Source organism: Quercus suber, unplaced genomic scaffold (assembly GCF_002906115.3).
Source record: "Quercus suber isolate HL8 unplaced genomic scaffold, Cork oak 2.0 scaffold_97, whole genome shotgun sequence".
Classification (NCBI taxonomy): Eukaryota; Viridiplantae; Streptophyta; class Magnoliopsida; order Fagales; family Fagaceae; genus Quercus; species Quercus suber.
The window spans coordinates 1366671-1420985 of NW_027069562.1; the positions used below are offsets into that span (position 1 = coordinate 1366671).

Genomic DNA, 54315 nt, shown 5'->3' on the forward strand with positions numbered 1-54315 from the left:
ATTTCTCTGTAAGTATCTAGTTTCCCCATAGGTTTGAGTCCGAAGACCATGCAATACCTTGGTTCTGTCTAGTACCCAGGTATAGAGGAGCGGTTAGTTTCCCCATAGGCTTGAGTCCGAGGACCATGCAGTGCCTTGGTTCTGTCTAACGCTTTCATTTCTCTGTAAGTATCTAGTTTCCCCATAGGTTTGAATCCGAAAACCATGCAATACCTTGGTTCTGTCTAGTACCCAGGTATAGCGGAGCGGTTAGTTTCCCCATAGGTCTGAGTCCGAGGACCATGCAGTGCCTTGGTTCTGTCTAACGCTTTCATTTCTCTGTAAGGAGGGGTTTGTCCTCAGACCGCTTCATTGGAGACGATTCCTCCTTGGGTCGGATTATGATCTTACACGTGGCGTTGATCTCGCCTCCAGCTCGAACCCCCATCTTTTTCATTTACGAAGCGTCCCTTGGCCGTTCGTGTTCCGCGCTTGATGTTTCGGTGCGCGAGATGCGCCTTCATTAATGTCCTCATGAATTAACACGAATCCAATGGTCTACGGTCCCCTTGGAATTTGGTAGCTTCATTATTAGCCCTACTGGTAACTCTCTTTTCGAATTCTGCGTGGATTAATTCTCACCAACCTTCATCCTCTATATAAGGCTTCCCGGGGGGATGGTTTCTCCATACTCCATGAACTTCCCAACGCAAACAGAAAAACACACCCTTTCAGCTCCCCAAGCCCCTGAAATAACCCCGCCGGAATTGTGACCGGAATTGGTAGATATGGGGCGGCTTTGGGCGGGTGTGAGGACATCCGTGCCAAGAGCCGCTGTGACCGCAGCCCCCACTGGGCTTCCGGCGCGGCAGAGTCTGGGCGTAACACTAATAGTGCCGTACGCGGTGGCCAGGAGGGACGTCGCTGAAGTACCTAACATCTCTCCCCAGAGCGCACCCCCGACGGAGGAGACGCGCGAACCTATGTCATGGCTGGTGCCCGAGTGTTGCCGTCTCCAATGGCCAACGCTCGTGAGGAGTGGAGAGAATCAAGGGAACATCACGGGGGAAGGCGTCTCGGTGCTCCTGCATCTGCTCCTCGCTTTGTTCAAGCTCCGCCGCAGCGAGAAAGGAGTTGTTAGTGGCCTTGAAACAAGCCAGCCCCCCCTTCCCTGCTTTTATTGTCAAGTTCTCCCATTCTCTTGATGCCAATAAAAGTACGGGTTGACACTTCCCTCTAGCTAGTTTTAGGACGGGTCCACCTAGGCCTTTGATTGTAGAACTAGCTGGTAGGAATAGTTTTAAAACACGCCTGCCTGAGCCTCTGATTGTATTTTGTACTTTTCTTTTTATGAAATAATATCAAGCTTCCTTTCTTTGCTATCGAATCTCCTGTCTCGAACTTTTATCTTTCTGCAGTGTTTGTTTGGTGGTTTTTTTTTTTTTTTTGCATCATCACCGATCTTCCGTAGAACGATTACTTAGAACAATCGCCTGTTGCGCCGGCCAGCACACTAATCCTTCCCACAGAGGGCGCCAATTGTGGGGCCTTTTTTTGTTGCCCAAGCCCAAAAGATATGGGTCAAAGGCCCAATGAACCCAGAACAATGAATTTGTAGAGAGTGGATCGAAGGTTTAGGCGCTGGCCGGCGTTCACGAAACATGAACTCCTTTCTTTCTTTGAAAAATACTTAGAGCAATTTACAACTGGGGGATGCTCCTCGGACCATGGCCGAGGAGGCTTTCCCTCCCCCTCTCTCCTCCAAAAAAACCCCCTTTACATTTTGCTCACATTTCTTATATATCCCTCTCTTCCTCCTCCTGTTGGTCATCTATTGGCCTTTCCCCTGACCGTCTATCCCATCAAAGGTCATATCCGTGCTCAAGTGGTTCACCCTGATCGATGTTGCCCTGTCAAGGGGTTACATCCTCATTAATGCGGCCAGAAGGGTTAGGTGAGCGTATTCAATGCCGAGGTGACAGTTCGCCCAGGGCTTGCCCCTTCTTCGTACTGAGGTCTCGGACGACCGAGGATAGGGTCATTCTCGGACCCATCATGCGTCCTCGGCGTGGGCCATTTGGGCCTGGGTTGAAGTGGGCCGAGGCTACCCGATTTTCTGGCCCCACACCTAGTATATTAGATTTTTTTAATTAAATCAAACACATGGTTACATAGATCAATAATCTATAAACAGTGTTATTGAATTTAATAAACGCACATAAGAAACTTAAGTTGCAATACATAATAATAACAATAGAAATAAAAACATGTAAAACAAGTGAAGCTTAAAATATACTAGAATAGACTACGATAATGAATTTTGAATTGTAGATATTGATATTGAAATTCAGAACACTTAGGATAAAGCTAGATCCTAGATGTAAGTGGGAATTGAAGGATTGGGAATTTATGGATACAAGGAGAAATGAGATAAGGAAAGAGGAATACTAGAAGAGATGTAATAATGAAGAAAAACGATGATTTCTTTTTTTTGGAGAAATAATCTTCTTATAAAAGTTTATTTCTTTTAGCTTTCCCTTATTGTCATTAATTGTCCTGTTGATTTCTTTGGTCTTTGTTGCCATTATTTAGTCTTTAATTTTCTTTCATTCATGACAGCTATTATTGGCTTTTTGAATTACTTTTGAAATTAGATGAAATTAGAGAAATACACTTCTTTATCTTTTATTTTTGGATACTTTTGGATGAATGATTTGCTTCACTTTACTGTTTTTATTAAAGACGTGAGAGATGAGAATTTTTTTTTTTTTTGGGATAAAAAATAGACACATTTTTGGGAAAAAAAGCTATATAAAAGTAAAATAACTACATACAAGTCGGAAACATAAAAAAATTTTGGCAAGCAATATACAAAGAGATGGTTACCACTTGCATTTATTTACAATTACAAGAGAGAAGACAATGTTAGTTTGATAAAATTTGATCAAAATCTTGCTCAATTGGAATGGGTGAATTCTGGTCTAATTAATTCTGCTAATTTCATTTTCATGGGAGCGTGGTACAAAATTTTAAAAATTGGATTGCGTTGCTTTCCTTCAGTCTTCAGACAAGCTCAAAAACGTGGCCCCCATTTTCTACCTTACTTGCTACTTCCAGTAATGCCATTTCAAAATTTGCCAAAAACAGCAAACTAGCCAAAAATCAAAAAGGGTACTCCCGTCATTTTGTCTATATCAAATCTAAAACACAAAAGAGAGAGAGAGAGAGAGAGAGAGAGAGAAATGGCGGGAAATGTGCACGTGCCAATTCTCAAACCCTACTCGTGCCAAATTCCCGCCTCTTATTCTCTCTCTTAACATTTCTGCAAAATCTTCCATTATTCACTGTCTAAAGTTTAAACCCCCAATTTCTCTCTCAGATCTGAAGCTCTATGGAAACTCGTCTCGCAGACTCGGCTTTCGAACTCAGCCTCACCACCACCGCCACCGCCACCACCACCGCTACGGAGTCGGAGAAAGCGTGGCACTTCCTCGCGATCCTCCTATCTCTAGGCCGCCCGGCTCGCCCAGCCGAGCTCGCTTCCCGATGCGCCTTGTTCCGCGCCAACTCCGACCTCGTCGAGTCGCTCTGCTCCATCCCTAACTCGCCGCTCGTATTCACTGCCGATCTCCACGTCACTCTCTCCCCGCTCGCCCTAACTTCTCTCGCTCAGTTCGCCGCAACTTCCAATTTGATTCACCTCTTCTCGCCTTCGCGGATCCGCATCGGAGTTCCCCAAGCCTATTGGCTGTGGAATCAGATCGATTTCGTCACAACGTGCTCTCGGAAGCGCAAGCTGATTGCGTCTTCGGATCTTCAACTTTCGCCAGTGCCGAAAAGAAGAGCGGTTTTGAATTACACAGTTGGTGAGGCTAATTTTTTTTCTTTTTCTAAAAATTTAAAATTTTGTGAAAACACACTGAATTTTGATAATTAATTACAGCAGAAGAAGAGGATAAAACGTCGCCGTGTTCACGGAAATCAATTCAGTATGTTTGCCCAAAGGTATCTTTTTAATTTTGTTATTTTTGGTTTTTGTTGAATTTAACTTGAATTGCAATTCAAATTGTTGAAGTAATTTGCTTTTCCAATATGAGACTGTGCTAGATTTGAATTTATTACATTTGTTGTGGTTATGTGAAATTCAAGAGGATAGTTTTGTGTTGATGTTTCTAATAAGATTTTGTGCAATTGGTTAAGAGTTCCTTTTGTAATTCTTGTTTGTGTGAGTTTTGACGAAGGACTCCGCGGCTTCATGTTGCTTGTGTTGAGGACTGATTGTATTTGCACGTATGTTCTCTACATCTTCCCTTAGATGACGTATCCAAACTAAAAATTGACACATCATCACTCCATAGAAAGCAAAATTTTGTTGGGCCTTTTTGTTTATATTATTTCAAGAAAATACTTGTTTCATTTAATGAGGTGCAAGCTAGCAAATTACTCTTCCAGATAGCTTTTGAATCATATCATTCATTCAGGTGCAGCTTCAAATGGCTGACGATATTTGTGGGAGCATAAACATGCAGCCAAGTAACATGTCAGTAATGGTTAATAAGTTGATGCTCACACCCTCCATGTTTGCCAAATCCAGTGCTGGTCGACTAACTTGTAAACTGAAGAACCTGGAATACGTAGAGGGTGACATTAATTCAAGCATATTTCTGCAGAGGACGGTGACTAAATCAACAACAGCATGTGAGCCTGATCCAGGAGCCGCTCTTCCAGATACCATTTTGGACCATCCATTTCTGTGTGAAGATGCTAAAATAAATGATTTTGATCTCGGAAGTATAGCAAATCTTGATGCCAGACATTGCCCACTAGAGGCTAGGAATGTTAATGATGCTTCTAAAGCTACACAAGTTATAGTGTTTGAAAATGTAAGCATTATGGAAGGCCAGGAGGAAGAAGAATTTGTGGATTCTGTAAGTCTTAAAGGGGAAACAGAAAATCCTTTTCGCCCGTTTAATACTGTTCTTTTGGACCTTTCACCTGAAAAAGATTTTAGAAGGATGAAGAATGTGAATTCTATTGATATGATGTCTTCTTTAAACAAAGAGCAAAAACCTACACATTTGGAAACCCGGGCTGTCTCTCCAGGAGCTGATCTCTCTGTAGCTCAGAAGCAGTTGTCAAAACCCTCTGCCAAAACAAAGGCAAGTCACAAGGATGGGATGGCTCCAAGACTGCATGCTCTCTCAAAGTCTTTAGAGCATAGTAAAGCTGTTGATCCTCCCAAAAAGAAGCAGCAGCATAGAAGGGATCAAACGTCAGTCAGCATGGCGCAAAAATTAAAGCGTAATTATGATGATATGCGTATTAAGGAAAGAAGGGGAAGCTCTACTTCTGTTTATCCCAAGGTAGCTCCAATGTGAAATATCCATATCTTATATTGTACTTGGTGGTCAACATCTATGTCCAGCTGCCTGGGTCTTAATTTGAGCTAATTTCCTGGCTGAAAGGGGAATAAATGAACTTATCCACTGAGTTTTAGTTGTTAATGACTATAGATGCTTACTTTGTAGGATCAACAGGAGCCAAAAGCACTTCCAGACTTTGAATCTTATATAGTAGTAGAAGAAGAAGGTTCAGGTATCAAAAGCTTTGATTCCCTCCTAGTATCTTACCCACATCTCTGGCAATCCATTGTTTGTTATGCAGGTCATTGATTGATTTGTCTAATCCCAAACTTGCAGGTGGTTATGGCACTGTTTACAGGGCAAAGAGAAGAAGTGATGGAGTCACTGTTGCAATTAAATGTATGTGAGACAACATTATATGTCATGCCATCGACTGTTTTAGTCCTGGAATCTGTTTAGCTACACATTATCACTAAGTGCCTGCAATCTTGGACTTAATTTGACTTCTTTTGACTCTTTTATTACTTCAATGTGAACTACGATTAAATCCAGTAAAACTGGAATGCACTGGGGCTTAAACTGCCATTACAAGTGAAAGGGGGGTTGGGGGTGGGGGAGTTAGATTGTCTCATCAATAGAAAAATTGCCTAGGATTTGTAAATTTCCCATTTGCGATTCTGTAACATTGTAAACCAAGCCTTCTTTGTTTTTTATTTTATTTTTTATTTTTATATATATATTTTTAATCAAAGATGATGTTCCTATCTAGAAACGTTATTAGGATTTATTTGATTTTGTTCTCTACATCTTGCTCTTTCTTGTAGTTTTCTCTTCTGGTTGTCTGAGAAGGAAGGCTATATTCATTTGATCTAGTAATCCTATGTAATCAACCTAGACTAATTTAGTCATTATAGGGGCTGTATGGTTTCATACTGAGGGTATGGATTGCATACTAAGCATATTGGCATATTCTTTTGTGTTCTTACAACAACCATTTGGAGTTTCTGCTTATTGCATTCCCTCATACGTAAGCTTTCATGATGGAATCACTTTTAAAGTAGACTTTTTCAATTTTCACGAGTCTAAAGAATGTGAAACGCTTGTGTTAGACATGATATGACCTGGATTTAGGTATGGGAGAATCTGGGATTTATCAAACTCACCAACTTGTCATTCCTGACATTGATGCTCAACAACTTAAATGAGGAAGAAAGTTCCCTCAACCTCAAGTTTGCTTTGTTTCTAAGTAGCTCTATATGAGTGAAGTGCCTGTGTTGGACATCCTAAGTTACGTATATACTTCATTTTTGGTTTGGTGTAGAACTTAAATTGGTTGTTAGATCTTTAGCCATATCTCTGTGTTCAAACATTCTGAGAGTAGAAGAGCTTGACACCTAGACACATACTTTCACCCAACACTCAAAACCCAAGTCTATGTACTGTAGTGTAGCCAATATTATCATAAAGAATGCCACCACTGTTTGTCTTCTGTAGGAATAGTGACATACTAGAAGTATGAGAAACTTGTCAAAAGAAGAAGAAAATTATCAGAGTACAAGATTACTCCCGATCTCACGTATTTTAATGGCTCTGCAGGCCCACACACTAATGCTCATAGGCGCCATGTTAGCAATGAACAGAAGATGTTGGAACGGTTTGGGTAAGGATTTCATGGAAGTTCATTTATATGAACTGCATAGCGTTTTGCAGCCAACAAGTTGTGTTTTAATATGCAAGTTATTGTTTTAATTCAGGGGTAAAAACTTTATTATTAAATATGAAGGCTGTTTCACGAATGGAAATTCCGATTGCTTTGTTCTAGAGCATGTTGAGCATGATAGGCCTGAGGTAATTATTCGATACTTGTTTCTTTTTCTTGTTTACTTTCTTTTTTTCTTGTCTGATCATGGATGTTGACTTTGCCATAACTCTCAGGTACTAAAGAAAGAAATTGATGTGCTTCAGCTCCGATGGTATGGCTATTGCATGTTCAGAGCACTTTTGAGTCTCCATAAGCAGGTAAATATAGTTTCCCTATATGTTTTATTTGAATTCATGTACTTTTTGCATGACTAGGGATTCTTAGAATTTTGTTTCTGCATTTGCAGGGAATAGTTCATAGGGACGTTAAACCTGGCAATTTCCTTTTCTCTCGTAAGGCCCATAAAGGTTATCTCATCGATTTTAACCTTGCCATGGTTAGTTACGCTTCTCTTGTTATTCTAATTTTTGTATCTAGTTTATTTCCGCTGAATTTTTCCCTCATAGATTATAACCTGTTGGGTTACTACTGTGTTTCTTTATGTGTTTGACAGGATTTGCATCAAAAGTATGGAAACACTTGTAAGTCTTGGTTCCTCTCAAGTTTTGTGTTTTAATCTACCGATGGACTGGTTTTAGTATAAGTAACACTGGACTGTGTACACCTCCAATTTTCATTGTATTAATCCTTATTTGGTAAGACTTAATGAGGGAAACAAAAACAAAGAATGAAACTAAGGTGTCGCTTTCTAAACCAACACACCCCCCCCCCCCCCACCCCCCCCCCTCCCTCTTAATGTGAGAAAAAGGGGGTGTCTTTGTTGTCTAATGTGTTCTGCTCTTACACTCACCACAGAATCAAACTAAAGCTGTTGCTGCTCATTTGTATACATTTACAGGCAAATCAAGGATGGGATACGATTTAAGCATCAATCGTGTTATGGTTCAGAATGCCAAATCTACACCTCCAACCAAAGGTGGGAAGTTCCCAGCTGCTAAAACTTTGCAAGCAGTCAATCAGGAGACAACAAAAGTCTCCAAATCAACTTTAGAACCTAAAAACCTGAAAAAAAAGGGGCATGTAATCAAAAGTCAAGGTGCAGATGGCTCAGGCATAACCTCTGTGAAGGACGTGACAAGCACCAGGACTCCTTCAGCAGAAAGGCGGAGGGAACCTATGCCATGCCAAGGTAGGAAGGAGCTCATCAGCCTGTTACAGGAAACAATGCAGAGTCCAAATCATGAAGCATCAAGTGTTCCTGCCCCCATGAGAAAGAGAGTTGCTGCCACTCCTGGAAAAGTGGATAGCAAGCTTGGCTATATTACTCCCATGCCCCTGCATTCATCTGTCATTGGTGTTGCTGGTGCTGGCTTAACAAAGAAAAGAGGTGTGTTACTTATAGCGATTGAGACAAATTTGGATGGAAGTAAACTGTATTCTTCCTATTGATCCCGTTTAATTTGTTGTTAGGGGATGGAAAGCACAAGAGGGAAGGTCCTTGTGTTGGAACCAAAGGCTTTCGGGCTCCTGAGGTGAAAAATATAATCAACCTTAATGATTGATTAATTTGATCTGAATTTTTTAAAATTTTTACTACCTTGACACTCCAGAACTGTTGCGGAATCATGCTGCCTGGTCTTAAAATTAAGATTCTAGCAGAGAGAGCTGCAAGCTCATTTATCAATAGAATTGTGCTTGATTTTTGTTTTCAAATATGATTAGAGAAGCTCATGTTTTGAGTGATTAGTGCAGGTCCTGTTCAAATCTTTACATCAAGGCCCGAAGGTTGACATCTGGTCTGCTGGGGTCACCTTACTATACCTGATGATTGGAAGAATGCCTTTTTTCGGAGATCCTGAACAGTAAGAATCATTGTTTTCTTTTTTTTAAAAGGTTTTATGCACTCTTAGTTTTTCATCTCCATACTCCATTTGGCCAACCATACTACTGCTGTTGTCAGGAACATAAAGGAAATATCAAAGTTTAGGGGCAGTGAAGATTTATGGGAAGTTGCCAAGCTACATGACCGTGAATCCTCATTCCCAGTGGTATTCATCATTCATATTACAATCTGTTCAATGATATATAAATTAGAAGACACCTTGTATTAAAGAATGTCATTTTTGTTGTCACAGGAACTCTATGATACACAATCGTTGCCATCTACAAAGCTGAGGGATTGGTGTGAAACAAACACAAAGAGACCAGAATTTCTTGAGGTAATCCCAAGATCGCTCTTTGATCTTGTGGACAAGTGTTTAACAGTAAACCCTAGATTGAGGATCAATGCAGAGGAAGCTCTCAAGCATGAGTTCTTTGCTCCATGCCATGAAGCTCTGAGAAAGGAGAGGCTTTGCAGGCAGGGTTTCAGCCTGGACTCTAGAACTAGCCATTCTTGACATGGACAAATCAGAGTATCAAACCCGTGAAGAATTCTGGAGAGCAAGCTTGATCAGCTTTGTGGAGGCTCATTGTGTTCTAAACCTACGTGTATGTTAGTTCTCAGTGCCCCAATGAGCTCTAGCAAATCACTCGTCCTCTCCTTGTAAGAGCAAGGTGGATGACAAGGTGTTGGGTTCATGATCCAGCTGATGTATGTGTAACTTACTGATAAAAAAATGTAGGTTAGCTTTCAGTCTTTAGGCTTATCATAGCAATTTCTGTTGTAATTTTGTACAATATTAGCTGTCTATTCCGTTTCAATTCTTTTTCTACCTTGTATAGTTTCTTCTTATAGTGTTATAATTTTTTCAATGGTATGAAGAGCTGCAAAGATATGTTTGATCCAAATTCCAAAAGGAGCAACTATGCAAATTGTTACTCCCTATAATATGCATTTAGATGTTATTTATGCTGCCACTTCCCCCTTTGTTATATCACTGAATTATCCTCTAGACTTATTATATAATTTATATTCATAAATGCTCTTGACCAACCTCTATCTTTGAAAGTGACCTGAATTATGGTAGCTGGCCTCCTTTGCAAATCAAATTCTTTTCAAAGCCACCAAATGATATATAAATTAGAAGACACCTTGTATTAAAGAATGTCATTTTTGTTGTCACAGGAACTCTATGATACACAATCGTTGCCATCTACAAAGCTGAGGGATTGGTGTGAAACAAACACAAAGAGACCAGAATTTCTTGAGGTAATCCCAAGATCGCTCTTTGATCTTGTGGACAAGTGTTTAACAGTAAACCCTAGATTGAGGATCAATGCAGAGGAAGCTCTCAAGCATGAGTTCTTTGCTCCATGCCATGAAGCTCTGAGAAAGGAGAGGCTTTGCAGGCAGGGTTTCAGCCTGGACTCTAGAACTAGCCATTCTTGACATGGACAAATCAGAGTATCAAACCTGTGAAGAATTCTGGAGAGCAAGCTTGATCAGTTTTGTGGAGGCTCATTGTGCTCTAAACCTACGTGTATGTTAGTTCTCAGTGCCCCAATGAGCTCTAGCAAATCACACATCCTCTCCTTGTAAGAGCAGGTGGATGACAAGGTCTTGGGTTCAAGATCCAGCTGATGTATGTGTAACTTACTGATAAAAAAAATGTAGGTTAGCTTTCAGTCTTTAGGCTTATCATAGCAATTTCTGTTGTAATTTTGTACAATATTAGCTGTCTGTTCCATTTCAATTCTTTTTCTACCTTGTATAGTTTCTTCTTATAGTGTTATAATTTTTTCAATGGTATGAAGAGCTGCAAAGATATGTTTGATCCAAATTCCAAAAGGAGCAACTATGCAAATTGTTACTCCCTATAATATGCATTTAGATGTTATTTATGCTGCCACTTCCCCCTTTGTTATATCACTGAATTATCCTCTAGACTTATTATATAATTTATATTCATAAATGCTCTTGACCAACCTCTATCTTTGAAAGTGACCTGAATTATGGTAGCTGGCCTCCTTTGCAAATCAAATTCTTTTCAAAGCCACCGGCTGAATTCCACTTTAATGATAGATTATTGAAGGGATGACTTGGAACCATTGTAATGTTTGAACAGTAGATCTGCCAGGCAATGCTACCAAAAGAGCATAATCAGCCGATTCAGCCCCAGGTAGAGTTATCTAGAAGAAATTTGAAAGTCTCAAATTTTGGAAGCCTTAAACTATTGCAACATTTTTATCTGATAATTATTGTGCATTCTGTGTTACCTTGGATCTGGAAGCAGTGACCATCAGAATGAAGGAAAACTAAAGCAGATAATCATTAATTCTCTGGTCAGCTTCAGATTGTGCCAAAGTTCATGCATCCAAAGTTCAAAATAAAAGGGGCAAGTTGCATGACGCTGGAGACAAGGTGCCATATAAAGAATTCGGCATAGGATTATTAAACATCATTCCTCTGAGTTGGACATCAAAAATTGTGAAATATAAAAAAGCTATAACTTATAATTATTTTCTTTTGCTATTATTATTTATTATACCCAAAACATTGACTTTACGGATAGATCCTAATCCTATATTAAACAATCTAAATGAAGCTTTCAAAAAATAGGTCAATAACTTAAGCTGATTCTTAAACCTTTAATAGCTCATTCTTTTTTTTCCCCCCTGATCTCTAAATAAATTCATTATATGTATGTTGATTGCATTCGTATTTTGATTCCTCTCTTGGATGTGCTTGAAGTTCATATTTCTTGTCAACCATACAGATCTTTGAAGTATGAACCTGGAAACAGCTAGAGGCAAACGGTTTTTGTTTGTTTGTTTTTGTTTTGTTGGTTTTAATTTAGGAGCAAAGTACGGGGCAAAATCGTGCAGGTCTTTTGACATATCCTTAGTTGAGCTTGTTTTGGTTTGACTTGTGCGGCCACTTCTCCTTTCTTTCTATATCCTTTGTTTTTGCGTGTTAATGAAATGTTCTGTGTCATATATATATATTCAGTATCTGGCCCTTGCTTGTTTCGATAGATAATTCGGAGAGAAAGAGGACTTTTTGTTTATTATATTTTTTTTATGCCCTATCTAGAATCTTCTACTGAAGTAGAGAAAATTTTTGTTAACAATTTGTACAATACAAAGTTTGATTTGAACTCATAATGGAAGTATAGAATCTTCTACTGAAATAGAGAAAATTTTTGTTATCAATTTGTACCATTTTCAACTCAATCATCTCTACTCTATCAAAATTTATCACGATGATCTTATAAATCTCAAAATTAATTTATTTGTGATTTCTTACTAAATTTCACAGCAATTTTTGGTTTAAATTTTTTTTTCAAAGAACCCGTTAGAATATCAGCTTCTATTTTTATTGTGGAACCTCATTTCGACAATATTTACAGTTGAAAATGCTTGTTTCATAATTGTAATAAAAAAAAAAAAAAAAAAGGAAGAATAAGTATAAGAATCATTTTATAAACAAATTGATAGGTTATTGATCTTGCAAATAAAATTGATTTACCAAAAATAAATATTATTAGTTTAAAAAAGATTCATGTGTCTCTTCTCTTGAGGATCTAGAGCTAAGCTAAGAAAAAAACAACTTCATTACATGCGCACTATAATAATGCTTAATAGCTAAGTCATCTTGTTGATGACAAAAGAAAAACACCCAAACAATTCTTTACACAAAACTACACGTTTCAACAACACTCAAGTTTAAGTCTCAAATTATTAACTTTGGGTCTCAAAAAAGCAGACAATCAAAGTATCATACTAAAATACATGGCCATAAAAAAAAAATATATATTATATATATATATATATAAAATAGAGCGGCTTTTCTTTTTTGGGTAAGGAATTTGGTGTTATTTATTTTGTTAGTAAAAAAAATGTTTTTGTTTCGGAAGGGAGCCACCGGCCATAAATATGGGTTAAGTAGCCATTTTAACTTTTGGGGATGATATTCAATTGTGGGGGCTGAATTTTTTGAATTAAAAATTTTAAATCTATTGTGGGGGGAAAAAGCCCAAAGCTATCTAACAGGCCCGGAACCGCCTGTTAAGGACTATTGCATTTCCAAGGATTAATAGGTGGTTGGGGCGGCCCATCTAAAGCAGGAAGCCCAGAAGCAGAAGGGGAGTGTCGTCCGAAGAGGTCACCGTTGGTCCGAGGATGTCTTGTTCCTCGGCTATGATGAGCCTTGATCAAACGAGCGTGTGGAGGGTCCGACTAATCTTCCCAACGGTCCCAACGGCAATGATAGATCCTGAGTGGATCCGGAAATGATCAGAACTAAAAAATATCTGAAGGAAAAGCTGGTACCACCGCATTTAATGCGCTGCAACAGCTTTTCTGGCCGCATTTATGTGGAGAAGACCCCTAAACAGTGCAACCTCAGCTACCGCCACTCACAAAGAATTAAAGTAGACACACGACGTGACATGTACTCGAGTGGATGCGTGGATGAAAAACAAGTGGACGATGGAGATGATAGGAAGAGATGCTATATAAAGAAGAAGGGTCCCTGATAATAAATGATCGGAAAAAAGAAAAAGAAAGAGAGAGAAAAGCTTTACTGTAGCTCTGAATATTGTAATCACGGTTCATTCAATAAGACGCCTCTTTGGACATTCATTCATAGAGTTATCTAAGTTTCAGTTCATGTTATCATCACTGCATGTAACCTAGCCAACTGTTCTGTGCTTCATATCCAGCCCAGCTCTTTCGATCCACTCTCTACAAATTCATTGTTCTAGGTTCGTTAGGCCTTTAACCCATATCCTTTGGGCTTGGGCAACAAAAACCGACCCTACATCTATCTATTAATATACACTATTAGAAACGTTTTAAAATTCAAGAGGAGTCACCCCTTGATCTATTCTTAATTCCGCCTTTGATTTTATTATATAATATAATTTTTTTTTTCTTGGGACCCAATTTTTATTTTTTATTTTTATCATTGGATAAAGGATAAAGATTTGAATCCCATTTATTTTAAAAATTAATTAGAGTCTTAGCTTAATATAATGAGGAATGAGCAATTATTATAGAACAGATGTTATAAATTCAAATTCTATGACATCTATAAAATAAAAACAAAAAAAACATTTACTAGCCTAATTTTTTAATTTCTATAAATAATTTTTTGGGAAAAATTAAATTAAATTATAGTAATTTTAATTAATTGATTATTTATCTTTTTTTTATATATATATAATTTGATAGTTACGAGAAAGAGATTTAAACCCTAACCTAAACTACAATACTTTATCTCCCACCAAAAATAGTTGATTTCAAATATTATTTTTAAAAGAAATGTATCATAAATTTTTAATGGTAAATAATAGTAGAAAGGGAATGAGTAAAATTTTTATAAACATGAATTCCAATTTTCCAAAGCTCAATGATATACTTTATAAGGAAATAATTATTTTTAATAATAATATTTTTGTCACTAAAATTTGCATAAATTCCATTCTCTTCCCCCCCCCCCCCCCTCCAAAATTTTGCAAAAAGCTTTTTCAAAATAGTTTAGGAGAAAAAAAATAATATTTAAAGACATAATTATAAAACGAACTTTTTATTTTTTGCTTATATGTCAAGACACTATTGGTGATACGACGCAATTCCTTCGTCTCTTTTCTTTGTCTTACGTGTCAAAGTAACCTCTTCGAAGTCACCAATAAGTCTAGTCAACAACTAAAGGTCTTTTTAAAGTTTGAACAACCTCTTGATTTACCTTTTTACCCCTACAGTTATAAGCCGTGTCCCCACTGCAACTTCCTTCCAATTTCTATCCCAATACCCGGTAATCACAACCTCACTGCACTCCTAAATTCACCAACTTTTTTTTGTGGTCCTTATAAAATTGGATTAAATTTCTTAATTAATTTCCTACCTAATTTTTCCCTCAATTTTTTTTCTTCTAACTAACTTCAAACATTAATAAATTTTTTTAAATGAATTAATAAAATTTTAATAATTTTATGCTGGAATTACCTTAAATATTCTAATGTCTCTTAAACTATTATTAAAGGTATATGTATCATAATCTTAGTATTAAAGTAAATTGAGGTGACTTTTTACTAGCATTTTTATAATTTTTTGGTTTCCACTTTTAATAACAATTTTTAAGATAGTAAAAACAAAAAATAATTGTTTGGGAGATCATTTTTATTTTTGAGATAGTAACGTTTAGAATTTGTAAATTACTTTTTTTTTTTAATAATAGTAAGGGAATAGAGCTCATCATGCACTTTTTTTTTAATGATAAGTTTCAAATTTAAACTGTGGGAATATTTTTGTGATAAAGATAAGGTTCTTAATTTAAGGGATAAAAGAATTTGGACAAATCTATGAAGTCCACTGTTTTCAATTTATTTATAATTATGTTATTAAAAATATTTTTTGTATGCTGAAAACACCCTTTAGCCATTTTCAAAATCTACAATTTTTTAAAAATTGTATTTAAAAAATATTAGTCAAACAATAAATTAAGTGTAAGATCCACCATTTTATACATTAAAAAAAAAAAAAAACTATATTTATATACTCTTACCAAATCTGCCCTAAACGTTTTTCTAAAAATGATAATTTGGTAATGTTGTTCCAAGTTGTTTAATTGTTGTAAAAATACACGTGGAGCTGAAAATAGGAAACTGTTGTTTAACAACACTGACAAACACGCCCTTCAAACTATTCCAGCGTTCACGGATCTGAAACACCACAAGGATATATCCGTAAATAAGAACAAAGAAAAGGGCATTACAGTTCTTCTACGAAGCCTAGAAGCTTCGCCGAAATAACCCACCTAAACCCCTATATAAAGATAAAGAATCCCAAAACTTCAACCCCGTCCGAGATTTCTCTATAATAGCTGCGTACTTTCTCGCTCATTTTCTCTCGCGCCGATCAAGAATCAATGGACACTTTCTCGTCGTTCTACAATTCCTATGGATCCACACAGAGCCGCTGGAGCTACGATTCTCTCAAGAATTTCCGCCAGATCTCTCCCCAAGTCCAGGCTCATCTCAAGAAGGTACTGATTTTTCTCGCTAATATTTTCTCTCTCTCTCTCTCTCTATTAGTGTTTGTTTCGCTTCGCTGAAAATTCTTGGTAAAAAAAAAATGAATGGAAGTGATAGGAGAAGCCCGATCTTATGTTGTAGAGATGTTTAATTTTGTAATTTTTCTATTTATTTGACATTTTCTCGGAGAATTTAGGTTTTCTTTGTTTACCGTGAAAGTTTGACCGAAAATGTGGAAGAAATCAAAGAAAATTAATTTTAGGGACAAATTTCCTAGCCGCAGTGATATATTGAATTATCTGAACTTTTATGTAGAGAAAAACAGAGGACATGGAAAAGAAATGAGAGTATGATTTGGATGGTTGAATTTTTTTTATAAATGTTTTCATATTTTGGACCGAATTTTGCTTTGTTTGGGTACTGAGAAAACTGGCAGAAAAGAAAAGAAAAGAATGAGAAAAGTCTTTGGATCTTAATTGTAGGCTTTCCTTAATAACGGTGCAATTTTCTTTGTTGGATTACCTAGAAAATTGAGAAACCCTAGTTTTCTTAAAAAATTTCTGATCGTATTTTTTTCTTTAGAGTTGCTGAGAGAACTCAGGTAAGGAAAGGAAGTATATGAAAATATAATTGTATTGTTGTGACTATTGAATTTTCAAGATTTACAATCTGGTTGAATTTCTATAAATTATTTTAGGGTTTAACTAGTCATGGTTCATGTTGGGTTTTGAAAGTGAGTTTCTGTGAATTGTATCATGATATTTAGGAGACATTTGAACTTTGAGGCTTAAAGAGAATGTGCTATGAAATTTTGTTGACAATTTTGGTTACCTCTCTAATTTCATAAAATGAAATGTTGCAGGTGTATCTGACACTATGCTGTACTTTGGTCGCTTCTGCTGCCGGGGCTTACCTGCATTTCCTCTGGAACATAGGTGGCATGTTGACCACGATTGCTTGCTTTGTAAGCATTCTGTGGCTGTTCTCCACCCCTGCTTATCAAGAGGTATTCACTGTTGATTTTTGTTGCTTTCTTATCTGTTTATGTCTCCTGTTTCTGGTTTTTACTCTGGTTTTTGTGTGTGGTGTTTTCTTGGTAAGCAGAAAAAGAAGCTTTCTCTGTTGATGGCAGCTGCCACCTTTGAAGGGGCTTCACTTGGTCCTCTGTTTGATTTAGCCAACGCGGTTGACCCAAGGTATTTATGGCCCATCAATCAAAGTGTTTCCATTGTTACCTGTTCTATTTACCTATGCTAACAACATTCCATAAATTATTTTGTAAGCTTAAATAAATTGTTGGTCCTAAAGTTTAGCCCATGAGCGATTTTAGTGCTCGCTAATAGTCTCTTAGATGACGTGACCAAACTAATAGTTATGTCATCACTTTATAGTGACTAAAAGCAATGACTTTAAACTTCAGGTTATAAATTGCTCATGGGATAAACTCTACGGACCAACAATGTAGCGAATAAATTGAGGGATTGTTTTTGTGGACTGAAGTCAATAAAATGTTTTCATTAGTAATATTTTTGTTTTTGTTTTGTTTGCCTTTTGATATGTTGATTGAAATTTCATCTCTCTCTACTTTTACTCCTTAAATGATGTTGGAATAGAACATGCAAACTAATGAAATTTTGTCTCTTCTAGTATTTTGGTTACTGCTTTTGTTGGGACTGCACTAGCATTTGGCTGTTTCTCAGCAGCAGCTATGTTAGCAAGGCGCAGAGAGTACCTCTACCTTGGTGGCTTGCTATCTTCTGGCCTTAGCGTCCTCCTGTGGCTACATTTTGCTTCTGCAATCTTTGGGGGCTCTACAGCCATCTTCAAGTTTGAGGTGAGGAGCTTAATAATTACAAATCTTTTTACTTTTTCTTTTTAGTGATTGGATTTTCCCTTTTTGCTTATTGAAATAGATGGTGGCAGTTATCTAACTCAATTTTTCTTGATCGATTTTGCAGTTGTACTTTGGGCTTCTGTTGTTTATTGGCTTCATCGTTGTGGACACCCAGGATATTATTGAGAAAGCTCATTTGGGTGATACGGACTATGTGAATCACGCAATGCTTCTCTTCACTGATTTTATTGCTGTTTTTGTCCGAGTTCTTGTTATCATGGTGAGTCAAGCTACAATGCAATGAAATAGTCTCTTCCTATTGTGAACCTTGGCAGTGTTAATAACCACTTTTGTTTGCTGCCTATGTATATTTATGTGGAACTTATATGGCTCTATTTGTTGTGCAGTTGAAGAATTCCATTGAGAAGGGTGAGAAGAAGAAGAAAAGGAGGGATTAAGAGTGTATCTAAGGAGCAGCAGCCGGACGAGTGATGCTTCTTGAAACCTTGGCTTACTAATGTGAAATCTTGTCCATAAATATGCTTTTTTTCTTAACTGAACCAAATGACTGTTAAAGTGTTAATACTTCGGAATATGTACTTACGGGGTAGTTGTGTTGGTATGTGTTTTTTGGCTGCTGGTATATGTTTGGAATTTCGTTTGAGATCGAGACGTTGGTTTCTTTCAGCTTTCTATCAGTGGATGCTCTCTACTTGTGGCCTTGTAAATTGATGGTTTAAAATTTAAATTATGATTATGACCATATTAGTCTAACCTTGTATGGACGCCGTTGTATTCATGTGTTCTCTTTTATCTAGTCTGTCTGCAGTCTTTGATTCTAACTTAGTCGGATTCATTTCTTACCTGAACTCTGTGTTCTCTTTTACTAATGTCTCTGCAGACTTTGATTCTAACGTAGCATAGACGTCTAGAATTCATGTCTGACTTGAACTTGCCCTCTTTTAGAAGGATATTAGTAGTTTTTGTTTGTTGAGGGCTATAATTTCCTCCATGTTCATCCGCCTGTTGGCATTTGCAACCAGCAAATCTGAATTTACTGAAATAATGAGTACTAGCCCCGGAAAAATAATAATAAGTAGAAGTAAGAAAATTTAGATTTGTCCTATTTTCAGTTGGTTTTATTTTTATTTTATTTTATTTGATTTTATTTTTTAAGTAATAAAAAATAGAAGTTCTTCTCGATTTGGATGCATGATCCAAGGTTAACAGATATGGATCGTTTTGTATGCATGGAACTGTTTCGGGATGTGTTTGTTACAAATGGAATGGATACCATTTGAAGGAGAAAAAAAAAAAAAAAAATCTGAAGGAAAAAGTTTAGCTCCAAATTAGTTTAGAGATGTTTTTCTTTACTATTTAACTTATTATGTGGTAATTAAAGAGACATGCAACTTGTTTAAATAATATATTTAGATAGTTTTATAAATTGTCATATTGATTTGGAACTAATTTTTGCGAAAATCCAAATGGCATAAGCATGAGTCCAAAAGTCATCTAGTGATACCAATCTTCTTTTAGTAAAACCTCTTATACTACTAAATCTTTTAATTTTTTGATTAATGTATTCATTAAAAAAATAAAGATTTAATTAATAAAGATATAATTTATAAGGAATGTTATTATAAGTATGGTTCCATGGTAAATTTTTTATCCTCGAATAAAGGACGTGAGATTAAATCTGGTTTAGACTCTGCAGTGTACCTTACTCTCCACAAGAATCTGCAAAGAAATGGACAAACTCAATCGTAGCTTCCTTCGGAGAGACACTGCCACCAAAAAGAAAACTATCGTCTAAACTTAGGAAATAATCACAAAGTCCAAACACCTAGGTGGTCTTGGTATCAAGAGAAGCCTATGTCGTAACAAAGCCCTCCCTGGCTCCCTGCCAAAAGAGTGTGGGCTATCTATACGAATTCTTCTGAACACTGGGTGGATATGCTTACGAAAAAGTATCCCCAAAATCTTTAGATCCTCAGAGAAAATCCTCCACTTGGTTCAATCTTTGCAAAGCCCAGGACATTTCTGATAGAGGGACTGGTTTGCTTATTAGAAACGAAGTCTCCATTAACTCCTGGCATGATAATTGGACTGGGTGGGGACTCCTCTATGAAACTATCTAAGGTCCACTCAATATGAATCAAAGCTTCCTTAAAGTCTGCACTCCTCCCCTAATGGGAAATTTGATACGCACTCTACTTATCACCTTGCCCTCAACCTTAAGCCCCTGGCCACCCTCCCTGATATATCGTGGAACATTACATTTCCCATTGCACTTAAGACTATCTGGACAACTCGAACAAACTGCCATAGAATGCCAACCTTTTGAACATCATTCAATACTCAAAAGGATCGAATCCCTCGCAAATAAAATTTCTTCTCCCTGCCATATAAAACAAAGGTGACCAAACAAAAAATAGCAACCTCATTAGATGGAAACCACCTCCTCTAGATTTCTTCAAACTTAACACCAATGGATTTGCTTGTAGTAACCCTAGCAAAGCCGCTACTGGCAGACTTATTAGAGACTATAGAGGGGCATGGATTGGCAGCAGAATTATGGGGACTCAGAGATGGACTTACCCTTGCAAACTACCTCAAATTCACAAGCTCCATATAGAGCTTACATCTCGCTGTACCTTGATTGATGACTCTCACCCTTATAGTGCTCTAATTTCTGGCTACTAGTCCCTCTTCTAGCTTTTTGATGAAGCTCACTTAGTCGTGTTCACCGCGAAGGAAACTTAATTAGTGATCATTTTGTGTTATATTTAATCCTCATTCTTGTATTTTGTATTAGCTTTTAGATGATGCTTGGGGTGTTGCATACCCTAGACTTTGTACTATTTAAATTTCAGTTAATCTAGGATACCGCTTATTGCTAAAAATTGAAAACTTATTGCTGAAAACACTATAGTAAAATAATTTTTAATTGTGTGAATAGTGCCGTGGGACCCAATTTTAAAGTTATATTTGCTTAATTCTGTACTTGTGGGTCCTATGTACAGTGCACAGGACGCAAAAAGCAAGGGGAAAAATGCTATCCAAACTCACACCTAATCTTTCCTTTTCACACCAAAAAAAAAAAAAAAAACAGTTATTATATAATGAATAGATGTTGTAAGTTCAAATCCTATCACTTCTAAAATATATCTATTTTTTAAATCTTAACATTGCACTTGGCTTTATATATATATATATAAATAAAAAAAATTATAAGTTCAATATTTACAATGAGAGAGTGATAATTTGAACTCTAAATAACTATGTTAAAAACACCATGAGATGCTAGTTGAGCTACAAGGTTCTTGACACTGTATTTGGCAGTAATGTTAATAATATGGTGTTGGTAGCTATAAACTATTGTGAGGATGGCGGCAACAGTGACGACGGTGGCAAGGTTTTTGGATGTTGTAAACTTGTAATGGGTAGTAGTGTACCTGAAGGGGAAGGTAGCTATGTTGCATGGTAGTGATGTGGCAATGGTGCGATGGTAGTGTGACGATGACAACAATGCTGATGATATTAATGTGAAGAGTAATAGTGAGTTTTATGGGGGCTTGAATTTGTGAAATCACATCTTCTATGGAAGTTAAACTAGAAATTTGGACACAAAAGTTCCAAGTTCATGGGATTTTTGAAATACTCTTTTGTCAACTTAAATCGGAGAAGAGTTTTAGGTGGTCTCTACGATTGTGCAAGATGAAAACAACCCCATCCCATCCATTCTTAATTTTTGCCTTTTGGAACAGGATGGAGATGAGTTGATCCCCAAATTGTAATTTCTGTGACTGTTTTAATGAATTTTTTTTACTCAGCAAATAATAATAATTATGCAAGGGAATGACTAAAGGGGCAAAAGCGTATAACTAATTATCTTAATGTGTATTGTAAGTCATCACTCTCCTCATGCACCTAGGTGTTTAACAACAGTCACAATCTAATGCTCCAAAAACAGGTACAATTGTTAAGTAAAGACAGCACTTATCAGGCATGGTAACAGACTAATATTGGGGTAGGACTGAATCATGGGTGCTCAATTCTCACCTCATCTTTTCTTGGAGGTGGGGAACATCTGCATAAAGCAAGAACATGGTGGGAATATGGGCATTTTACCTTCCTAATGAGGTGAAGCCACCGTTGATGATAGTAAGAGAGATGAGAGAGAAGGTCAAGAGCAACGATAAGATCATTGAGAGATACAGACGAGTGTGACTATAAAAGTATTGAGAGATAAAGACAAGTACAATATGTTCCTCCGATGAATAGCATCAATTGTTTAATAGAACAGGGGGTATATGCATATATGATCAACAAAACAAAAGAGACGTCATCAGCATAAATGTTTCTGCTATTGGCCTGTACTACAGAGATAGCTAGCTAGCTAGCTAGAGTCTTCTCTTCTTCCTGGAACCACTTGATCTATTCACAGAAGCTCATCATCAAACAAACTAATAGAGGATTAAGAGGAAGGGATATCAACCAAAAGTTAAGCAAGAGTGTTTCTTCCTTGTATTTGTCATGTCAAACTTCTTGTTCCTTCATCTTATGCCTTACAGTATTTTGGCCCCTTCCAGTTTTCTTCTTTATCAACCTCTTCAGGTGCTTCTAGATGCCTACTGTGGTGATGTTTCTCATGTTTTTCTCTCTTCTTTGACCTCATCTGATGCTTCAAATCTCTTTTGAATATTTAAAGTTGTTTGGACTTGGATCTGCTAGTAAAGAGTAGATGGAAGCTGAATTAGCAGGATCACTTACATGCATAACATCCACCTCATGATTAAATACCTCCTGCTGAGTTGGAAGGTTGCTGTCATCTACATCAACCTCCTTCACAGTCACATTCAACAGTTCATGTTCACTCTTCACTTTCCCATCATGTCCATTGCCAACATCCTCTATATGTGACAGGCGGTCTGTCTGCGTTGAATAGTCCATGGAGCCAGTAAACTTTGGAAGGGAAGATCCTGGTGAATCCATAAAATTCTTGATGCAACCTGAGGTTACAGGTGATAATCTTCCATCAGTATTCACGTAAGCTGGATGCTTTCCACCACCAGGTGCAGACCAGAGATCTTTTCTAACATTTATTGCTTCAGTGGTTCTTTCACCAAAATAATCAAGAGAACATATTGATCTTGATGAAGATTTAGAATTAAGTAACAGCTCTCTCCTAGGGGTTCCCTTTCTCTCCAGCTGCTTACTTGCATTAAAATTTTGATTCACATAGTAACCACTGTCATCCACCTGAAGACCTGCACTTCTGTTACTCAAAAAGTTCTCTATAGAGGGCGACCTTCTTGAAACTTTAGGTATACTCATGTTGATGTCCTTGCTCTGCTGAGTTCTATTCCTAACGCTATAATCATTAATAGGACTTCTTGACATGCTGTGACTACCTGTAACTCTTGAAGGTTTGTAGCATCTAGAATCATGCAACTCGGATCTAAAATACCCAGAACCTGGGGAACTAGAGTCAACAGGATGATGTCTCCTAGTAGGTGATCTAGATCGAGATCTTCTCCTTGTCGTGTGCCTGCCTTTATTCTGGTGGTAGTTTGAATCATTTTTGCCACCAGAAAAGTATCTATTACGTCTGTGACTAGACTTGTTATGGTGCTTGTGATCATCCCAACAGTCATGGTCACTGGAACGTCTATGATGCCCATGACTGGTGGTATCTTTTGATGAACGGTCCTTGTGCTCCTTACATTCTTTCTTGTATCTAGTAGGAGATCTGGATTTCGGCCTTAGAAATTGCAAAGATGAAGACTGTGAACAAGATTGCAACTCTTTAACACCCCTAGACATGTTGAGTATTCGAAGGACAAGACAAATCATGTATTAAAGATCATAATTAGCACGAAATATGTCAGTGATTAACAGAAAATTTAACTAAATAAAAAAGAATGTCACAACTATAACATGGAGCCAGGTATGTTTTCATGGAATTTAAGCTAAAAAGTTATGACAAAATAGGCATTTTTGTTTGTTTCTTAATATATTTGTATTGGTTACAAATACAACCTACTGAAGGTACACATACTTAGAACTTGTTAAATGATTTTCTTAACATAATAATTTATAGAGCACCCAATATAATATATGACATCATTTCAATTCTCATGAATAACTCAGTTAGAGTATGCTTCCACACCAAAATCAAATAGAACTAGTTTCCCAACAGTTCTTTCTTTCAAGTCTTGACACAAAGTTGGTAGAGAGTACTAATGAGATATTATATGATTTTTATCTTGGGGAGGTACACTTCCTTCAAATTTCTGTAAGTTCAATGTCATCACTCGATACATTCAAGCATTGACAGCTTGCACTTAACAAATTTCTAGACCCCTCTTATGACACGGCTGACAAGTGTATATAAATGATGCATTAACAAACTTTTCATTAGATCTTAGTATTACGTATGTTGAACTACTTGTGGCTTCTTTATCATAATATGCATGCAGGTATGAAGTCTTAGTTTATGATTTTATTACTTACATTGTTGCTCTTTGGTGGAAATCCATTCAACAATGATGCAAATATTCAAGTTAAAACTACTAAATGAATTTTGAGAATTTTCTATAACCTTTATATATATATATATATATATTTTTTTTTTTCTTCTTCTTCTTGGGAGAACGGAATAATATCCTCCACCATAATATATATATATATTTTTTTTTTTCTTCTTCTTCTTGGGAGAACGGAATAATATCCTCCACCATAGAAAAATCCAACAGCAAAAAATAGATGCAATAGAACTGACATTAAATAGAGTTGACATGAATGATAGGATCTAAGTTTATGGATTCTACCATTGAGAATCAAATTCCTCAACTTTCTCTTTTGGTGCAGCATCTTTGTCCCCAATCAAAATTTTGCCAACTTTTGTTGCACGAGCTGCGGTTTCTTTGACAGCTGCTTTTATGCTTGCTTCTTGTTCGTCAACCAGCTTCTTGAACCTCAGCTTCTCACTTGCTAGCGACTGTTCAAAATAATACTGCTGCAGAGTTAAGGCATCATATAGAGAAGGTAGCCCAACATCTGGAGAAGATTGCGGGGATGTATTTGTTGTATGATGTTCAGAAGTCATAGTTAAAATCACTAGTAGCTATGACATTAATCCTATATTTATTATCTTTCTATTGTTCCACCTCCACCTGCAATTTCAAGGAAAAAAGAAGAGAAACAAATCACTCATACAATGAGTTGAAATCTTTAAGACAATAAATGGTAATTGTTCTAAATAAAATTCTAAAACACTTTACGGCAAAATACTAATCTATTCAAGATTTTCACAGATCTTTCTCTATTTCTATCTCTATCTGTGGGTTTCTTAATTATCTTGCCCCTTTAATTATTGTATTAATGTTTTTTGGGTGATTCTTTTAGTCAAATAAACATTTACATCCTACAATAACTTGTGGAGGAGATGATACATAGAGAGAAGGAATGATGCAGTAATAAGGTGATAGGAATTAAGGGACTGATATTATGAGTTTAGGCTAGTAATGCCACCTCCAAATTCTTATTAGTCAGGTCATGTGCCATAATCATGCACCATTAATTTTATTTTTATATGTAAAGATGAACTTTATTATTAAAAAAAATACAAGCTACCCTTGACTAAACAAGTAGTCTACTGCTATAGGACTATAAAATCAACAGAACACAAATCCAAAATTCTACTAATGAGGAAAATGAAAAACCATTCATCATAGACATCCAATCATACAAAGAACACAAGATAAAACATTTCAAGTACAGTATGGAATGTTCCTTCTTCTAAAAAACTTGATGATCTTGCTCTCTCCAAATGGCCCACATGAGACAATGGAATAGCCTCCAAAATTCTGTAGCACGACCCCTAACCCACCCAAAAAAAACTCCCATGACAGCACGTAGTTACCTTCCTTCATCCAAGCACACACGCAGGTGCTCACACACACCATAGATGAATAAAATAGTATTTATAATGGTTCCTTAAGAACTACAAGGACATCTTTGATTAGAGTTCACAATTGAAGGGATTGGTAAGGCTTGATGACCATGCTGTTTACTTAGTCAAGTTCTACAGATTTTTTAACATCAGGAAATTAACCCAATGAATTTTTTTTTTTTCTTCAGGGCAGTAGAATAGGTACTCGGTGTGAGGCAGCATTTTAGATGCAAGAATGACATTACCACAAATACATCTAATTCTCATCTGCAGGTGGATATTTTCTAGGACTTAAATGTTGTTAGTTTCTAAGGCTGATAATTTATTACTAAGGTTCTTCATCCTTTTTTAAGCCTCAAAGTGAAAAAGTGGTGAGTTCTATCAAATTACATAGACTTTGGTAGAAGTCATAAAGAACCCTCATATAGTAATGATTAAAGCCAAATTAGTTCCGTAAACTGTATAATTTTTATGGTCAAGTGAAAAGGGAAATTATTATAATATTCAGAGTAGCTTTATAGTGTTTTCAACAAGAAACTGGATGATAGCCACTGGGTTCTAGGATGGCATATTTTAATAGAAGGATCAAGGATCAAAAAGCTCATAAAGCACATAACCATCACCAGATATCAAAGTAGTTTCTCTTTTCCTTCTCTAAAAATTGTCTTTGTTGGGAATTAGGTGGTGTCCCTATATGTTACATTAACTACTCAAAGTTCTCTAAAAATTGTCTTTGTTGGGAATTAGGTGGTGTCCCTATATGTTACATTAACTACTCAAAGAGGCTCCTCAAGATGATGTCTCCCCAACAGTTTTCAATTATTTATCAAATTCAACCATATAGATATGCTGGATAAACATACATGTTATATTTTATTTTATAATAAATAATTTAATAAGATGCATTAACATTTAGATGTGAAACATGGATGTCTAATAATAAAATATCTATTCCTTTGCTTTTGAGACCAATGGATGTGAACTAGCACATATTTGAGCAATTGTTTCAACTCCATTCATCGATCTATGCATCCATAATAAACATTAAGGTAACCACTCAACAAACATTTCTCCTGTTGCAAACTTCGCATTACCAAAATATTTGCAGCTCAATTCATCCCAATAAAAACCTTCCCTCAATAACTCAAACCCACCTACAAAAAATTCTTATCTAAGACCACACATAACCCTAAACAATATTTTCTAACCCAAAAAAAAAAAAAAAAAAAAAAAAAAAAAAAAGCTTGATACTTTGAACTTCTCCATATTCCCATTATGGGTTTCAATTGCTTTTACAGAAAATATGAGGGAAAAAAAAAAAAGAGCTAAATGAGAACTTCCTTAATCAGCAAGTTTTACAATTTTCATATATTTCCCATCACATTCTTCAATAACCATATGGTAAAACAAAGTGGTAATTTTAACAACAATTATTATTGAATATAATATGAATCAAAACTCATTTATACATGAAACTAAAAAGAATTTTTATGAAAAGAACAAAGAATCCCAGATCTAGGTTCCTCATCTTTTACTTTACCAATTATGCATTGCCAATAGCTGTATTCTTTCTAAGATTTATTATACAATAAGTCTATAATACAAACAAGTACAAAATTTATGGTAACAAAAAATCATCAATATATAATAAAAAAAAGAACAGGAGTTAGAGCAATGTGGACCTGAAAACACAGTTGGTGGCTTGTTGCCAAAAGCTTTGGAGGGTCACACAGAATAACAATCTCTTTTCTCCGTACCGTGTCCGTGTGAGTTTGTGGGTGTTTGAGAGTTGATAACTGTTTTGTTTTGTTTTTTGTTGTTGTTTTTTTTTTTTTTTTTAAAATGAAACGTATACATTAAAATCATTGTTATTAATACCGTTTCGGACCCCGTTTCGGTTTGTCCAGTGGAATGGAATATTTCGGTACCGGCCGATTTCGGCGTACCGTTTCAGGGTGTTTCGGGGTTCTTAAAAAATAATTTATATATATCCTTGTTGAACATAAAATTGTCAATTCTAATAAATAAAAAACTAAATATCAAATAATACAAATCATTTAGTCTTAACTCTTAAGTCTTAAACATCAATATAACATCACACAATAAGAAGATTTACAAGACAATAACTAAATATAAAAAAAAATACAAGATTTACTCCTCCTCCTCATCATCATCTATGAGAGAATGATCAAATTCATCATCAAAAGAACTCCCAAGAACTACCAACACCCATTGGACCTTTATTTTTTTTTTTTTTAATAATAGGCCAAATCCGGTACCGGCCGGAATTTGCATCTCGGCCGGAATTGGCCGGAATGGCCGGAATGGACCGGAATGACCCGGAATTTGACCCGAGGTGGAACGTGAGTATTCCGGTACCGGTTTGCATACCGGTACGAAAAATTCCGGCCGTTCCGGTCGGAACGGAACAGAATCAATAACAATGATTAAAATAATAATAATAAACGAATAACGATGGTGCCAAATAAAATGACACAATTTGTGTCACAACTAGCATGTGTGGCGAGTTGTGGTGAGTCTATATGAGGACACCCTTTCACCACTTACAACTCGCCACGTCGACGAGTTGTGACATAATTTGTGCCACTTTATATGGCAGCAACATACGGAAATTTTTTTTACTACAAAGCATTTGGCTTTAACCATAATAGAAAGAAAGGTCACATGCTTTCTGCACATGACTTACTTGACTCTAAATATGTTTAGACTTTAAAGTCAAATTTTATACTTAAAAAAATGAGTTGTATTAAGGACACAATAAATTGTTATAACATTTTCACTTATGTGTCACTGTGTTAGTCACTTAGGTTAAAATAAAATAATAAGATATTAGACTTTGACCCACCATAATTAAAAACAAGAGTGTTGTGAAAATGTTATGAGATTTATTTGTGTCCATTGAATTTCACTAAAAAAGATAAGACACGGCTTGGGTCCAGTGTCCTGTATGCTGGACTCAATATAATGCAGCCACATATCCATATAGAATTGGGTCCAATGCATTTGAACTAAGCCTTGCTAAAAAAAAAATAATAATATAAAAATCCTAAAATATATTGATCCCAAAATTTTAACGGTTGAAACTTGAAAGTTGTTGAGTTCTTCTTTGGACTCAATAAAATTTCATAACTAGTTGAGTTGTCAACCCATTGTAGGTAAAAAATGAAATAAAATGAAATATATATATATATATATATTTATATATATAAATATGTACTAGGACCCACCATAACTCAAAATAAGGGTGTTGTGTAAATATTGTGAGATTTTGTTATATCTCAAGACTTTCTCAAACTTATTAGTCCCTAATGTTCATGCGAGTGATTTTAATCATGTTTTAAAACACAAATTTATTAGTCTTTCCTAGGGATGACAATTTTTCCCCGCACTGCTTAACCCGCCTCTCCCCGTTTCGCCCCGCACGGGTTTTTCCCACCCCACAAAGATGGTGGGGTGGGGATGGGGCAAGATTTTAGCATCGCATCACGGGCGGGGCATGGATGGGTTTAGACTTTTTAGACTAACTCTGCCCCACTCCTTCCCATCCTTGCCCCGTCCCGCGTTGCTAAGGGTTATAATTGTAAAATTTTCATATCCTAAAACCCTATTATTTAAACAAACATATTAATATTAGCTTGTTTTATTCTACCTAATGTGGTTTTTTACCTTTATTTTGTCATGCGTTATACTATGAGATTTTCTTATTTATTTTTATGATTGTCTTGTTAAACACTTGAATATATTATTCAATTTTTTCTAAAAATTGATTTGATTTAATGGGATAAATTTAGTTGTAATTTCATATTTTTATTAATGAAATAGGTTTCATTAAAAAATTTGTACTAGTTGTAGAGCAAATTAACAAAAAATAGAGTTTTATGAGGTAGGGCAGGTCTTCGCAGGGCCCCAAGGGGCAGAGATGGGGTAAGAAAATTTTTTCCGTCATGCGAGGCGGGGTGGGGATGGGGCAAGACAAAATCTTGCGGGGCGGGGACGAAGACCCCATCCTTTGGATATGCATGGTTAATGGAGCAATAATGTGACCTATTTTTAATGACATAATATCTATTTTTTATTTTTTAAAAAAAAACTACACAATAACTTTGTCAAACCTAAACTCGTATGTGTGCCCCATGTTTTGACCTAAGTTCAGACTTAAATATTAAATAAATCAAACTCTAACATAATAATGTGTTTGTGAATAAGTTTGCAAACATAAAACCCAATTAAAAATATAGATTATACCTAACAAATAAAAAATATATATAGATTATATTTTATTATAAATAGATTGGAGATTAACTCGTATAAATTTATAAACAAGTTCAAAGTATAGAAGATTATTATTTTAACTTATTGTGTAGTAAAATTATATATGGTTTTTTTACAATATAAGATTGTTGAATTTAAATTTTAAAAGTTCATTAGCAAAAATCATTTCATCTAATTGGCTCAAACAATATAATTTCAACTTTTTTTTTTTTAATAATGTGGAACCTCATTAAGGCAGGTTGCTTGGGCCCTATCCTTAAGAAGTAAACTACGAATACACGACCTCACCCTGTTAGAATCATGTATCAGATAATTAATTATAAAGTGGTAAAAAACTGTAGCTTAGTGTTTATCGAATAATAACAAATTTTTATTTAAAAAAAAAAATTAGTTGGGAAAAAGAATATGTTAATCAAGTAACTTATAAACAGATTCGAACTTGTTTGACGAGAAAATAAACAAACCTTAAATAGCTTATAACATTCACACTAGGTGGAAAAAATAACCCTTTTAACCAAGAACACTATAGCTCAATTGAGATTCCTATTAATATTTGTAACAGAGACATCTATGATTCAAATGTCTTCCTTTAATATATAAAAAAAATTAAAATTAAAACACATTTTTAAAGGTAAATTACCTATTTGACCCCTAATGTTTACATTATATGTCAATTTGGTTTATAACATTTCAATTGTGTTAATTTAGTCCCTATCATTTAGGTATTGTGTCAAAATAGCTCATACCATTGAATAATGGATGAAAAATACTGACATGGCTAATAATTGTATTAAAATATTATTTTATTGCCACCTAAGCTACCATGTGTTTTTAATTTTTTTTTTAAATGAGACAAAACAAAAATAAAACTTCGTCTTTGGAGGTTGGGATTGGAATAGTGGTAGCTTAGGTGGCATAATATTTTAATATAATCATTAACAACAATTAGTATTTTTCAAAGAAATACTATGTTCACAACATTTTTAATTTTTTACAACAAATTCTAGGTGATAGATTATTATTAGTTTTAATTTGAACCAGTTTCTAAAATTACTTTCTTACCTCCCAATAACAGTATGTAACAACTTGCCACGTAAGATTTGTAGCAAATGTGTGATAAAAATATTGTTGACATAACATTTTTCTATTTTTCATCCATTACTTATGGACAGAAACTTAGATTCTGTTTGGAAACAGCTTATTTAGGGTCTATTTGAGATCCTCTTATTTTACTGAAATTAAATTTTTTTTGCTGAAAGTATTATAGATAAAGGTAAAAATTAGCTGAAATAATATAGTAGGACCTATGAATAGTATCTGTGGAGACAATTTTTGCTTCAAGGCCAAGGGCTAGATCATGTTGTAATCTAAAGCAATTTTTGTTGTCTCACATGGGAAAGAAATGTGAAGAGACAATTTTTGTTGTCCCAAATGGGAAAGAAATGCTTCCTCTTCACACCTTATAAGGGATGAGCAAGTGGATGAAGAGTACCACTAGTTTGGTTTAATGTGGGGACAATTTTTGCTTCAAAGCCAAGGGCTAGACCATGTTATAACCTAGGCAATTTTTATTGTCCCACATGAGAAAAAAATGCTTCTTCTTCACACCTTATAAGGGATGAGCAAGAGGATGAAGAAGACAACAAAAATTACCTAGGTTATAACATGGTCTAACCCTTGGGCTTGAAGTAAAAATTGTCTCTATAGTATCAAAAAGTGTAATGAGACCCATAAATAGTTGTAAAAATAAGTTAAATAGAAAAAAAAAAAAAACTTTTTAAGCCAAATAGGTAATTCAGTTTTTTTTTTTTTTTTTTTTAGTTTTTAATTTTAAATTGTTTATAAATGAAGCAAAACACCTTTTTAGCCTAAAATTTAACAAGGTAAAAACATTTTTTTTTTAATTAAAAAAAGAAAGAAAGAAAGAAAGTAAAACACTTGCGCACCAGGCTCGAGCTCAACGGACTGTGTACACCAATATTTTCTAGTGCTTCAACACATCAATTGAGTTTGAGAGTTGAGACGCTATCTTTCTTCACTGTTTCTCTCTCTCTCTCTCTCTCTCTCTAAGCTCGAGCTCGAGCTAGCGCCATTTTCAGGAAGGAGGAGAGTTCTGTTCGTCGACTTCACCGACGCAGGGAAAGTGCTTTCCAACAGCACCAATCGAAACCCATTTCAGGTACGCTTCGATTTTCCCCCAAAGTTTATTCATCCCGATCGAAACCCATGTGAAATTTTGTCCATTGATGATGGGTATGATGCCCGGTTGTGTGTGCGTGTCAAATTTTGGCGTTGGTGGCGGCTTTGGGTTTAATAGAGTTGATAGATTTGTAAAATTTTCACATGGGCTTCGATCATTTTGTGTTGTAGTTTATAGATTTGATAGATTTTCCCATGTAAAACTCAGGAGCACAACATGAGCTTTGGTTTTTATAGGTGGTGGTGGTGGTGTGTTTCAGTGTTTGCTACTGAGTTTCTGTTTTGAAAGTATGGAGTTTTATGGCAGTATAGAGTTGATTTGGTTCCCAAAGCATTACAAATTCTAGCCTCAGTCAGTGAAGTTTACATACTTTCATAGCAATTCTGTCTCATTAGTGTGTTGGCATTTGGCAGCCTTATACCCAATTCGCGGGTCAATCTTGTAACACCTCTTATTGGTTTGGGGCAGTCATTTAGTGTGAAATGACATGAATATGGTTGCCTAGGGAGAATAATGAATGTTCTTGGTTTATTCTGTCATGATTGGGATGAGTTGGGCTTTGTGGGAATTGCAGTAGCAAAACTAGATAGAATGAAGTTGAGGAAGTAGTTATTTGCAGTAGAAGATTGTGTAACAGAAAATATATCTCTAGATAAAATGAAATTGTCAACGAGGATTGTGTAATTAGCTGAATTTCTGGCCCAAAGGCTGTGGTGATCAGAGTTTATTCAAATTGCTCAACAAACTACAAGAAATTCGCTAAAATCTGTCAAATGAAAGTATTAATAAAATCATATTCAAATTTCTCAACAAACTACAAGTAATTGGCTGCACTCTATACAATATACATATTAAAATGGATAGAGTGCAATGTAATGAATTGTAATTGTTGAATCTATACGGTCTAATTGTGCACTCTCTGAAATTGGAGTGAATTTCACTTTGCTAAATTCTACAGTTCTATATTGTAGTGCACTTTCTGAAATTCCTTTTAACACACTTTTAAAATGGCTAAATTTCTATTAAAATTACAAGAATTGTAGTTTATTCATTTAGGTTTTAATGATTAAAGAAAACCTGGCACATTTTGGTTTGTTAAGTGAACGACCAATTCGAAACCTCCTTCAAAATATATTCAGAAGATATACTAGTGATTTGGCAAAGTAGTTGAGAACTAAGCCTCCGATTGCCATGGAAGGAATCATGCCTAATGAACTTATGGCGTTGGACAGAAGCATGGTGTGATCTTGATTGTTTTTCATCTATAGCTAGTTTTATGATGATCTCCAACTCATCATCATTGGAGTATGAGGATTCATTAGCAATTATGTTAAATACAGAATGGTCAAAAGAAAAACAAAGAATGAGTGAAGGAAAGATAATTTTGGGTTGAGAGAAAACAAAGTTGACTGAATATGAGAGTGAAAATGAGAGTGTTTGGGTTGAGGTGGACTCAAATTTGAGAGGGAACGGTCTCCTTTATAATAAGAGAATATGATCGTTAAAATATGACCGTTGGAGAAATATTACTATTGCAAGAAATGACCGTTGGGGTGTTGGAAAATGTTAGCATTTGAAAAAAATGACCGTTACAAAATTGAATAAAGAAATAAAGTTTTAATAGAGTAGAGATAGAGTATTGAGCTTGATGTAGGTGTTTGTGAATAGTAGATTAGCTAAAATAGAAAAAAGTGGGCTTTTTAGATCAAATTTGGCTAAAATTATATTGAGCCTGGTGTGGATGCTCTAATATAGTTTGGTGAGGAGCTTGAGCTTGGTTCGTGTTTGAAATAAAATTAAATGAACAATTTAAACTTTAGTACTCTACTTGGCTCAGCTCATTTACTACCCTAATTTAGACTATGACACTAGTCTTTGCTCATCCAACAACTGACACATAAACCTATTGTAACACAGCTTGGCAAAGACATTTATACAACAAAGCAGGGTAGTTTGGGCAACATGTTTATCTAAACCTGGATTCGGATAACCCAAGAATTCAAATACACCCAAACGACACTTGATGATTGACAGCCAGACCAGCTCACAGTCACACTGCTCCCTCAGAATCCCACCATTCCAGGGTCAGAATCTCTCACTTCTCTTTTCTTCTTTGAATTAAATGTCAAAATTAGGGCTTTCCTTCGGCCGTGAATTCAATTTTCAACCAAGCTTGTAATCCGTTTACTCCTGATGTTCTATCAAATTCTTGACACATTCCTGTTTGGTTGCTGAGAAACTTAGAAGCTGAGGGAAAAAGAAAAAGAATAAAGTTTGTGTACACATGCACACACACACAGATTCCAATAATGAATTGTCACTTTTGAAGTGATTTTCTCCCTATTGAAACCAAACATTGCACTAATCATACTCTTAGTAATTTACTTGCAAAATGTGTGCGAAACGATACCTAGTGTTTTCCTATATTTTCATGGCAACCAAACAGGGCGCTTTAGCTGAATCATTTTGAATTCACACTTTAAAACTCTGGCATTGAAGTCATAGAAATTGTGATTTATATGCTATTGAATTAAATTCATATGAATGTTAATTGTTGCAGGAGAGTAGAATTATTATTAGTATGAATAAGCTATTAGATTTTGGAAGGAAGGCCCTATTCTATGTTAGGGTTCTTTCTGGGTACGAAGAGCGCAGAATCCGATCGTTTAGGTTGGAGCTTGAGCAGCGTATGAAACAGGTGTTGCTTAATTTTCAATGTAATTTCTGTAGTGCTTTCTTTGTTGTATTATGATGTTGTGTATTCTGTGTGTTCTTAAGTTATGCTACATGTTTCATTTGCTGTTGCAATGGTAGTGGATGCTTTTTGCTTATGAATGAAGTAGGGTAAGTTGGGTTGTTTATCTTTTCAAACTTCCTTGCTTTTTGGAGAGCTTTTATCCCAGAGCAAGCAATCAATTTGAAGGGTTCATCATTGGTATTGCATTATTTGAATAATATATATATATATATATATTCGTGTGTGTGCATGTGTATATATAGAGTTAGAAAAGGCGTGGTTTAAAAACACGTGGTAATTTACTAGTTAATGTCTATAGTGTTTGTTAGGCTACCCATGATGCCTTCAATGTTTCCACCCTCTCTGTCTTGCTTGCTTGTCTTTGGTGTCTGTTCATGTCAAATGATCAACTTCAAGAATGCTTAACTTTCTACAAAATAGAGTTGGCTCATCTTCTTATACAAAAATCAATTTAAATGTGCATGACCTTTGACTCATTTGGTTACTCTTCCTTTTCTTCAGTTCTCTAGCAACTTCTGGTGTTTCACCTTATTTACTTTCTACCAATTGGTGATACCCAGACCTTGCAGGGGTGTTTATAGTTGGATAAGACTCTTCGTGGAAATGCATAGAGTTTCTATTTCCTTTAAAAATAATTATTTGGGGGTTGGGTTTTTTTTTTCCTCTTTTTTTTTTTTTTTTTTTTGGGGGGGGTGGGGGGGGGGGAGGAGAGATAAGACATTGATCTTGTAGGTGGGTTTTTGATCTGGTATTGATCCGGTATACCAGTGAGAAAAGTAGGAAGACAATGATTCTATCTTGAAGGAGCTAGGCCCCACCACCTACAGCAATACTAATCTGAAACTGATAGAACATTCCTGATTGGAACTTGTAAATCTCATTGTAGGAAGCCTTTGTAATTCCTATCTGTCAGATGGTGTGTAATTTTATTACTTTTGGTGGAGTAATGTTCAATTTATTTTGAGCTTGGTTTTCTGCAAGGTATAAAAGTTTTGATGGATGAGAAGATTCTTTTCCTGACTGAAATGATCATATGAGAATATTGTTTGAGTCTAACAGATCTTATATTGAAAAACAAAATTAAAATCTAATTTTAATTCGTACAGGAGTCTCCCAATTGATTTGATAACTCCTAGTTTTAAAAAAGAGTTAAATGACACAGGCACACACCACAGTCAATTATAATAGTGCTTCTCCCCCATCATATTTGTCTTGGCTGTCAACTAGGGAAGCACACCAAACTACCATTTTCTCAGCTTTATCTCCTTTGTTGCTTTTTGGATTTTGTTCATATTTAGCATTCACCATTCGTATGATAAACACGGTTTATCTCCATGTGCTTGACACTCTTTCTCTCTCTGTCCAGGCACAAGAAAGGAAGGCTGCCTTAAGAAAGGTCCCAGAACAGGCTATTTTAGCAGAGGTTCGCCGTATGGTTGAGGAGATGCAAAATTTAAATAAGAAGCTTGAAGAAACTGTAAGTTTTGGTTTCACCTGTGGTGGATAATTGAATAAGGTTTATTGGATTATTTGAAGCTCTTCTTTTAACATTCAGTTGATTGCATTTGTGAAAAAATTCTTTTTAATTCACTATAAAACGATGTGAATTTTCATTAATCAATATTGAGCTTGAAACATAGGAAATAACAATGCTAAAGCAAACAACAAAGTTACCCCTAAGCCTTCATGATTGAAGATTATAGAAGGCAGCCTTATGTCTTAACAATGTTAGTCTTAGTGATGACTTTTTGATGTACTCTTTAAGTTTATTTCACTGTAATGGTTATATTAGAATTTTAGAGATGCGAAGGAAACTAAACAAATTGAATAAAGTATATCTATAAAGATTATGGAGATGCGGAGTTGAAAGGGGACAGCTTTGGTGGCATGCCATTTGTATCAAATATGGAGAAGCATGGTGTTTTTTTTTTTTTTGGGGAGGGGGGGGGGGGGGGGGGGGGGTCAAGTCAACAAAGCTGGTTAGGGGTCAGATGTGAGCCTATGGAAAAGCATTAGAGGCGGCAGGGCTTCTTTTTCTAGACAATCTCCCCTTTCAATGTTAGGAACCTAGTAGTTCCTAATGGGATTGGATGGAAATTATAGGGGAATGTATGTGAATTATAGGGAAATTGACTTAATTCGAGGTAGTCACAAGGTGCTTGGAAGTAGTTAGTGTGTTGTAGTTGGTGTGTTCAATGTTCAAGATCCTTTGGAGTATTGGGTTAGTGGCCGGTTTCCCCTCATGAAGATGTCAACTACAACAACACCTTGTGGGCAAGGTGTTTTGAAGGAGAGGGAAATGTTAGGAACCCACATTTGGGTATAGAATGCATTTAGTTAGTTAGTTGGTTATTAGTGACAATCCCAAGCATGTTAATTGCATTTAACACATGTTGGAAATATTAATGCACACGGGGAATAATAGGACCATTAGGATAAGGCCATGTGGGCCAGTAGAATATTTTTATGGTTTTATAAATATCTATTTGTAATCACATTTCCATCATTGAAGAATAAACCAATTGATTGCTTAGTGCATTTCCTTTCTCTCTCTCTCTCTCTCTCTCTCTCTCTCTCTTAATATTTCTCTATGGAAGGTGACGAACTCGAATTAAAGTCAATTTCCTTACAATTCACATACATTGCCCTACAATTCCCATCCAATCCCATTAGGAACTACTAGGTTCCTAACATTCTCCTTCCCCTATAAAGATTATGGAGATTTGGAGTTGAGTGAGAACAGCTTTGTAGGCATTCATTTTTTGTTAAATATGGAGAAGCATGGGGGGTTGGTAAATGAAGCTGGTTAGGGGATCACATGGGGTGAACCCATGGAAAAGTATTAGAGGAGACTGGGAATTTTTTTCTAGAATATCTCCCTTTTTTTTCCCACCCTTGGGGGCCAAAACTCGCTTATCAAAAATAAAATTCTAGACATTAAATTCGTTGTTGGGGGCACATGAATTTGATTTTGGAATGACTTATGGTGTAGAGATCTTTTCCCTGGCAGTGGAAAATAATGCTTCAATTGCCTCTTATTTAGGTGATTCAATTGAGAGAGGAGTGTGGTATTGGAATCCTCAATTTAGTAGACCATTTCAAGATTGGGGATTGGATTCCATGGAGATCTCTTTGATTTGTTCTATCCTAGTTTGCCATCTAGCCAAGGTAAGGATCACATATCCTTAAAGCTAACAAAAAGTGGAACCAAAAAGTCAGATGCAGTAGAGGTGAAGGATATTTGGCCTATTGGTCTGATTGGGGGGGGGGGGGGGGTGGGGTTTACAAAATAATTGCTAAAGTATTGGCTAATAGATTGAAAGAGGTGATTGGGGATGTTATTTCGAAGTCTTAGAATGCCTTCATTAAGAATAGGCAGATTCTAGACTCATGTCTCATTGCAAATGAGTGCCTGGACAGTAGGCTGAGATCAGGAGTTTTGGGGGTGTTGTGCAAGTTGGATGTGGAGAAGGATTATGATTATGTGAATTTGGGTTTCCTAATGTATATGCTTGAGCGGTTTGGTTTCCCAGAAAAATGGAGAAAATGGATTTTTTTTACTATATATCCACAGTCAAATTTTCAATTTTGATTAATGGAGCTCCATGTGCTTTCTTCGAGAATTATAGAGGTTTTTGACAAGGTGACCCTTTGTCCTCATTGTTGTTTGTTGTTGTTATGGAGGCTGTTAGCAAAATGATGGATAAGGCAGTGACGGAAGGTCGATTGTTTAGATTTAGTGTGGGTACCTCCATAGGTGATTGCTTAGAGGTAACTCATCTTCTCTTTGCAGATGATACGTTGGTTATGTGCGATGCTGATATCGACCAGATGTTTTTTTTTGTGCTTGATTTTGTCATGGTTTGAGATTATATTGGGATTGAAAATTAATTTGGATAAGTCTGATCTATTTCCTATGGGAGTGGTTCCAAATCTTGAGATGCTAGTAGATGTGTTGGGTTGTAAGCAAGGCTCACTTCCTATGAAATATTTAGACCTTCCATTGGGTGCAAAATGGAAAGATAGAGCCGTTTGGAATCCCATCATTGAGAAGGTGGAAAGGAGGTTAACAGGATGGAAAAGATTGTATCTATCTAAAGGGGGGAGACTTACTCTCATAAAAAGTACTTTATCCAATTTACCTACTTCCAGCGGATATGGCATACCATATAGAATGACTTCAACGAAATTTTCTTTGGGGTGGTCTAGGAGATGATTCTAAACGTCACTGGGTGAATTGGTCCAAGGTATGCTCTTCGATCCAGTCTGGGGGTCTAGCAATTCGAAATTTGAGGTACTTTAATGAAGCACTATTGGGAAAATGGTTGTGGAGATTTGGGTATGAGAGAGAAGCGTTATGGAGAGGGGTTGTAAAGGTTAAATATGGAGCTGAGGAGGGAGATTGGTGCTTTAATTCTATTCCAGGCTCCTATGGGATGAGTTAATGGAAAACTATTAGTAGTGGTTGGTCTATTTTTTCTCGCTTCATTCAGTTTCAGATTGGAGATGGGACTAGAGTGAAATTTTGGCAGGATATCCCGTGTGGGGATAATCCTTTGAGTATGTGTTTTCTAGATTTATTCAGAATCAGTAATGATAAGGAGGCTTATGTGACTGATCTCATGCAGTTTCCTAACGGGGTTCTTTTTTGGGACTTGGAATTCTTGCGAGAAATTCATGATAGGGAATCAAAATCGTTGTCTGTTTTTTGGGATGTTATATATGGAGTCTCATTGAGGGGTATTGGTGAGGATAAGATATGTTGGACTCTTGCTAAGAGCAAGGGCTTTGAGGTAAGCAGTTATTACTAGGCTTTGTTGGGTGTATGTACGTAGTCGTTCCCTTGGAGAAGTATTTGGAAGCAAAAGGTTTCTTCCAGAGTCACATTTTTTGTTTGGACTACAACTTTAGGAACTATCTTGACTATTGATAATTTATGTAAGAAGAATGTGTTGATTCTCGATTGCTGTTATATGTGCAAAAGTAATGGAGAATCAATAGACCATCTTTTACTACATTGTCCTATTGTTTTTGAGTTGTGGTCTATGGTTTTCACCTTGTTTGGTATCTATTGGGTGATGCCAAAGACTGGTTTAGCTCCTTGCATGTTGGCAAGGAAATTTTGGTCATCATCGTAATGGTGTTATTTGGATGGATGTCCCTCCTTGTTTGATGTGGTGCATTTTGAGGGAGAGAAACAACCGGTGTTTTGAAGACTCTGAAAGGACTATAGTCGATTTAAAACTTTTATTCTTTAAAACTCTGTCAGATTGGATGTCTATCATAGGAAGTCATTCTATTTTTTCGGTTTATGATTTGATGGATGCTTGTAATTTATGTATTTGATTGTTTTGGTCCCCTGCTGTATACTTCCTGTATACTTGGGTGACTCATTATTATGTCTTTGAATAAAATTTTCTTTACTCTCAAAAAAAAAAAAAAAAAAAAGTGGAAAGTCTGATGTTTGATCGTATTATGCATTGAGGAGATCTATGGAAAAACATTTCCTTAGAGCTCAGGAGGATATGGGGTGCTCAAGTACCTCGAATTGTTTTTTCACTTGGACAGTAGCATTGGGTAAAATTTTAAATGTGAATAATTTAAGAAAACAAAACATTGTGATTATTGATCACCTATCCAAAAAAAAACATTGTGATTATTGAATGGTGTTGTATTTATAGGTATAGTGAGGAGACAGTTTAGTACTTTCTACTTCATTGTTTAGTGGGTAAAGTTTTTTTTTTTTTTGGTTGAGGAAGGTGGGTATAGATATATTTGGTCTCTTGTGATTGCATTATTTAGGGTATCTCGGTTTATGTCAAAGATTGTGATTCAAATGTTGGCTTGTTGGCAAGGAAGTTTTTCATCGTCAAAGGAGTTTGAAAATCCAGAAGGATATTCCATATCTGCATATAGTGGGCAATTTGGTGAGAGAGGATGAGTCTTTGAAGTTTGCTGGTATTGAATGTCCTCACCATGTTATTAAACAGTCTCTGTTGAGATCCTTTTCTGATTGGATAAATGCTTTGGGCAGCATACCTTCATCATCTTTTTTAGATATTTTAGATCCCTTGAATTTCATATTGTAATTCCTTAGTTATAATTTGATACACATCCAGTGTAATTGAACTCTTAAAAAAAGATATGTCAAAGATTGTGATTCAAATGTTGGCTTGTTGGCAAGGAAGTTTTTCATCGTCAAAGGAGTTTGAAAATCCAGAAGGATATTCCATATCTGCATATAGTGGGCAATTTGGTGAGAGAGGATGAGTCTTTGAAGTTTGCTGGTATTGAATGTCCTCACCATGTTATTAAACAGTCTCTGTTGAGATCCTTTTCTGATTGGATAAATGCTTTGGGCAGCATACCTTCATCATCTTTTTTAGATATTTTAGATCCCTTGAATTTCATATTGTAATTCCTTAGTTATAATTTGATACACATCCAGTGTAATTGAACTCTTAAAAAAAGTGTACTCGATCTGTCTTCTTTAATGAAAAAAATTTGTTTCTTATAAAAGAGTATAGCTATGAATGTGAAATGATACCTTAAATTTTTCATTCAACCTTTTAAAGAGCATTGCATGATCTAACTTTTAAGCCCTCTCATAGAATTCAAATGCTTTCAGTGTTTAATACTTCTGCTTTCCATCAAATTTTAAAAAACTTGTCTATTAATATCTCAAAAGCTGAGTGCCGGAGCATATGGTGATATTTCCTTCTAGTTGATCTTAAATTAGACCCTTATTTCTAGCATGGAAGATGTTTGGCTGAATGAGTCATTTCATTTTCTATTAATAATGGAAGATTTTCACCATCTTAAATGAGCCCCTTCTGTTTTCTTTTTGTTCGTTGCCCCTGTTGAAATCTATGAGTCGTTTTGTGACAAAATCGTGTTTATGTGCAGGAGGCTGCTATTGAAGAGTACTTCAAACCAATTGATAAAGAAGCTGAGGTCATAATGAAAATGCAACTAGACGGAGAGGAGAAGACACTGAAGGAGATGATGAAAACGATGCAACAACAGGCTTTGCTTGAAAAAGCTGAAGCAGAAAAAATCGCAAATGCGAATCAGGTTGGTGCAAAACAGAGCGAGGACCAAGCATATCCACCAAAACCCCTCAACAAGCTCAAACGAGATAACTCTCTGTAACGTTGATGACCAAAATTTTTGATATAATTTTGTATGAGTGCATTTCTCTTTTGGTTATCATTTTAGATGTGCTTATTGGGAGTTGATAGGAACCATTTGGTCGGTTGAAATAACGTAGGAACCATTTGGTCACATCCAGTTCATAATACAACAGATTCTTCTATTCACTATAGATTGCTGGTAGTGTAATTCATTTAAACTTTGTTGAAAGTTCATAAAAGAATGGAATGGAATGGAATGAAGTAATATTGTTTGAATGTTTTAAAATAAAAGAATGAAATGTAAGTAAACTTGTTTGGAAGAAACATAGAATGAATGAGATTGAATAATTTTATAACATTACTATTTATCCCTAATTTAAAATAAAGGGTTGAATATTCAGAGATATTTTGGATGCTTTAGTAAAAAATTTATTAAACTTAATTTCATTTGTTTCATTTCTCTCGATTTTGGAGTGAATGAAAATTTGAGATTATGAGAAAAAAAAGGAGGAATGAGTATTTCCTCTTATCCAGTCATTTCTTTCTACTTAAATTCTCAAATGAAGAAATATAATGAATATTCTAAAATGATTTTGTTCATTTAAGTTTTTTTACATTCATTTCTAACCTCCCAAACAAAGGTGTTAGTTTTTGCTTTGCGACAGAAACGTATGAATTATCCATTCATAAATTCTATTCCAGTCATTGTAGATTGATAGGCATAGGGTAAGAATTGTCAAGGTGAATCTATTATTAATGAATGGATGGATGCAAAGCAAGAGTAGTTTGAATGGGAAGGAGAGTCCTTCACTCATGTATAATATCCCAAAATAAGAAGAAAGAAAGATTGCAATGTGGGGCAGCCCAAGTTCTGATAGCTTAAGCTCAATCCAGAGCTGATTGAAACATGTGGCCCCAAATGCAGCTACTTAGGCTGTGTTTGTTTCGTGTAAAACGTTTTCCGGAAAATACATATTTTCCGGAAATGTTATTTTCCGAAAAAGAAAAATATTTTTAAGCGTTTGGTTGAATTACGAAAATTATTGTGGAAAATATTTTCATGTGTTTGGATGTATTCTAAAAATGCTATTTTCCGGAAAATTTTTCACATTTTCTCAACAACACAACAAATTCCGGCAACAAATTCCGGCAACAACGCAACAATAACAACAACAACAACACCAAATTCCGGCAACAACAACACAACAACCACAACACAACAACCACAACAACAATCAGTTCATCAAAAAAAAAACAAAAACAACAATCAAACTTAAAAAAAAAAACGGAGAAGAGCGCTGGGATCGACGATGATCGACGGCACGGCGCGGCGCGGCGCGATGGAAGGTGCGACTGGATCGAAGGCGCGATCGAAGGTGCGACTGGATCGAAGGCGCGATCGACGGTGCGACTGGATCGAAGGCGCGATCGTGGGTTCGTGGTCGTCGATCGTCGTCTCTCGGCTTGGATCGGCGGTTCGTGGCCGCCGGCGATGAGCGCTGGGCTCTCTCTTTCTTTCTCCCTCTCCCTCTTCGTGCTCTCTGTTTCTTTCTCCCTCTCCCTCTTCGTGCTCTCCGTTTTTTTGTTTTCCGGAAAATATGATTTGAAGTGAAAATGGAAACGGAATCCATTTTCACCTTTGACCGGCAGTCAACGGAAATTAATTTCCGAAAAATCGATTTTTCAGTGCAACCAAACACCCGTAAATTCAGAAAAGCATTTCCGGAATTGCTTTTCATCCAAAACAAACACAGCCTTAGTATTGTCCTTTTCTTTAGGCCCAGGATTGAAGTTGATCATACGAAGTTTGGGGAAATGTTCGTGACTTGGTTGGTCCTCAGTCCTCAACTTCCACCCTTAATTGAACATCATTATAGGCGTTCTTTCGCCATCTTTTTTTCTTCTTCAAAAAGCTCATTGATCTTGTGAACTAGATTGCAACTTTTCAAAGCTAGATTGCCACTTTAAGATTTTCAATATCTATTGTACAGGGAAATTCTTGTATTTGTATGAGACGGTCTCACGATATACTTTATCAGTTTATCGTGTTACAACTTAAAAGATATTGAGTTGCATAAATGTATACTTAGGTTTTGAGTTATCTTCTTTATTTATTTATTTATTTATATTTTTGCTTAATGGAGTTATCTTTTTCAACTCATGTGAGAAAGAAAAAAACTATTTATGTGTAGTTTTTCTTATATAATTATTTTTAGTGAGTCAAGTTACTTATTTAAATAATACAGTACTACTTAGAATATTGAAAAAGAATTCTCTAAAACGGTTTGGAGTATACTTTGTCCTAACAAAAATTACACAGCCTTAGTATTGTCCTTTTCTTTAGGCCCAGGATTGAAGTTGATCATACGAAGTTTGGGGAAATGTTCGTGACTTGGTTGGTCCTCAGTCCTCAACTTCCACCCTTAATTGAACATCATTATAGGCGTTCTTTCGCCATCTTTTTTTCTTCTTCAAAAAGCTCATTGATCTTGTGAACTAGATTGCAACTTTTCAAAGCTAGATTGCCACTTTAAGATTTTCAATATCTATTGTACAGGGAAATTCTTGTATTTGTATGAGACGGTCTCACGATATACTTTATCAGTTTATCGTGTTACAACTTAAAAGATATTGAGTTGCATAAATGTATACTTAGGTTTTGAGTTATCTTCTTTATTTATTTATTTATTTATATTTTTGCTTAATGGAGTTATCTTTTTCAACTCATGTGAGAAAGAAAAAAACTATTTATGTGTAGTTTTTCTTATATAATTATTTTTAGTGAGTCAAGTTACTTATTTAAATAATACAGTACTACTTAGAATATTGAAAAAGAATTCTCTAAAACGGTTTGGAGTATACTTTGTCCTAACAAAAATTGCTCAAGTGCATAAATCTTTTTAAATATCCCTTTAATATTACCAAAAACTTTACTCGATAAAAAATATATAGATATATAATAATATCTTTAGGAAAAACCTTGGCCACGCAAAGAACAATTCGTAAACTTCAACTTGATTAATGGCGGGTCACGACTCATAAGTCATAACCTGCTCAGCTATCCCTTCCCCTATATATATTTGTCGTTTCCTTTTTCCTTTTCTTTTTTACCTTCCTTCTGGGGTGAAATTCACTAGTAGTTTCATAAGAAAAGTTCAGTATTAACTAGGCCTTTAAATATTAAAAAAATATATCAAAATTTCAACACAAAAACCTGTCTATAACCCTTCTTTTAGTAGATTTTTTAATGTTAAAGAAAAGCTAAATATAGTGTTTGGTTTATTTCATTTTCAGTCAGTACGCTAAAGAACTGAGAAGCCCTATTAATTTTTCAAAAAAAAAAAAAAAATTGAAAAGTGATTTTAAGGATACTACAAATTTAATTATACGAGTCTTCTAAATTAATGTTTCACCAATCGTTTAAAAACAATTTAAACATTTATTTATTATATTATTTATGTGACACCAATCATATTTGTACTGTATCATATATGTACTGTATCATATAGTAAACTTTTTGGATAATTTTAACATTTTTCAGAGTTTGAAACTCAGTTTTGTCAATCTTCGGTTATAACGTGTCCATCATGCTACTACATCATCCGTATGCAACAAATAGTCAATCCCATTGAAAACGTTGTTTTTGTTTTTGTTTTTCGCAATTACATTTCTTTTACACTCCATGTACAATCATTCTTCTTATTAATATCTTCATTTACTTTTGTTTTAGTTTTTCTTATTGGATGAATTATTTTGTATCTTAGTGAAAAGGTCAAAAGAGGTTCTGATTCGGGAGGACCATGATGATTCAATTACGAAGATTATGGTCAATTATGTTCCCTAGGTGAGGTCGGTAAAACGTGTTAGGTCGATTGGGTTTAAATTTAGGTACAAATTTTTTTATATTAGAGTGTATGGTTATTTCTATTACTTTTACACATAATGATCTATATTTTTATTATTAAAAAAAATTAATATACTTTCTAATCTCTATTTTGTGCTTCTATTTTTTTCAATAGTAATAAAAAAAACTCAAAGAATAAAAAAGTTGGAAAACACACAAATCCTTAATTTTATAGTTTAATAATTAATTCCAATAGTCTACTAGTCTAATAATTTCACCAAAAATAGAAAAGATAATGCGTTTATACATAAAACATGAAATAAAATTAAATCATATATAAACTAAAGTGTGTTTTCAGATTAACTTTTCATTGAAAGCTTATTTTGCTTATTTTCGCAAAGTTGTCAAAATTATAGTATGTAAAAATTGAAGCTTTTAAAAAACTGCATGTAACCACTAACTAGATAAAGTAAAAGTTTTAAAGAAAAGCAAACTAAATTCATTATATATATATATATATAACTTTAAGAATAAGATATAATATCTTAGGTTAAAAAAATAATTAGAAAGAAAATCTATAATAAACTTACGAAAAACTACTCAATGTTATTAGTATATCCGACATTAAATACATTTATATTCGAGAATTACTTATCAAGTTGATGAATAATATCATTAGTATTTTAATAGTATAACTTTAGTATACAATTACAGGCATTTTTTTTTGGCACTGAATTACAAGCATATATTAAAAATGAGTAAAAAAGAAAATTAAGTTCAAAATTTTATAATAAAGGTTTGATGTGGGTGTCTGGTGCTGTTAAATAACCGATTGTTTCAAAAGTTTAACCTATTAGGATATGGTAAATTTAATTATTTAATCACATACTTCTAACACTCCTCCTGACGTGTGGGCCGAAATTACTTTTTAATAGATGAAACCTAACATGTGAGAATTTATATGGGAGGAGACAGGGATCGAACTCAGGACCTCCTGCTCTGATACCATGTTAAATTACCGATTGTGTCAAAAGTTTAAACTATTATGATATTATAAATTTAATCATTAATCACATACTTCTAATAGGTCTTGTTCTATCTAGCCAATCAGGTCATATCAAAATCTGGTATGATTTACAACAAGGTAGTGAATAGAGGAAAAAAAAAAAGTTTAGGAGGCTGCTCAAGAATCAGGATAGCATGGGGTAGATTTCATTTTTATTTTTATTTGTGTGGAACTAGGTGAACTTTACAAGTGTGAGATCTATTCCTACGTAATTGAGGTGTTATGTATTACGGTTATATATAAGGGAAAATTATGTTGCATACATTTGTGCATTTATACATTACTAACATATAACTGAAACCGTGATGTGATTTACATTTTGGGTAATGTGTGCAATAAATACTGCCATATACATACATATATATATATATATATATATATTTTCTAAGGGGGTAGGTATCCGAGTAGGTGTATTAGGATGTGCATCAGCATAAGATAATTCATGACACAAAAGAAATATTAGTTGTGGCGGTGGACAAAAGCTTTGGGGATTAACTACATTATCACATGAGAGATGTGGTCCGAAAGCAGAGTAAGGACACTAAACTGGCAAAATTGTCCTCGACGCACTACTACTAATCAACATGTTTCATAATCAACAAGGCAATGCCCCCATAAAAGAAATTTAAAGAATGTAAGTCAATAAGATAAGCGACCCCTGGTTTAGGAAAAGCGTTTATATATAGACAGACCTATCTACACACAAGGGACAAAGCCTTGGTGTTGGGCATGATTGATGTTTTGCCTTGTCGTTCTCACTCACAAGACTCGATAACATTGTGGAACCTAACCCACCCTTAAAATCTTTCAATAACTAGGTACAGAACCAAATAGCCTTAAACCAATGATCCTAAGTATAGGCTTTAGTTTTTTATTTTTCCACCATCTAGACATGGGGTTAGAGGGATGATTCGTCCAAGTTAAAGAGGGATTGTGGGTTAAGGTCATTCTATCACTTGAAGAGGAAGAACAAAGTTTGCAATAAAAAATTGTTGTTGGAAATATCGGTGTATTTTCAAAATCTTATGGGAGAAGTTAACAAATGGTCAAATGCTTTCATTTTATATATGAGCTATAGATATGAGAAGTTTTATTGTAACTTCCTAACAAGAAAAATGGAAAATGTTAACGGGCACCATAAGGTGTTTGTTAAGGATGATATATTGTAGGGTCTATCTAATAAAAAATTGAAATAAATTGATAAAATGACTAAAAATAGTACTGAAATGATAAGTAAAATTTAAAAGGTTGGCTTTATTAACCTTACACCTTATAAAATTGGTAAAAAAAATCTGACAAAAAGTTGACAATATTGACATAAAATTGTTTCTTAACGGGCACTTGTGCCCGTTAACACTACCAAAGAAAAAATTACTATGGTTCAATGGAGGAAACAAAGGGGAAAAAGTGCAACTAAATTTCAATTTGTGAAATATTCTGAAACAATAAGACTAGTGGGGAAAAAAAGTTCCACAATTTTTTTTCTTAATTATTACGATGACATATTGTGATTAATATATAATAAAAATGAAGTAAATCATGACTTGAGATTCGAGGGTTCTCCAGTAATTCCAACACCTTTTGTGGTGCTTCAACATTAAAATTCAAACCCGACTAGCCTACTTCTCCTATTTACTTTAAAATAGATATATGGCAGTAATAGATCCATTTAAAAGTTAAATTGTATTAATCATAGGTAACTATCTTAAAAAATTGTAAAAAATATTATTTTTTTTAATCTACAAGTACATTTAGAAATAGAATTTCAATCACGACTTCAAAGAATTATGTACACACCATTGTTTCTAGCCCCTCCAGGATTTGGTGCCCTTATAGACAGATTAAGAAAATTCCATTTGCATTCCAAGCATAGTCAGAGAAAATATTAATTAAAAAATAAAAAATTTCAAAGTAACTTCTATTTGACCTTAAGTATTATAATATTGAAACTCCAATTGCTTGGATCCCATGGCATTTGACGGTGTATTCTTTTGAAAATATTGTATTTGACAAATTCGGATGTATATGATTCAATCAAATGCATCAATCTGAGGACATTTTCGCCTGATTGACTCAGTTTCCAATATTTAAAATATCAAAGGATGAGATTCAACTAGGTCCGCATTAAGGTGGTTTTTCTTTTCTTTTTCCTGAACGCATTACAAGGTGAATGTAGTGATGTAACATAAGGCCAAGGCATATATTAATAGAAAATTGATTTAGATTTAATGTTTTCCTGAATGTATTTAGGTTTACTTAATAGACAAAAATTACAAGGAAAAATTAAAATTGCTTGACCTAATTTAATGATCATCGACCTTAATTAGATAGTGCCTCTTTTTTATTATGATAATGGAGAAATCTATTTTTGAATTCAATCTATAGAAATGCAGGGAATTTGGTAAAAAAGATAGTTACATGGTTACATGGAGAGAAATAGAAGGAAAGGGTAGAAAAAAGTGGCTACTTGTGAGTTCTAGTTAGCTTAACTAGTAAAGTCTCTGATTGTTGAATAAGAGATCTGAAGTTCAATATTCACCGACACCAAAAATTGATTGGTGTCTTGATCTGATAATTAAGAGCTATCATTAGAAGCAAACACTATAGGTTGAAACTCTAAAAAAAAAAAAGGTGGCTACTCCAATCCTTGTATCTCCTTTTATTCCAAACATACTATAGTCTTAGTGTACTAATTGAAGACATTAATTGTAAATTGCACAATAAATTAACATCATTTATACCAAAAGTTTTGTAATTCAATTAAGTAGCATTTTCAAATGGTTTCGATGAAGACATTCATGATTCAATCCTCTATGATAAAAAAAAAAAATTATCATTATTTGTTACAACTTAATTTAATGTTATGAGAAGGACTCGGTACATAAGTCTCAAGTCAAATTCTAGAAAAATAAGGAACGAAAAAAAAGAGAAATTACTTTTAAAAGAAAAGTAGAAAAGGAAGTTGAAAAAAAAAAAAGAAAAAAAAAAGAAAAAAGAAAAAAGAAAAAAGGTGGCACAACTTTCAATTTCATCTCCCAACAACCCACCACACCTGCGGCTCTTTATCGTCTCAATAAATTGAGCACTATTTTTATATGACTTTACCATTGTTTTGATAAGAACAACCTCTTTCAAACTTACCTTTCCTCGTATTTCTCTTTATAATAATCAAGCCTTAGAAGATATACGGTCATTTGACCTAAGTAACCTTTGATTTATTTCAAGTTTTCAACCAAAGAGGGATTATTTATTTATTTAATGATTATCATACCCTCATTTTTGTAAATCATATGTATACATTTGTGCCTTTATATTTTAAATGTTAACAGTTGTGTTTACCTTTTATTTTTGGGCTCATAATGGGATGGATCAATATTCTGAACACAAGAGGAAGCTTCTACTCACTCACACACACACACATTTCTCTCTTCAACTTGCAACTAACTTTGTTTGACAAATCAAGGGTTCCTTCCAAGAATTTCATAAGGGCTCATCATAATACTCAGGAGGTATGTTATTTCTTCACAATAACATCCTACATTTTGTGATTTCAAAAAGTATATTTGGGTAATTTTTTACGCGAACATATTAAAAAAAATGTGAATATCGTGCATGAAATTATGTGTACAAATTTTACATCAACGATATGTAAGAACACTTTTCTTATTAAAATTTCTTTTCCTTTTCTAACGTGTTTTGATGTAAGTTTATAAAAGATCAAAACTAGTATTTACAAATGTTGGACCTGATAAATTATCAATTATCCCAAAAACTTAAACTTATAAAAATGGTGAATTTAATCACTTAATTAACATTCTAAGCATATAAGAAATGATAAATTTAAACATTTAACCAATATTCCACTAAACCTTAACTTAGGGGACCAAACCCTCACTATTCTCTAAAATGGAGATAATTCATTTTAAGGTGAAGATTTTTTTTGTAGAGAAATGACAACATGTTATTGCTAAAATGAAATAATTACTAGAAAAAAAAATCAAAAAAGCTAAAAAAGAATAGCCTCTCATATAAAATTACAGCCAAAACCAAACCAAGATTTTTGAGGAGAAATAGCATCACAAACTGTAAACAAATCCTATGCTCTCCAAGAAACAGTATTATAATATGATCCACCTCAATGACACCAAGTCCACACAGGAGAAAACCATATCTAGGAAAGAGAAGCCCACTCCACATTGAAGACACGAGTTCGATAGACAAGAGGAGGATATCACTCGATATGCTTGAGATCCATTGTTTTTGTGCTAAAAGAGTTTAGATCCAGATTGTCGAGTCAAATCTGGGGCAAAAACTCCCACAGGAGCTTTAGAAAGTGACCTGACTGCCACCTTAACGAAGGACATGCATTCGATCTAGGCTAGTGTAAGACCTACTGTAGTGAAGGTGAATAGAATTGAGATAGGTAAAACTTGCCAATGTTAGCCTAAAAGATATATATTTTTATATATATATATATATAAATTAAAAAAAAAAAAAAACTGCACACATGACTTGTGTCATTTCCCTAATATGTGGCATAAATTTGATGTAATGTTTTGTTTTTATCGAAATATTATCATGCTGTTGTTTCTCAATATCATCCGCTTGGACAGTTGTGTAGGAAAGCATGCGTTAAGGCTTTATACAACAGTTTTTTTTTTTTAAATATTACACATTACAATTTTAAACTTTCTTTTGCTAGATGAATAATATTTTTATAATGATGGTGATAAATTATTGAATATCTTAAAGCATAACTATTAAAATATTGTAGATTTAATCATTTATTCCAATAGATATTATTACCCAAATAAAACTAGAAGATCCTAACTCTGAATTATCATTTCAAACTTTCATAAAGTTCTGGCAAGCTAGCCATAGTTTAATTCAAGCTGTTGTGATGATTAGAATGCACTAATGACCAAGGTAAGGGAATCTTGGTAGTAGTTATCTTTACCCGGAAGAACTTCCAATAGAAAATCTACTTTGCCAAATGTAACTTTTATGCTTTTGTTTTGGAGCAAATTTTAGAAAATGTAGCAAGCTGCTTTACATTCATTCCAAAAGTACCAACTAGTATAAGATACTCCTAAACATGCGTAGTTAATAGATTAGTGCTTTAATCCTAAAGTAATGAAGAAATCTTCTTCTTCTTTTTTTAAACAATTTGTGATCCTAACATATATGCTTTTGGCCCCATTATAACATGTATTTCAACAAATGCTAATCCCGATCAGAGCCCACCATATCTTGTTTGCTGTTTTAGCATACTTGGGGGGTGTAAATTTCATATTTTTATATTGGGAATACCTCCATCATTTCATTTGCTTTAATCACACCCATTTTATGCCTAATGGCCCTAACGAGTGGGTACATTTCGATTGTCTTTTACTTGTTTGAAGTTTGAACTTAATCGACATGCTTGCATGTTGTTTGGACTTTTTGATATATGAAATCTATTTGACCTCATACGTGGCCCTATAAAATTTGCAAATGTGGAGGGCCTAAAAAGGAAGAATAAAAAAAAACACATCTATGTTCATCAAGATTTGGTTTCAATTTTGGCAAAAATGTCATTTTTGGTTCAATATTTTGAGGTCACTGTCAATTTGGTTATTTTTATTTTCAACTTATAGTCAATTTAGTCTTTATATTTTGGTAATAGATAAATTAGTACATGTTATTTTCAATTTGTAGTCATTTTGGGTCCAAATCTTAGTTTTTTTAGTTGCTAAGTTGATATGTGTGTCTACCAGAGTTGAATATTGATAAATTTGATTTGTATTTTTGTGTTTGATTATCAACAAAATGCAAGAAAAGCAGTAATTTGGAGGTAGGGACTAAATTGATTATAAGTTGAAAATAATATGACCAAATTAACTGCTTTCAAAATGTAAGAACAAAATTAATATTGATCCCAAAAATGTAGGGATCAAAATGGTATTTTTGGGCTCGAGAGGGTTCAAATAAAGGAGGAAAACCATATAATATTGTTAAATCATAAGACTCATAGTGCTACAATTTTATGAAATATGCACTTCTATATCTTTTGATTGATGGTAAAATTACTCACACTAATCAGTTTTTTTTTTTTTTTCCCTCCCTTTCTCAAGATCAGTTTAGCATTAATAATATTTTGTTCGCATTAATAACATTTTCAAAAAGAAAAGTTTGTCTCCAAACTGATTTGAAACTATCTTCTTCTAACCTAATATATGTATGTGATAATTAAAGAGAATATCTATGTGTAATTTTAATCATGTAACTTTTTTAATGAGTTATATGACTATTATAAATAATGTATAATCTTATAAATAGTCATATAATAAGTTGGAAAAAATATCTCTAAACTGGTTTTGAACCAAAAACCTTTTACGGGTATGGATGACAAGGTAGGTTTGACAATTTTCACCATATGAGTAATAATCAGGAAATAAATTACCATATGAGTGATATGACCCCAAATATGATAGATTCAATATTTTTAAATAGTTATGGAATGAATTTGAGGTTAAACTTTTAAATCCAATAAAATTTGAGTTTTTTTCATTAAAAACAAAAGAAATTTGAGTTTTAACTTTTAACAGCCAATTTGATTATGCATTTAACATTTTAAAATATTCCTACTATTAATTTTATTTACAAGAAGGCTAGAGCTTTTTTTTTTTTTTTTAAAGAAAAAAGAAGGCTAGAGTTTGTAGACCAAAAATAAAATCTACAAAAAAAAAAAAAATGGTTTTATACTCTCTCTTTCTATTAAACAAAAATGCTTATTAATGATTCAGCAAAGAACACTACGCTTCATGCTTATTAATTATTACTTTTTTTTTTTTTGAGAATATTGTTAATTATTACTTGAATTTGATTTAATTATATTTTTAGGGATGGACCCATGTTAGGGTAAGGTGGGGCCATGGTTATATGTGTGTGTGTGTGTAAAAATTGGGTCTCAAAAATTACATTTGGCCGCCAATTTAATCAACTGGCCTAGCCCCTAGAGAGGCCTCCTTTATTTATTATTTATTATTTATTTTTTGTTGGCATTGCATTGCATTCTCTTGTTTTACGGACTTAATGAGATCTCTACTTGACGATTCTATATTTCAACTAGGTTGGGTTAGGTTTTTAATTTTATTTCAACTTTTTATCTCTTATTGTGAGCTTTTTCTCTTTCTTTTTTTTTTGAGGCTGAGAAATGAAGAAAC

At 34.6% G+C, this 54315-nt stretch overlaps 4 protein-coding genes across 7 annotated transcripts in view; 3 read left to right on the top strand and 1 right to left on the bottom strand.

Moving 5' to 3' along the window:
* Positions 1-9963, top strand: part of LOC111985826 (uncharacterized) — a 16007-nt gene extending 6044 nt beyond the window's left edge. Inside the window, exons 1-15 of one of the 2 annotated variants that reach the window (XM_024017483.2) lie at positions 3303-3845; positions 3923-3984; positions 4461-5342; positions 5508-5574; positions 5679-5741; positions 6939-7002; positions 7097-7190; positions 7278-7361; positions 7451-7540; positions 7658-7685; positions 8003-8491; positions 8575-8636; positions 8857-8966; positions 9065-9152; positions 9240-9963. In XM_024017483.2, coding sequence (XP_023873251.2) covers positions 3371-3845; positions 3923-3984; positions 4461-5342; positions 5508-5574; positions 5679-5741; positions 6939-7002; positions 7097-7190; positions 7278-7361; positions 7451-7540; positions 7658-7685; positions 8003-8491; positions 8575-8636; positions 8857-8966; positions 9065-9152; positions 9240-9503 — 2922 coding nt within the window. In that variant the 5' untranslated portion in view covers positions 3303-3370 and the 3' untranslated portion in view covers positions 9504-9963. Of the gene's footprint in view, positions 1-3302; positions 3846-3922; positions 3985-4460; positions 5343-5507; positions 5575-5678; positions 5742-6938; positions 7003-7096; positions 7191-7277; positions 7362-7450; positions 7541-7657; positions 7686-8002; positions 8492-8574; positions 8637-8856; positions 8967-9064; positions 9153-9239 lie in introns of those variants that run through there. The other variant, XM_065774736.1, reaches the window with a different exon arrangement.
* Positions 9964-15825: 5862 nt separating this feature from the next.
* LOC111985828 (bax inhibitor 1) lies at positions 15826-18630 on the top strand. The gene is made up of 6 exons (XM_024017487.2): positions 15826-16033; positions 16885-17028; positions 17127-17218; positions 17670-17856; positions 17981-18136; positions 18264-18630. Exons 1-6 carry the CDS (start codon positions 15917-15919, stop codon positions 18312-18314), a joined length of 747 nt encoding a protein of 248 aa, XP_023873255.1. The 5' UTR covers positions 15826-15916; the 3' UTR covers positions 18315-18630.
* Positions 18631-22040: 3410 nt separating this feature from the next.
* Positions 22041-27619, bottom strand: LOC111988245 (uncharacterized). 2 transcript variants are annotated; one of them, XM_065774738.1, is made up of 3 exons: positions 27499-27619; positions 24693-25037; positions 22041-23623 (listed from the first exon to the last, which is right to left on the bottom strand). In XM_065774738.1, the coding sequence occupies exons 2-3, from the start codon at positions 24968-24970 to the stop codon at positions 22546-22548; spliced, it is 1356 nt and encodes a 451-aa protein (XP_065630810.1). In that variant the 5' UTR covers positions 24971-25037; positions 27499-27619; the 3' UTR covers positions 22041-22545. The 2 variants fall into 2 exon arrangements, with proteins under 2 accessions (XP_065630810.1, XP_065630809.1); XM_065774737.1 differs by having other exon boundaries at positions 22041-23677.
* Positions 27620-32051: 4432 nt separating this feature from the next.
* LOC112014838 (uncharacterized) lies at positions 32052-42476 on the top strand. 2 transcript variants are annotated; one of them, XM_065774739.1, is made up of 5 exons: positions 32052-32288; positions 34227-34393; positions 34870-35007; positions 36434-36544; positions 41974-42476. In XM_065774739.1, the coding sequence occupies exons 3-5, from the start codon at positions 34891-34893 to the stop codon at positions 42217-42219; spliced, it is 474 nt and encodes a 157-aa protein (XP_065630811.1). In that variant the 5' UTR covers positions 32052-32288; positions 34227-34393; positions 34870-34890; the 3' UTR covers positions 42220-42476. The 2 variants fall into 2 exon arrangements, with proteins under 2 accessions (XP_065630811.1, XP_065630812.1); XM_065774740.1 differs by lacking the exon at positions 34227-34393.
* The last annotated feature ends 11839 nt before the right edge of the window (positions 42477-54315 follow it).

Coding starts and splice junctions, on each gene's coding strand:
- LOC111988245 (XM_065774737.1), bottom strand. CDS start 24,970: ATGACTTCTGAACATCATACAACAAATACATCCCCGCAATCTTCTCCA. Junction 23,678..24,692: donor GAGGAATTTGATTCTCAATG/GTAGAATCCATA, acceptor CAACATGTCTAG/GGGTGTTAAAGAGTTGCAAT.
- LOC111985828 (XM_024017487.2), top strand. CDS start 15,917: ATGGACACTTTCTCGTCGTTCTACAATTCCTATGGATCCACACAGAGC. Junction 17,029..17,126: donor CCACCCCTGCTTATCAAGAG/GTATTCACTGTT, acceptor CTTGGTAAGCAG/AAAAAGAAGCTTTCTCTGTT. Junction 17,219..17,669: donor GCCAACGCGGTTGACCCAAG/GTATTTATGGCC, acceptor TGTCTCTTCTAG/TATTTTGGTTACTGCTTTTG.
- LOC112014838 (XM_065774739.1), top strand. CDS start 34,891: ATGAATAAGCTATTAGATTTTGGAAGGAAGGCCCTATTCTATGTTAGG. Junction 35,008..36,433: donor TTGAGCAGCGTATGAAACAG/GTGTTGCTTAAT, acceptor CTCTCTGTCCAG/GCACAAGAAAGGAAGGCTGC. Junction 36,545..41,973: donor ATAAGAAGCTTGAAGAAACT/GTAAGTTTTGGT, acceptor GTTTATGTGCAG/GAGGCTGCTATTGAAGAGTA.